This window comes from Alnus glutinosa, chromosome 2 (assembly GCF_958979055.1).
Source record: "Alnus glutinosa chromosome 2, dhAlnGlut1.1, whole genome shotgun sequence".
Classification (NCBI taxonomy): Eukaryota; Viridiplantae; Streptophyta; class Magnoliopsida; order Fagales; family Betulaceae; genus Alnus; species Alnus glutinosa.
Genome location: NC_084887.1, coordinates 21,996,394 through 22,064,672, shown reverse-complemented (window position 1 = coordinate 22,064,672; position 68,279 = coordinate 21,996,394). Strand labels below are relative to the sequence as shown.

The following is a 68,279-nucleotide window of genomic DNA, read 5'->3' as shown; positions in this document are numbered from 1 at the left end:
CAAAAAGGGCCTAGATTTTTTATTTTTTATTTCTTCTTAGTATTCATTGAGGAAAAAGGAGAAAAGAGAAATTACAAGAAAAAAAATATATATATATATACATATATATATATATATAAAGATTAACAACCTAAACATCAGCCCGAATACAATTAGAAGTTGGTACGACATTCAAGAAATAAAGTAAACAACATCGAAGAAATAAAGTAACCAACGAAAATTGGTCAAATTATTTGGATTCACTTTAACCCCATTTGAGTGACAGGAAGAATAATATTATGGAATATTTTGAATCCATTGCCATTGGACATTATATGTTGAGATCAAATTCATGCACACAATAAACAAGGCCGCCCATGACACTCTTATGTTAAATTGTCGCATGGCATATGACTTAATACAACTAACCATAATCAAGTACATCAGTGGTATAGGGTTGATAACTGTCGTCATCTATGGGACAAATGAGTGGACTAGATGGGATGTAGGGAGCCCGATGCACATTAAGTAGAGAGGCCCATTGTATAAGATTGACAATTTTTATGGGGAGAAATGATATTTGGTCACCTAATGACATAATTATTGACTTTTTTTATTAAATAAAAAAATAAAAACCATGTAAATGGGTTGGAGTTTGATTTTATAGTTTTTTTTAAAAAATAAAAATAAAAAAATAAAAATCAATAGTTATATAATAAGTAGCCAAATATCACTCCTCTTTCATGGCACGATCTCTTGGCAAACCATAGGTTAGAGGATTTCTCATTCTCTTGATTGGGCTTGGAGGATAAGATGGTCCAAGCCCAATGTGTTGGCTTCCAAAATTGCGTCAAGTGTGATTTTTGCTTCAATAATACATAGGATTCTAGTGGAGATCTTTTGTAGGACTGAGCATGATGCATCTGGCCGAAGGTTGTCTCAGTAGGGCTGTTCAAAAGCCCAAAATTTGGAAATCCAACCTGCATTCAATCCGGTTCTGATCCAATTGGGCCGGCTTCTAACAATAAGAGAGCGAGTTAGATTCAAAACAGTCGAATAGCCGATTTTAAAATAGTCTTAAGAAATTTTAAGTGCGTTAAAGTGACTTATCAAATTACAAGGTATGCCAAAAATATCACTTTTCAAATAATATTCTTATTCTCTTAAAAATTAAAAAAAAAAAATTAATATTATTTAAAAAAAAAAAAAAAAAAATCTAAAAAGTAACCAAAATAAAACTTTAAAAATTAAAATTTTTTAATTAAAATAAAAAGAAGAAAAAAACCAAGGGGTGGCTCAGAAGCCACCCCTTGACTGGATGGTGGATCTGGGGTGGCCTAAAGGAAGCCAGGGGTGGCGCTCAATCACCCCCATGGACCAGAGAACGTCTGGGGTGGCGCGCGCCACCTCTTGCTTCCTTTGGGGTGGTCTTCAGGCCACCCAAGGGCCACCACTAACGACGGCTCGAAGGCCACACTTCACTTCGGGTGGACCATGAGCCACCCCAGAGGTGGCCGAGGTGGCGCGTGGCCACTCCCATGGCTTTATTATTTAGTTTTATATATTTATATTGTCGTCATTTTATTAGCGCTGACGTAGCACATTACTGGAATTTGACGAAATTTGACTAGAGAGTGATTTGTATTTTGGCATACCACAGATACCTCTGACTTCATTTTGATACCACAGAGAATTAATTGTAAATCAGGTAAACCCTTGAACTAATTTGCATTTTTCTCTTTTTTTTTTTTACTAAGAGTGACACATGTCATCATTTTATTAGTGCTGGCATGGACATTAACAAAATCTGTCAAGTGCTTTGACTGCAGAGACTAAATTGTTATTTTTGGGCTATCCTGATGACCTCTGAATTATTTTAATATCATAAGGAGTGATCTGTGATTTAGGTCGATTACAATAACTGATTTTGCATTTATCCAAAAAAAAAAGATTTTTTTTTTTTAATCCACCCCTTGGTTTTTTTTCCTTTTTTCATTTTTTTTTTTTTTTAAAAATTATTTTTATTTTTATTTTTAAAATAATAAGGGTATTATCAGGAAAAAAAAAAGTTTGTCTTTTTGACACACCCTAGTAGTTTGATGAATCACTTTAGCACACTTGAAAATTCATTGAATATTTTAAATTCATATGATAGTTGATGAGGTTTTTAAATATTTTTTTTTCCCTTTTTTTTTAAAGAAATTTTGAAAAATTAGCTTGAAAATCAGAATTTGGGTACGATTTACAACTTTTGACCTGACCCGACTTTCAAATAATAGTTCTTTTATACTAAAAACAATACTTTTTAGCAAGTATGTGTATGATATTTTTGTTGAAACCCTAACCCTTGTCGCTCACTTTTCTCTTTGCATTGTAGATGCTGGAACGGCCTTATCATAACATCTTCAAGCTTATTTATTATGTAAATAACTCGAAGAGTTACTACTACTCCTTGATCAGGTATCAATGCAGCAAAAATGAATTATTATTATTATTATTTTGTCAACCAAGTATTAGTCATACAATTGAATCACAATTAATAATAATAATAATAACCAAAGCACTACTAAACTTCAATGTAACTTAAGTCATCGTAACATAACTTAGTAATACTATCAAGCATCCACCAATATAGTTAGTGAACACACTGATTCTATATTGGAAAGATGATTAGCACACATAGAGAGTTGGTGGTTTATATAGACATTCATGGATGTTAAATCTCACATTGCCGACTTACTATTTGAAAATGAGCTTTATAAGTGTTTATAGGAAAACTCCAAATTGACTAGATTTTTTTACAATAATAGTGCAAATATAGCTAGCATTTTTTACTAGGTCATTACAGTCATAGACTGAAAAACAACTACACCACCAAATAGTACAAATCAAATCCATATGTCATGAATACATAATAAATCTATGAATATCAAAGTCTAAGAAAATGTTTTAAGGGTGGTGAAACATCATGTACCACCAGTACAAAACAGCTAAGGGCGCCCCACCCACCTCCCGACCACGGGTCTCCAAATAGGCTACCAACTCTGGGTATGACCCAAAGGTTTGCATAACTTGATTGTCAATCGATAGTCTCTTGGGCAAGCCTAACCGTACTACAACATTATCTAAGAACAGGTTGGCTGCAAAACAAAGTTGTTTTACAAGTAAAAAGATAAAATGTAAGTCCACGAATTAGTAACTAGTCACACATGAAACATGTCAATATGCAGTGAACTCAATCTTTTATAAGACATATATGAATCACACGCAACATCATGTAATAGAGCTTCCATCAAGTAAACAAGGCAGAAAATTATGTTGATGCATATCTTAATAGTAAATAAATCATGTGTTCCATAGTCATAACCATCATTGATATGGTGTATCCGTATCCACAACCCTCTTACGGTGAGGTTTGCAAATTCTGCGAGATATATGGTATAACTCAAGTGCCTTGGTTTAATTCAATAGCCAACCACCACTAGTTGCTCGATTGAGTCCGACCCTAGGTGATCCACTTAAGTAGAAATGCTGCAAGGTGTGACCCCACCATTTGGGTGATTGCGATAGTCATAATAGCTCTCGAATCCAGGGTAGATAACACTCTGCTCAACAATGTGTCATAGCGTCAAGCCCATATAAGTAGTATGCACGTGCCTTAGATTCTTCACATCTTTTTTTCATGGTGGCCAAACCATACAGACATTTCCATTTTATTAACAATGCATGTAAATACGAGTCACATAATCATTCATTTTAAATATAAATTCATCTTTGTTCAAAATATAGAATTCACAACATTAATAGCAAAACATTTCATGACCATATAAAATATGAACATTTGATACTAAAAATAGACATGCTTGAAAATGCCGGTACGGAGTTTCACATGAGTTTAGTAACCTTAATTGTAGAACTCTTCCTCAAAAGCTCTGAGATCCTTCGTCTGTAAGACATCCTATCATTAATAGAGTTTACTAAGTTGTGGCCCTAACCCTAGTTAGTCCATAAAACATTGCTTTCAACATTCTAACCAAATATCGATAGATCAACTCAAGGGTCGATTAATTAGTAGGTACCGATATATCGATACTCAAACATCGATCAATCAATGAGTACTAACAATACTTCGACTACCGATCAATTAGTGTCAAATAATACACTACCACCATACACTACAACCAACCATATATATATATATATATATATATATATATATATATATATATATATAAAGTAAAAGAAAGCAGAAAGTTATGGTTTAAGCAAGGAATATTTTGAAAAGCAACTTTATTAGTTTTCTCTTCCGTTGTCATGGCCCTTTTTGATATCCAACTGGCGGCATAATATATGTCCAGATTAAGTTCCTGGATGTCACTCTGGCCTCTTCCTCTCAGAAAAGTAAACCTCTTTGAAAAGCCCTCATCTCCATATTTTTGACCATCGCTCGATCTGTTCCTCTCTTTCACATTTCTTTTAATTAGTACTTTTTCTTTTTGAAAGTCAAATCTACGTACCGCGCTGACTCATCTCTCTCTATCCACGCAGCCCTTCATCCTCTATACGTTGCTAGGGACTATATACTTGTGGTTGGTTTGTTTATGTAATTATGTGTTTTGCTTACTTATTTCCCTGTTCAGATTACTCTCTTCTGTTTCTAGTTGGTTTGTGCACCTGGATATATTTTCAGCTCATCTATAAAATAATTTTTTTTTTTTTTTTTTTTAAAAAAAAAAAAAGGGGTTTCTGGTCGCCAAAAAAGAGCCCAGATTTTTTATTTTTTCTTCTTAGTATTCATTGAGGAAAAGAAGAAAAGAGAAATTACAAGAAAATATATATATATATATATATATATATATATATATATATATATATATATAAAGGATAAACAACCTAAACATCCGCCCGAATACAATTAGAAGTTGGTACGACATTCAAAAAATAAAGTAACCAACGAGAATTGATCAAATTACTCGGATTCACTTTAGCCCCATTTGAGTGAGAGGAAGAATAATATTGGAGAGTCATTCTTACACTTTTTGTGCACAACAATGACACAACACCAAGACACATTGGGGTCAGGACCCAATGTGTGGGTCCCACCCCAATATGCCTTGGTTTGTGTCATTGTTGTGCATTGTGAGTGTTTTGATTATTTTCCAATAATATTATGGAATATTTTGAAACCATTGTCTTTGGACATTATATGTTGAGATCAAATTCATGCCCACAATAAAAAAGGCCGCCCATGACACTCTTATGTTAAATTGTCGCATGGTATATGACTTAATACAACTAACCATAATTAAGTACATCAGTGGTGTAGGGTTGCTATCTGTCGTCATCTATGGGACAAATTCGTGGACTAGATGGGATGTAGGGAGCCCGATGCACGTCAAGTAGAGAGGCCCATTGGACAAGATTGACAATATTTATGGAGAGAAATGATATTTGATCAACCAATGACATAATTATTAACTTTTTTATTAAATAAAAAAAATAATGTAAATGGGTTGGAGTTTGATTTTACGGTTTTTTTTTTAAAAAAGAAAAAAGAAAAAATCAATAATGGTGTAATAGGTAGCCATGGGTTAGTGGATTTCTCATTCTATTGATTGGGCTTGGAGGATAAGATGGTCCAACAAGCCCAATATGTTGGCTTCCAAAATTGCGGCGAGTGTCATTTTAATACATTGGGTTCTAGTGGAGAGCTTTTGTAGGTTTGAGCATGATGCATCTGGCCGAAGGTTGTCTTAGTAGGGCTGTTTAAAAGCCCAAAATTTGGAAATCCAACCCGCATACGATCCGGTTTTGATCCAAAGGGGTCGGCTTCTAATGATAAGTTAGCGAGTTAGATTCAAAAGTTTTTTTTTTTTTTTGAAAAAAATATAGAAAAACCTTCTCAACTAACAGCCAATTTTAAAATAGCCCCATAAATTTTGAAGTGTTTTAAAAGTAACCCATCAACTACTAAGATATGCCAAAAATGTCACTTTTTCAGATAATACATTTATTCTCTTAAAAACTTCAAAGTAAAATAAAATAATAAAAAAAATCTAAAATGTTACAGAAATAAAACTTTAAAATTTTAAAATTTTTTAATTAAAAAAAAATAAAGAAGAAAAAGAAAAAAACCAAGGTGTGGCTTAGAAGCCACCCATTGGCTTGGGGGTGGCTACGCGCTACCCCCGGCCACCTCTCGTGAGCCACCCTAGCCTAGTGGTGGATCTGGGGTGGCCTGAAAGGCACCCCTATGGGCCGGCGAAGCTCTATGGTGGCACGCGCCACCCCATATTCCTCTAGGTGGTCTTCGCGCCACCCAAGAGCCACTACTGGGGGTGGCTCAACCACTTTGGGTGGCCTGCGAGCCTCCCCAGAGGTGGCTAGGGGTGACGGCGACTCACCCCCCGCCACCTTTGGGCATGGCTTTATTATTTAGTTTTATATACTTATATTATCGTCATTTTATTGGCGCTGACGTGGCACACTAACGGAATTCGTCAAGTGTTTTGACGAAATTTGACTAGAGAGATTAATATTTTTGTCATTCCATTCCACAGATACCTCTGACTTCATTTTGATACTACAGAGAGTTAATTGTAAATCAGGTAAACCCTTGAACTAATTTTGTATTTTTCTCTTTTTTTTTACTATGAGTGACACATGTCATCATTTTATTGGTGCTGACATGGACATTAATAGAATTTGTCAAGTGTTTTGACTGCAGGGATTAAATTGTTATTTTAGCCTATCCTGATGACCTCTGAATTATTTTTATATCATAGGGAGTGATTTGTGATTTACGCCAATTACAATGACTAATTTTGCATTTATCCCAAATAATAATAATAATAAGGGTATTATTAGAAAAAAGTTGTCTTTTTGACACACCTTAATAGTTTGATGGGTTATTTTAGCACACTTAAAAATTTATGGAGTTATTTTAAATTTAGATGATAGTTGATGAGGCTTTTTTTTATATTTTTTTTTCTTCCCTTTTTTTTAAAGAAATTTTGAAAATTTAGGTCGAAAATCAGAATTTGGGTACGATTTACAACTTCTACCTGACCGACTTTCAAATAAATAGTTCTTTTATACTAAAAACAACATGTTTTAGCAAGTATGTGTATAACATTTTTGTTGAAACCCTAACCCTTGTTGCTCACTTTTCTCTTTGCATTGTAGATGTTGTAACGGCCTTATCATAACGTCTCCAAGCTTATTTATTTTGTAAATAATCTAAAGAGTTACTACTACTCCTTGATCAAGTATTAATGCAGCAAAAATGAATTATTATTATTATTATTTTGTCAACCAATGATTAGCCATACAATTGAATCACAATTAATAATAATAATAATAATAATAATAACCAGAGCACTACTAAACTTCAATGTAAACGAGCTCGTGTGATGTAGATTCAATAAATTTGCCAGTAGATCCTTGTTTAAGAAAAAACAAAAAAAAAAGCTTATGATTACCATCGTAGTGATACAGATCAAATTCAAAGAGCATATCTACAAAATGGACATTGCCAATAAACTAACTATAATTTTCCACAAACACAGTTTGAAAAAACATGGCATTGTATTAATTTAGCATGATTCAAAGAATATGATGATTGGTTGAAATACAACATTTCAAAAGATGTTGCGTATTGCTTGTTTTGTTATTGTAACACCCCGGTCTCATATTGGGAAGAGATGAATAGCTCACATAGAGTGAGTAGTTTATAAAGATACTCATGAGTGCTAAGTCCTACATTGCCTAGTTACTAGGTGAAACTGGGCTTTATAATCGATTCTAAGGAAACTTCAAATTGACTAGTCCTTTTGGGGTGATAGTGCAGATGTGGCTAGCGTTTTTCCTTGGGTCGTTACAAATGGTATCAAAGCCACCTAGTAACGCCAGGTCATGTGGTACTATAGCACTGCATGACATGGTTCTGACGAGGACGTCAGAGGTTTAAGGGAGAGAGTTTGTAACACCCCGGTCCCATATTGGGAAGAGATGAATAGCTCACATAGAGTGAGTAGTTTATAAAGATACTCATGGGTGCTAAGTCCCACATTGCCTAGTTACTAGGTGAAACTGGGCTTTATAATGAATTCTAGGAAAGCTTCAAATTGACTAGTCCTTTTGGGATGATAGCGCAAATATGGCTAACGCTTTTCCTTGGGTCGTTACAGTTATCTTTTCAGACTTGACACTAGAAATCAAACAGGTGGAGACTCGTTTATTACGTAAGGTTTAAAAATTGGAAAAAAAATAATTAAAAAATAAGAGAAGTTACAGAATCATGTGGGGGCTCGCAATAGTGCACATAATTAACTTTATTTTTTTTAATATTTTAATTAATTTTTGTTCAACTTTAAATTTTTTTATTCATAAAAAAAATTCTTCACCCCCTTGAACAAAAATCATGGCTCTGCCACTAGTCATTGTAACATAACTTAGTAATACTGTCCAGCATCCACCAATATAGTCAGTGAACACACTGGTTCCATATTAGGAAGATGAGTAGCGCAAATAGAGAGTTGGTGGTTTATAAAGACATTCATAAGTGTTAAGTCTCACATTACCTACTTACTATTTGAAAATGGGCTTTATAAGTGTTTATAGGAAAACTCTAAATTGACTAGACCTTTTTACAGTAATAGTACAAATATGGCTAGCATTTTTTATTGGGTCATTACAGTCATAGATCAAAAAACAATTACGTCACCAAGTAGTACAAATCAAATCCAAATGTCATGAATACATAATAAGTCTAGGAATATCAAAGTCATAAGAAAATGTTTAAGGGTGGTGAAACATCATGTACCACCAGTACACAATAGCTAAGGGTGTCCCACCCACCTCCCGACCACGGGTCTCCAAATAGGCTACCAACTCTGGGTATGACCCAAAGGTTTGCATAACTTGATTGTCAATCGACAGTCTCTTGGGCAGGCCCTGCTACACCATTATCTAAGAATAGGTTGCCTGTAAAACAAGGTTGTCTTACAAGTAGAAAGATAAAATGTCAGTCCACGAATTAGTAACTAGTCACACATGAAACATGTCAATATGCAGTGAACTCAATCTTTTATAAGACATATATGAATCAAACACAACATCATGTAATAGGGTTTCCATCAAGTAAACAAGGCAGAAAATTATGTTCATGCATATCTTAATAGCAAATAAATCATGTGTTCCATAGTCATAACCATCATTGCTATGGTGTATCCATACCCACAACCCTCTTACGGTGAGGTTTGCACATTTTGCGAGATATATGGTACAACTCAGGTGCCTTGGTTTAATCCAATAGCCAGCCACCACTAGTTGCCTGACCGAGGCCGGCCCCAGGTGATCCACTTAAGTAGAAATGCCACAAGGTGTGACCCCACCCATTGGGTGATTGCGATGGTCATAATAGCTCTCGAATCCAGGGTAGATAACACTCTGCTCAACAATGTGTCATAGGGTCAAGCCCATATAAATAGTATGCACATGCCTTAGATTCTTCACCTCTTTTTTTCATGGTAGCCAAGCCATACAGACATTTCCAATTTATTAACAATGCATGTAAATGCGAGTCACATAGTCATTCATTTTTCATATAAATTCATCTTTGTTCAAAATATAGAATTCACAACATTAATAGCAAAACATTTCATAACCATATAAAATATGAATATTTAATACTAAAAATAGACATGCTTGAAAATGTCGATATGTAGTTTCACATGAGTTTAGTAACCTTAATTGTAGAACTCTTCCTTCAAAGCTTTGAGATCCTTCGTCTGTAAGATATCCTACCATTAATAGAGTTTACTAAGTTGTGGCCCTAACCCTAGCTAGTCCTTAAAACATCACTTTCAACATTCTGACCAAATATCGATAGATCAACTCAAGGGTCGATTAATTAGTTGGTACCGATATATCAATACTCGAGCAACGATCAATCAATGAGTACTATCAGCACAATACTTCAACCATTGATCAATTAGTGTCAAATAATGTTAGATTGCTACTTTCTTCATCATCTTCTACCTTGAAAAAATCTCGTTTTTACCACTCATAAGGCCTCCAGAGCCTCTAAGACTCGAAAAGGCATATCCTTTTTCATACCTAATACTTGTTAAAGCCTAAAGTCAAAGCCTTTTTACACCCTGTGCACAAAGTTTTCAACTTTACATCATTGCCGTTATTCTTTCACAAAAAAACTCTATTAAACAGTCCAAACCTACAACTTATAAAGCCTAAGGTTCGTCTTTGGTCTCATCTAGTTTGTTGAAAATGCAATCCACCATTAAGCCAGGGTTTTCAAACAAAATCCTAAGCTTTTTTGTTTCTTCACTTCTAACTACACGCACAAAAGCATATATTGCAACCAACCCCATGAAATAGCAATGCTTTTATGAACGAATGTACAAACTCGAATTAAGAGATTACCTCTTGGGGCCTTGAACTCCTAAAGAACAAAGGAAATAGTCCCCTTTCATTTCTCCCTTCTCTCTCTCTTCGAGCTTACCTCTTGGGGCCTTGAACTCTTAAAGTACCAAGGAAATAGTCCCCTTTTTATTTCTCCCCTCTCTCTCTCTCTCTCTCTCTCTCTCTCTCTCTCTCTCTCTCTCTCCTCTACATGTTTCTGGAGGCTCTAGGCGATTGAATGATTGCTAGGGTTCCATTAAGAGCCTTAAAAAAAAAAAGCTCCCTTCCATCTCTACAAGTTTTTGAACTTACTTAAATCGCATATTGTCTATCACCGATAGATTAGTTATAAGACCAATCAGTCACTAGGGTTTCACTTTTTATGTGACATGTCTTCACGCCTCACCAATCGATCAATTACTTTATGTCGATTGATCGATTACTTAATATATATCCACAGTGTACGATCACCTAACCGATCAATTAGCTTGGCCAACAATGGATCGGTAGGGATTTGTTGAGTCAGACCGATCGATTTGTGCCTTCCCACTGATAGATCGGCTCGAGACTAATTTCATCTAAGTGTTGTTCGACCTATTTTCCCTAATTTACACATCATTCTTTGTTCCTTATTAATTCTCTAAGTCCTCTTTAAAGTTTTTTCTTAACCCTAATTGAGAACGGGGTTTTACATCCTTCATTCCTTATAAAAATTATGTCCTCAAAATTTTAGGTTTAACATATTTATAACAAAAAGACAACAAGTATACCTTATCATCATGTGTGTCATACAATCTGTGTTCAGTGAGTTCTTGGGGAATCTCGCCTCATCCATTCTCCAAAACTTGACCTACGACTCCATTGACGTCCTCCATGTCTCCGTCTATTTGTAAGAACATATCCAAAGCCTCACCTTCCCGTTGTTCACTATCTGCTTTCAGATACAAATGCTAAAGGTCACCAGACAGATCATCAAGAGCCTCGTAGTCAATGTTATCCATGTTATATTAATCATTGTCATACTCAATCCTCAATCTCATCCATTGAAAGAAAAGGTAGTTTCATTCGCAATCGGGTTCCGTGGTTATCTGGGCCATGATCCTAGGCTTCTTGAAAACGAAGCAAATTCTCATCACTTAATTGACTCATCAAATTTATGCACAAGTTTTCACAATCATTCCATGTCTTATGCTAATATTATGATGAAATCTCAAACCTCAAACAGCTGCAAGTATTGTCTCTATATGTCATGCTCTGCTTTCTAAGATGCTTATTGAACCCCATGGTTACGCCACAATACCTGGACTATCAAGATCCTCTTTGTGTCCAATACATGCTCCTTGTGGTACATAATCCATACAGGTACTTTAACATAAGTCAACCCCTCCTAGATTTACCGAGGCTCATATTCGATGGCATGGTCAGGGTCATGAACATGATTTCACAATGTCGACAAATGGAATACATTGTGCACTCCGGTTAACTCAGGAAGTAACATGACTTGGTACACTACCGGGCCTACTCTCTTGGTGACTTCAAAGGATCTAACATAATTCGAGCTCAATTTCCCTTTCTTTTTGAACCTCATCACGCTCTTCATAGGTGAGACTTTGAGGGACATGTAATCCTTACATCGAATTATCGCTCCCATCGCCGGTTGTAGTCATAACTCTTCTGGCCACTCTACGCTTCAGTCCTCTGCTGTTTGATGACGCACCCATATCCTATGTGTCTTGAATTATCTTGGGCCCCAAAATTCGTCTTTCTCCCACTTTGTTCCAATATAAAGGAGACTGACATCTGCATATGTATAGTGCCTCATATGGTAACATCCCAATGCTTTGCGTTCGTATTGGGCCTCGTATGGTAATATCCTAATGGTCGCTTGGTAGTTGTGGTTGTATCCAATTTCCATTAAAATCGAATATGCACGCCCATAGTATTAGGGCTGGGTATTGGTTAAATTGGTGACCTTAGAGGTATTTTAGCTCACTGAACCAGAACAGTCAGTTAAGTCAGTTAATTAATCGGCTTCATACCAACGGTAACAATCTTCGACTATTTCAGTTAAGTTGATTACATATCGACCGGTTAATTGGTTAGCCGTTGGTCAAAGAGATACCCTAGTTATCACAAATCTTGGCATTTGTAATGAGTGCCAAATATTGTATATTTGGACCTTTAATTTGCGTTTGCTAAACTTTTAGTTTTGTTATTTTCTGATGTTTTTTATTAGTTTTGATGTTTTAATATTTTGCAAGTCATTCAGAAAAAAAAGGGTGGTCTATTTGTGGAATTGCAAAGAAGTTGGAAATTGAAATATATTGAAGATGCAAAATATGGCAAGTGTGGATTTCCCTAACAAAGCAATGCTATGTGGTGAAGCAGAATTTAAAAAGGAAAAAAAAAAATGTATTAGAAGCAAAATTTGAATTAAAACCATGTGGCGCCACATAAAGATGGAGAGAATAATTTTTGTTTTTGACCTAGAGTAGACGTGGACGTGAATTGGAGCACCGAAACACAATATATTTTAGGAGGCACCAAAACCTTGTAACAGATTTTATTTCTTTTCTCGTGTAGAGGTGGAGTGGAGGCGCCAGTGAGTGCATGATTTTAGACCTGTAGCCGTGCGCAGGTGTGCCTTTTACACGTCTTTCTTTCCATAATTGGCAAGGCAGCACCGAAAGAGACACAAGAATAATTAGTATTTAGGTTTGTCTTTTTCTTTTGTAAAAGACGTGTGGATTAAGGATGAGGAAGTCAATAGATCTAGCGTCGTAGTAGTGCATGAGTAATATACGTACACGATTTTCTTTCCAAAAAGGACCTGGCAACACCGAGTTCTTTCCAAAAGCTGCGCTTTACACACGTTTCTTTTCATATTAGAAGCATCATGTAGTCTATATATATATATATATATATATATATATATATATATATATATATATATATATATATATATATATATATATTTCTTTTCTTTTGAAAATTGGAACGTGAAGGTGGGAAGCGACAGTTCAAAATTCTATTTTGTTTACACTTGTTCTTAGTCTTTGTAAGTCTTTTAATGTTTATGTTTTTAATAAAAGTTAGCATGTTGTTTTTAGTTATGAGAGGCTAAAGTCTTCAACTAAGGTTGAAGATGAAACCTCGTCATTGATTACACTTACATTCTTGCTATTTTATTTATACAATTATGATGTTTATCAAAATATTGTTCAAGTCCAATTCAATTAATTGATTTATTTCTTTTGATTGAATGTTAAAAGTTGAATATTCGATGTATTTCAACCGATGGATACATCGAATCATTCGATTGAAAGAGGATATCCATTGTGATTTATCTATCAAACGAATACAGTGGATGATTTTATTTCAATTGGGTATTCGTTGTGATTTGTTTAATGGTTGAATTCATTGAATGATTGAATATGCATTTTTATGGAACTTTGAACAATGTATAAGGCTTATTTGTTTATCGGTTGTATGAATAAAATACAAAAATGTGGTGTTTACTTTTTGGCGTGGTGGAATCTGAAAATCTTGGTGTTTTTTTAATCAATTTTTCTTAATCAATTTTTATTTAGTTTATTATTTTGCATGTTAAAACCCCAAAAATTTGGAACTAGGTTAAAATAGAATTAGTTCAAATAGAAATTAATTTTCGCGACACAATTCCATGTGGATACCTCGCACTTGCACACACACTATATTGCATACGATTCGTGTGCTTGCGAATACTTTAAAACTCACAACAATTTGCTTCTGAGTGCTTAAACTTACCTTTGCCTTTACCCATGATTCAAGTACTCACCTCCCAAGTCCCAACAGATGTGTTGTACGATATGCTCTTCAGAATGCAGTCGATCACCAAACTTGATATTGGTCCTATGCTTCCAAATATTGTACATAGAAGCACCAAGAACCAATCTACACAATTCTATAAAGGCTTTTCCCTGCAAAGGATCTTAAACAACATTTTTTCTATCACTTCTCTACAAATCCTTTTGTTCAACCCACATTCAAAGAACAAGTAATCCCCACATTCAATAATGTTTTTACAAACTAAGCATTTCACATCAACCAACACACCTCATTTCAAAGATTTATCTCCTATGGATAGGCTATCCCGAATTGCCAACCTCAAGAAAACAGAGTGTTAAGGGATAACATAAAAGAACCAAGTCGATTTCACCCAATCAACCTTTGGCAATTTTACCCTTATAGCCTCCCAAGTATCTCTACAAGAGAACTTCAAATTCTTTGAAGATAGCCAAAGGGGAGCATCGTGCACGCTAAATTTTACAAGAGACAATTAGCTTTTAATAGCATTATAGGAGTGGGCAAAATATCCGTACCGCCTACCGACCGCCATCGACCACCTACCGCCTCTATTGAGTTTTGGTGGTCGATTAGTTTGCATAAAAAATCTATACCAAAGTTGGTTTGGTTCGGTTAATCAGAATAGTTGTTTTTTTGTTGGTTAACCAAACCGAACCACTACCTAGCCAACCGAACCAAACCGAACTAATGTAGAAAAGGCTGTGACTAGCTATCTACAAGTCCTACTGGTCTACTTATTGGGAAGACATAGATAATGATGTGACTGGTTGTCTAAGAGTTGGAATTGAAGATGAAAAGGGAGAGATTAAGTGGAAGATAGCTGGCTGTGTTGTAGTTGGTGATAAGATGGGGATAAGATAAGGCTGCATGGCATTAGCATAATAGGTAACGGGATTTCAGTGGGATTTCGGTTGATTTCCAAGTCTAACGCCCCTTCCCATACAACTCATTAGCCGTTAGATCCACATCTTCAATCACCGTTCAACCAGCTTTTACTCTGCATTACTGTTAGCTATCACGCACCCGAGCGATCACGCATGTCATTCATCTTCTCAACTCTCAAGACTTGATCCTTCATCTTTCTTCCTCTCAAACCCTTCACAACCTTCATCTTCCTTCTTCCTACCCATTCACAAATCACGGAGTATGCCGCACATCTCCTCCCAACGTCTTCAAACTCATTGGTATGCTTGATTATTGCATTTTTGTGCTGCCCAATTCATATAGAGGCATATGATCTTTTTCCAGTACTTTTGAGTGATAAACTTAGTTTTCTAGTATTTTTGTGCTAACCGATCTAACCAACCATCTTTTAATCAATTCCACTGACTTATCCAATTTAACCAAAAATATCGAAATTAAAAGTTGTTGAAATAAAGTCGGTGAATTAACCGACTTTGACAGTAATCAACAATTGTTCAACAATATTAACATAACAATCCCAACTAACCTTTAGATTAATCCTTATTAAATAAATTAAAAAAAAAATATGATGAATACCACGTCAATATTGTTTGACAATTATAGGATAAAAATATAGTATTTACTCATACTCCACCCCATGGCAAACAAACAAGTAATACTCACCAATGACCACCTTTAGAGCACTAGCAGCAGTCTCCTTATATTGGTTTTCTTCCCTATATTTAGGAAAAATTTCATAAAAAACACCAAAAAACCTCCCACAGCAGATCCCTTATATTTAGATAATTTGGATGAGAATCTACTGTAACTCCATATACATAGGGAGTCACCGTAGACACCCAATCCATTATTATATTCATAAATATTCTCTCCCCTCTGACGCCTCTGTCATGTTTCTTCTTTTTCGTTCTGAGTTTTTCTCCTTCCCTTCTCGAAGAGAGAGATAGAGGCGAGAGGCATGGCATCAACCACACCAGAAAGTACAGCGGCGAAGAGGCCACCGTCGGCCAAGAGGGGGTTGGTGGGCCCAGCACTTGGTTAAGGAAATTGATTTTGGAATTCTGGAACAAGTTCTGGGTGTCTCTCCGAGTGGGAAACAAGAATTTTCTGGAGCAAATCTCATCCTTTGACAAACCAAAACTTTTAATACCCATAACCGAAATTGAGCCTCAAAACTAAAAAAAGAATTTTCTTTTAAAATTATACGCAGAAATTAAAATGAAAGAGGTAATAAAGATGATGATCAGAGCAGTGAGGAGCTTAAGGAAAAAAAAAAAAGGGGGGGGGGGGGGGGGGAGGGGAAATCAAAATGAGAAAAACAGTTTTAGGGGGGAAGAGAATGGAAACGACGAATTTCAAGTCGGCGATTGGTTGAGAATTTGATACGCCATTTGATAAGAGAAAGAGAGGAGTCCAAGACCTTGAGGGCTTCATCCATTTTTGCAACCTCCATTTGTGATGAGTCCAAAGAAAGTATTCGGTTATCGAAGAGAAAAGGGAAGAAGAAGAGAGAAGAATCCCCATGAGGTCCCTTGATCGAATCCTCATGGTGCTACCTGCCTCTTGGGGCCAGCCACCCAGGTGAAAAGACTGCTACTTAATGCCTTATACCCACTGTGGCGCCGGGTGTGGGGCCAGGGATTAGTCTGTAGATCCTGACTGGGCCTCTAGAATCACTCGTACTGGGCATAGTCCTGTCGACGTGATGTATGCCTGGCTAAAGGTGAAATGGGATAACCTGGTTAAAAAAAAAAAAAAAAAAAAAAAAAAAAAAAAAAAAAAAAAGAGAGAGAGAGAGAAAGAGAATAAAAGAAATGAATAAAAAAAATAAAAGTAGGAAAGAGAAAAAATAATAAAAAGAGTATTAATTAATATAGGGAAATATAAGAAAATCTATTGTGATGTGTTTTTCTATAGAGAAGCAAAAAGTAATTCAGTTCCTTAAATTTAAGAAAAGCGATTAGAAATCTGCTGTTATTGCTGAGTGATTATGTTGGAGATGTTTGGCAGTGGTTCTGCCGTGGGCGGTTAAGGGCAAGGTTAGACTACTGATAACGAGGGTCATTGAATGCTTATTTTTGCCAGAAGGAAATGACGTTTGAATGTTTTCTGGTGGATAATGCAACAGGATCGAGGTGGTGTTTGGGGAGGTAATATCGTGAGACCTCTAACCCACCACGTACTCCATCAACGCAACTAAAAATCAAGTAATTTTAGTTCAGTATTGGAGAGCTGATCTTTGAAAACAAAAAACAAAAACAAAAACAAAAAAAGATAATCTGGCTGGGAGTACCATCGCAGAGGGTGATCTGGATGGGGCTGGTGTTGGAGAGGGGGTTTTAGGGTACCCCAAGGTTGTGCAGGATGCAAAAGTTTGCTATCACACTATGGGGATCTCTTTCGAGGGTGTTGAGAAAGTTTTTTTTGAATGTCTTGACTTCAATTGATGAGGTCAGTGTCAAAAGGATCATGCTTCTGTTCTTAAGAATAAAGGGAGTAGAAAGGTTAGGAACTTAAAATGTTTGATTAATTGGGGTGTTCATTCTAACCAAGGTAAGGGCAAAAGAACTATTGATATAATGTAGTCTAAGGTCTTTTTGGCAAGTTAGGGTTTGGGCTTTGGGTCTTGGTTTCTCAGCTGTTTGTGAGTTTCGTGAGTTTTCTCTTCTCTTTTTCTTTCATTTTTTTTTTTTTTTTTTTTTTTTTTTTCCTTCGTATACTTCGCGTATGCTTAAGATACTTTGCGAATGCTTAAGAGCGTCTTACGCTTTTTTAATATTTTTCTTTGCTTACCTTAAAAAATAAAAAAATAAAAAAGAGGAAAAAAAAATAAAAATAAAAAGAAAGACTTCTTTTTTAACTTATTTATTATCATTCTAATGTTATGGGAACCGAACATGTTTTGAGTATTCAAATATGCCATCGAAATTATCTATATATAAAAATAAAAAAAATAAAAAAAATAAAAAAAAAAATGCCATCCAAATGCAATTGAGAAACAAAGGAAACAAAATAGTACAGAAAATGGCCATTTTATTATGGGAAGATTTATGCTCACGCGAATCAATCGTGTGGGAATGGGCCTAGCCCTCTACTAATTCAATACAAGACAACTGCTCTGAAATGGAGTGACCTTAGAAAAGTGGCAAGCTTGCCGGGAAGCGCACATGCATCCATTGTCTCTCATAAGTCGCCAAATGACTCCATCCAATCTCATCAAGCAAAGAGAGCTTTAGTTCATAGAGCTTCTTCTTTGGAGGCTCCCCATCATCTTGAATCATGTCATTCAGTGCCTGATCAAGTAAAAGGTTAAGTTTGACAAATTAAAAATTCATTTTAGAAATTCTTCAAGTAATGCCAGGCTTGTCCTGTTGGACAGCATATCTAGGAAAGGAGACGCAACCAGTAATAAAAGAGAATTTTGCAAAATTGGTAAATGCTTGAAAGTATTATACATCTGAAAAGTTTAAGTTCCCAATCATTGCGAACCTAACATCATTTTGATTGAAGAATATACAAAGCATAAAATGCTAGACCAAAAGCTAAAAACAACTCACAGGCGTGGAAGAACATTTTATACCATTTGAGATGTCTATGTTAAAAACAATCGGATTACTGAACCAGTACAACAATAAACATTTTTCAGCAGGGTAACAAATTCCACTGACATGATACACCGGGTAAGATATAACTTTGGTTATTTCTTATGTAGCTTTCTTTCTTTTTCTGGTTGGATTGGGTTTTTCTTATCTTAAAAATTTTCATATAATTAACTAAACATATATAATTTATAAAAGTGAATAAGCATGCCAGCCTGAAAAACATAAGACTGAATATAGGTATCTTAGTTACGGCCACCTTATCCTGTTTCAAAGGATATATGTAGAATAGGTAAGGTCCAGGGTATTTATAGGCTGAGGGGAAAAAGTAGGAAAAAAGGAATTGCACAACATGCATTTAAGGTAATCTCTACATGTCAGAGGAAGCCACCAACTTGTGATATAGAAAGTTTATTTGGTGACTCCTCATTGTCTAAGTAAATAATCATTGATACCACGGAAAAGTACGAAATAATGAAGTCTAGTAAGTCATGATTCTCTCAGACACAATATATGAAAAGGAATGAAGAAAATACCTTCAGTGCTGTCCCAAGCCTTCCACTACGTCTCTCACGTAGCACTAGGAGAGTTCCATATTTAGAGGAATTCACATCAACCCATCTCTGCAATTCTTTGAAGTTCTCTTCAAACAAATCTCGCTGGACCCCAGAGTCTGATTGAGATTGATCGTGATTCTTGTCCACATCTTTTGCATCTTTAGATGAAGCTTTCTCACCCTGAAATGATAACAATAAGATTGATGATGATGATGACAATGATGATTGCAACACTTTATTAATGAAATTTTGCTTCTTCCTTTTTTTTTCTTTTTTTATTTTTAATTTCTATTTTTATTTTCTTCTTGCAATAAGTTACAGACATCAAATGGTTCTTGAATCCACGACCTTACCCTCCACAGCCCATTCTTTCTAAAGAGCGAGAAATGCCATTTGAGCTAGAGCTCATTGGCACCTTGTTTGCTTCTTTTTCTTTTTTTCTTTTTTAATTGGTCTCAAAATTATGTATTTGCTTGTTTTCAGTACCAAGTTATAAAAACTGAAATTAACATTAGAATTAAAAAAAACTACAAAGATTTCACAAGAAATGGGTCTGAAAAGGGGGAATTGATTTTTAACAGCAAGATTAGTCCCACTAAATCACCAAAACATACATGCAGGAGTTACTACAGGAATTATCCCATTACCCATACATATCTTTAGAGAGATTATGTACGGGGAGCTGTGCTGGCTCCTAATAAAATTAACTAGATGTAACTCTTCAGCACTCATAGCTCAGAAACACAAAGCAATACAGAAAAGAAACCTGTTAAAGAGTTTATTCGGTTGGTGATAGGGTGAGAGACGCTACGTAAGAGTTTCAAGTGGTTTATCGCTCAATTGGGCTACAAGTTATCATTGTTGTTGGTTTTCCGTTGTTGACTGTATTGATGATCAATCCAAAGTTGTTGGTTGTATTAATCATCAATCAATCGTCGTAGTTAATTGTAGAGATCCGACTGGCCTTGGTGTTTTGCAATGGGTTCCGACCAGTTCTTGGTGTTTTCCGGTGATATCCGACCAGCCTTGGTGTATTGTGGTGGTTTCCGACCAGTTATTGGTGTTTTCCAGCGAGATTCGACCAGCCTTGGTATTTTACAGCGAGATCCGGCAGCCTACTGCAATTTTCTAGCAAGTTTTTGATTGGCGTTGAAGTTTTTCACGATCGGAGTTGGCTTTTTGTGCAATTACAGCTTGTTTATGTGTGGTTTCATGCAAATATATATATATATATATATATATATATATATAAGTCTTTGTATTGTGTGAGTATTTTTTTTTTTTTGTTTGTTTGCTTGTTTCTTCCACCTGGGCTTATATGATATATATGCTCAAGCTTGAGGGGGAGTGTTAGAAGAGTTATTAGGGTAGTGGATATTTTGGTCATTAACTCATTGTTATATTTCTCTAAACCTATATAATAAGAAGTGTGAGGTAGGCTACGTAACAGTAACGAGCCTCCACCTTTTCTCTAAACCTTTCATGCAAACTACAACAACTTATTCTTTTCTTTTCTTTTCTTTTTCTTTTTTTTTTTTGTTGAAGTGCGTCTTTATTGGAAAGAGGTGTATGGCCACCACAGAAGTTGTTGAATGCTAATCCCACCTTGCATAATGTGGACTATTTGCCATGAAAGAAAAATCAGATTTTAAAGGGATGAGCTCTCTATAGAGAAGCTCAAAGCGCTATTCCTAAGAATTTGTATGAATGGAGTTCCCAAAAGTTCCCAAATCTCTCTCTTTTCTAGATTTTCTTTACTTGTTAAACTTTATACCTTTCAAAAGGACCTCTTCTATACATCTGAAAACACTTCTCTCTTCTTTCCCAATTAAACTATTCTTTACTTGTCCAAAAAACAGTGATAATTTATAAGAATGTTACATAATCACACGCACATGTTATACTTCATATCAAAATTTCTTGTAAAACATAGGGCTCGTTTGTTAATGCTTTTTAGAATGTGCTTTTTACTTTTTGGTTATGATGTGACATAAAGATAAAAATAGTTTTGAGTGTTTTATGGGTGTTTTATGTGTTGAGTTGTTTGTTAAAGCTTTTGCTTTTTTGTTCAAAAGCAAAAAGCAGTCCTAAAAAACATTAGCAAACGAGCCCATAATATTACTTGCTCCTACCTCTAGAGATTGAATATCCGCTAGTGCCAATCCTTTTTGATACAATGCCTCTGCTAATTGATCACGGGTTGTCTCCATCTTCTTCTTGATTTTCTAGATAAAAAGAAGAAAATATTAATTACCTCTCATCCAGAAACGCAGATATATTTGAGAGAGGCATAATGTTAAGCAACAGTGTAAAACAGATGTTCAAAGAGAAGAACTTGGTAAGGTTGAGCCTCCAATCATTTTTATTCAAAAAGGGAAACAAGTAGAAGGAAACAAAGAAAAAAGAATAATAATTCGACAACAAGATACACACCTCTGCCTCCTCATCTTCTGGGTCACTTTTGAGGGAGAAAGCTTTTGCCAACTCATCTTTGTCAATACTGCCAATCACCTCATTTGCAGCATCAATGACCTGCAATAACGCACTTTGTAAGGGCAGGTAAACCTATATGCATAGGATCCTCTCATTTAGGAATGTATACACTTTTAGAGAACCCCTAGAAAGTTAATGATTAATTCATCAACCTTCAGGAGAAAATAGAAAAATAACAAAAAAATAAAATAAAATCATTTCATTTCATGAGGAAATCAACATACATATCACTAATTTGCAAATGAACATTTCAACCGTCAGTAAAACACAGCCTCTATCTTGTAAGAAATCCAACCACACATTTGAAGTACCGAATGCTTTCAACAAAATGATTCACATATAAGATGAGATTGGATTTGTTTAGGTTGTGACCAATTCAACTAGTACTCTTCCATCCATGAACATTCCAGATATATGCAGAAAACTCCAATTTAAGAATGCAACAGAAGATGAGTCAAGATGCCCTAATTTCCTATATTCCAGTGCTGTTATAGATGGTCTCCACAGCTGCTCCCCACCCCCCCACCCCTTCCTTTTTTTTCCCTGTTACCCACACAATTCTTTCTGGTTTATATGGTGAAGGTAAAGAAGAAAATGCAGGAAGCATTTCCAAGCAACTATATCAGAGTTGCTAGTCAACCCTAGGTACTGGAAATGGTTCACTTGAGTTCCAAAATTTCTAAATTTTGGCATACCTATGAATCTGTGAAGGCTTTCTATGCAAAGCCCATGATAATTAAAATAATGAAAGGGCAACGCGGGTGTAGAGGGATATGTAAGGTATCTTCCTCTCCAAGCGGAAATATGTTCTTGATCTACTGAAGGAAACAGGAATGCTCAGTTGTAAGGTTGTTGACAATCCAGTAAAGAAAAATAAAAAGTTAGAAGAAAGTGTTGAGTCCTTTAGTGGATAAAGGCAGGTACCAATGATTGGTTGGCAACTTGGCAAGTTAATATATTTGTCGCTTACCCATCCAATGCAGTGAATCAGTTTATGCATCAAGAAAAAATTGCCCGCAGGGTTGATTTGTATACCTTATGTGAAGAGGGGAGCAACTTGCAGATATTTTAACGAAGGGAGTGTCTATTAGTGTTCTTCATTCAGCCTTGTTCAAGCTATGCATGCGAGATATCTTTGTCTAAGCTTGAGGGGGAGCGTTGAAGATATGCAAATCTGATTTTATTTCAGGGTTTGATTTTCAGATTTGATTTCCTTTCCATATATGTTTCATTTATTGTAATTCCATATCAGTGTGTATTGCTTCTTTATATAAACATCTGTAGATGTATCATTGAATCATCAAGAAATAATAAGCTCAAATTCTTCCTTCTTATCTTTCAACTATTCAACTTATTGACAATATGCGTGTATAGTACTCACCTCTTCATCATGGCGAATTTTGTCTGAATCATTACTCTGAGAAAGCAAACCTTCCAAAACCTTTGCAAGCAAAGGAGTGTGTTTTGGATATTCAGACTGCCAAAGAACAAATGAAACACATGGAGTTTAGCACCTTGAACATAAATTTGGCAGACCACAACAACTAGTTCCAAAAGAGACTTAAATGCAGATCTAATCATATACCAAAAAAAATCGTCTCAAAAGTTGGATAACTCAAACAATCAAATAAAATAAAATAAGGTACAGGAAGATTCTGTTATTTGAGTGACCACCAAATCCTACTATATTTTTTTTATAAGTTAATAAAGTTTCATTGAGAAATAAACATAAAGGAAGAGCTATTAACATTCCTCTAATGTTAAATCACCATTTATCCCAAGAACTTAAGTTGATAGGAAGAGGTAAATTTAATCATTTAATCAATACTTTAACACTCGCCATTACATGTGAGTTCAAACTCCATTTTAATAGGTGAAGTCCAATACGTGGAATATTTAATTGAAATAGGAGGTAAATGAAAGAGAGGATTCGAACTCAGGACCTCTGCTCTAGTACCATGTTAAATCACAATTTATTCCAAAAGCTTAAACTAATAGGAAGAGGTAAATTAAATCATTTAATCAAATACTTTAACATCTAATTCGCACCATGATGGAGCAAAAGTAAACTTAAACGTTTAAGCTGACTGGAAAAATCAACTGCCTAGTTGGGCTTAAGAGCACACAAATCCTCGGCATTAAGAAAGCAGGTAAAAGAAGCATAAATATAGCTGCTAGTTGATCTCAATAAATAACCTAACTTGCAGATATAAAAAATAATGATATAATGATAACTTTCGTTCAAAGTATGACAAGCTTTAACCTTGAGAGAGGAAGCGAACTTTTTCCATTCCAAACGCTCCTCATCACTGTCTTGCTTTAGGGTTGAAAGAATTTTAATCTTCACATCTCGAACCTGATTCACAAATAACAGCATCATGTCTCTGTTTAACTAAGATAATAATAACAGGCCAGAAAAATTTAAATCAAAACAAGAGGCTATACACGAGAACAAGATCATAGAGAAGTGAAAGAACTCACAACATAAATTTGCTATCAGTTTCAAAAGCTATAATATGAGTCTGTCATGTGAGTATGTGCTGTGTCAGAAAAAGTCTAATACAAATAATACGCTATTCCACATTCTAAAGATACCATATATTAATTGTTTGATACAAATGTTCAAAGAAAGCATTTGAAGGCACTCCTTTTGCTTTTTATGACTTTTCTATGAAAAAGGGAAAGTCTCCATGGTGACAAGTATTAGCACCATTCATACAAATCCTTCGAATAAAACGAGCCTACTCCTATCTTCTCTTCAATACTTATGGCCAAATGTCGCATTCGCCACTTGTTCGCAGATGATACCTTGGTCTTCTATGAGGCTATCCCTAGCCACCTACGCTACCTATGTGTTCTTTTATTATGCTTCGAAGCTGTCTCTGGCTTAGAGGTCAATTTGGCCAAATCCCTCTTGGACCCTGTTGGCAACGCGGATAATGCTACGTTGGCTGTCATCTTGGGCTGCGGGACTTCCTCTTTGCCCATGAAGTACCTTGGTATGCCGCTTGGGGCGTGTTACAAGGCTAAGACTATCTGGGATGGTATTGTGGTTAAAATGGGGCGTCGCTTGGCCAGTTGGAAAACGTTGTATTTGTCCAAGGGTGGCAGGGTTACCCTTATCAAGAGTATCCTCTCCAATCTCCCTACGTACTTCTTGTCCCTCTTTCCCATTCCTGCTCGTGTAGCCAATTGCATTGAGAAGCTTCGAAGAGACTTTCCATAGTGGGATAGGCAACGAATGTAAATATCATTTGGTTAGCTGGGACAAGGTCTGCTCTCCGATTTCTGAGGGAAGGCTAGGGATCATAAATTTGAGGACATTCAATCGCGCCCTACTAGGCAAATGGCTACGGCGTTTTGGGTCTGAGAGAGATGCGTGGTGGAAAGTAGTGGTGGATGCTAAATACAGCAGCCTTTGGGGCAGGTGGTGCTCTCTTGAGTCGACAGGTAACTTTGGGGAGGGGGTGTGGAAGAACATTAGAAAAGGTTGGGATTATTTCTCTAGATTCACTAGATTTGTTGTGGGGACGGCTCCAAGATCAATTTTTGGCATGATTTGTGGTGTGGGGACATGGCTCTTAAAGTAGCTTTTCTAGCTTTATTTGGTATTGCCCATGTAAAGGATGCCATTGTTGCGGATAATTTGGAGCATTTGGGTGACTCCAACCAGTGGAACATAAGCTTCAATAGAGAGGCTCACGATTGGGAGGTGGATGTTTTTGTTTCTTTCTTTTAGGTGTTGCACTCAGTCAAAGTGAGCAGAGGCAGTGAAGTCAAGTTGTGGTTGGTCTCCTCCAAAAAAAGTTTGTTCATGGTCAAGTCCTCCTTTTACTCCTTAGCTTGCTCTGGAAGTAGCTGCTTTCCCTGGAAAAGCGTTTGGCACACTTAAGCTCCTTCAAGGGCTGCCTTCTTTGTGTGGACCGCGGCTCTTGGCAAGATTCTTAGCCTGGACAACTTTAGGAAACGGCATGTTATCGTGATAAACAGATGCTATATGTGTAAGAAGACTGGTGAGTCCGTGGATCATCTCCTTCTTAACTGAGATGTTGCTTCTGCTTTGTGGAGTTCTTTCTTCAGTCGTTTCGGGATGTCTTGGGTTATGCCCAGATGGGTTATCAACTTGCTTACTTGTTGATGAGCCTCTAAAAGGCCAATGAGCGTTGCTGTTTGGAAAATGGGGCTGATTTGCCTCTTTTGGTGCTTATGGAGGAAAAGAAACAATAGGAGCTTTGAGGATTTGGAAAGTACCTTGGAAGCAATTCTTTCCTCGTTCAACCTTACTTTGTACTTTTGGGCCACAGCTTATATCCACCCTTTTGTCTTTTACTTTTGCTGACTTTCTAGCTCGCTTTTCTCTTTCTAATTATATGTTTTCTTGTATAGTCCCAATGAACCAAGGGGCCCCTTCTGCTTTTTTAATGAGATTGGTTTCTTACTTATCAAAAAAAAAATTAGATTTGCGGTTTTTTCAAAATTATATTTGCAAGTAAGACAATTTTTTTACTATAATTTGTTTTCTTTTTCCCTTTTTGGTGGATAAGCAATGCAATTTAAGAGAAAGCAAGCATGGAAAACAGTGAAAGCTACCCGCAAAATTGTAAACTAAAGAAAGAAAGCACAAAGTTAAACTAGGAAACAAGTTTAAATTACATAATATATGGGAAAAAACTGAAAGACACTAATTTAATAGATTTTTTTTTTTAATTCCTACTTGAGGCAATTCAAAGTGGAATAAGATTTGAAAATGCATCATATAAAGAATCCAAATTTACAGCATTACAAAAGGCGCATCATTCTTTTCCAACCTGACTTGTTTAGACTTGCTCCTTCCGAACTACTTCCTTCTACCAATTTCCCTCTTTACCTTCGATTATAGCCGGTCACATCACACAAATAACTTTTTTTAACTTTTTCTAAGCTCCTTATACACCCAACGACAACCAACTACATTCATGGAAGAATGCTAGGGCACTAAGGTCCAAGTATGGTTGTGAAGGAGCACAGTGTACACATCCTTCATAGCCTGAACCCAACGCGTTCAAGAATAAACTTTTCATACTTCTTGCATATTTTAGATCTATTTCAATTTATGGTGTTCAATATGATACATAAGCAACCTGAGAAACAAAGAAGGTACTCCATATGATACATGAATTGACAGCTATTGAATGCAAAAAAGAAAACTAATCAGCATAAAGCTTTCATAAACCCACATCATATGAAAAGATTTCACTCCTGTGCCTCACTTACTTCTTCTTCTAAACGTTCAGAAACAGTCTTGGTGCCGGTTGAGGAAGAACCTTTTCCCTTGTCCTCATCAAGCTGTCAAAAGCATTTAATGAAAGGATAAATGGACATGAGTTAGGACATAAAAGGACAAGAATAACACCATAAGTAACTGAAGCCCAGACAAACAAGCAAATTTACAATATTGTTTTACACCATTACAAGTGACACGAGAAAAAAATTCATCGCAGCATGTTTTTCAACCTTAGTTGGTGGCACTATATAAGAAAGCTGATAGGACACAGGGTTCTTCTGTGGATTCTTCCCCACTTCTTGACCACCATTTGATAGCTTTCCATATGAGATTGCTCCCAGCAATACAGATCCTTGTGAAGAATTCTGCAAAAATATTACAATCATCATTTAACACCTTCTGCACTTATATTTAAGTGGAAAACAAAAATGGAGAATTCAGTACCTTTGGAAGCTTGTCTTTGGATGGTGGCCCCAAATAAATTGCTTCTTGTATTCTACCAAAGAATGCATTAAGTTTATTATATGAAGATAATAAAATATGTAAACCACACAACTAAATCATTCAGGCGCTTACCCAGGAACTAAAACTGAGGATTTGAAGCTGCCACTACCCGTAACAGGGCCATCTGGTTGAGAGAAAAAGCTTAATCTAATAATATCCTGGATTAAAAACAAACCACTGGAAAAATTAGTAGAAATTTAAAATGTGCACACTGCATCGATGACTGCATAAGCTTTTGCAAAAAAAAACTCCTCATCTGCACTGGTTATTTCAGTGAAGATATTAATAATTTTGAATTATCCTCTTTGAAACACTGGAACATAGAATTGATCCCTAAAATTACAGAAACAGACTATTTAATATAATCAGTGTTAAATTTTTAAATTGCAATACTACTTAAAAACTTATATCAAACAGAGATTAACCCAAATAGTAACAGTTTCAATGTTTCACAGAGTTATTAGACCCCATGAAGACCTCACACATCATAAAAGCATATAGTACACAAGAATTTTTACTAAATAGCAAGCAACTTATGAAAAATAGTCACCTTATTCAGTACCAACGCAATCATATATGGACAAATCCCTAGCCCAAAGCAAAGTTTGTATCACATATGTATGTCTATTTGTGTGTGCGCTTGCACGCATGTGTGCATGTAATTAAAATGTATAACAGGGAGTACAGTGTGCTAAGAAACTTGCCCCTCTCCAAGGATTATCACATAAGTAGATTTGATTAGGGTAAGGTGACAATAAGGATAATTTGGTGAATTACATATTGGGCAGTTAAGTGAAATTGTCCTTCCACTAATCCGCTGTCCACTAGAGGTGGATAGGGCGGCAGAAAATGGGTGATCTCCACCCGTAGGGGGCGGTGTACAGTCCTATTACATATATCTGTCAACCAAACTATATATATAGAATATAAGAAACTAATGTACTTTTCAAAATATATGGCCAACCCTAACAGTTTTATCATAGCAAAAGCAGAGAGAGAGAGAGAGAGAGAGAGAGAGAGAGAGAGAGATAGAGAGAGAGGAGAAACAATCAACACCGATTATTGAGTAACCAGATAGTTTAGCTAGATTTTATAAATTAACCAACATAGGCACCAAATAGTGTGGACCAATGTGTGCTATAGAAAAGCTTATAGACAACCATGAGTGGAAGGAATTCTCAATTCAATCCTGCACAGGCTATTAGGCTAGTTTTAAGGGGACACTCAGCACATTTGAAGGCATGCTACTTTATTGTAATTCCATACTTCAACAAAACTTCAATTTCCAGTCAAAAGAGATTCTTTAAATAAAGCCAAGGCAGAGAAATAGAGGTTTGAGTAAGCACAACATAATACAAATAAGATTAAGCAAAATGTATGAAATAAATTCCTGAAGTATAATGCTAAACCAGATGTTTGAAACATCAAAGCAAAACATTCATCGACTGTGACAGCTATTTAAAGAACATGAAGCATCACCTTCTCATCAAATTTTCTGTCAATGAACAAGACCAACTGCTTTAGTTTTTCCAAATACTGCACATTGTCATGCCTGGAATAAGATAACTGTCATGAGAGAAAGGAACTTGGGGTGGAAGCACCTCTTATATTTCAAATTCTTCAGAAGTTCTTCAGTTGTAAAAGAAATCTAGTTTTGACTGTTACAGCTTTCCAGGATTACACCAATATTGGTGTTTTAAGCAAATACCAAGGATTGCTTAAACTAGGAAAAGGAGACTAGGCTGGTCAAAACCCGCCTGAACCCGAGCCGACCCAATCTTACCGACCTGACGCGAACCGCCAGGTCGGCTCCTGACTCGGGTCAGCTCAGGGTCAGAAACCAGTTTTGGATTTCTGGCCAGGTCAGGGCTGAATTCTGTATCCATTTCAACAAAAACCAGAATTCCAACCCGACCCAATAATTTAATAAAAATAAGGCTGATATATATTCCAAAAAATCTTAACCTAAAAGGTTAAAACACCTCTCTCTCTCTCACACACACACACACTACTCGCCCGCTCCCTTTGCGCTCTCTCTTCGCTGCTGCCGCCTGCCGCTCCCTTTTGTGCCAATCTACCAGCTGGTTTCTCTCTCTCCCTCTCTCTCTCTCTCTTTCTCTCGTTCCCATTTGGTGGTGTTTTCATTACTGTTGATTTGGATATGGGCTCGTGGGGATGGTTATATTGGAATTTTGGTTCGATTACGTGTGGAATTTCAGATGGACGTGTGGTATTTGATTTGGTTGTTTCAGGACTTGTTCTTCTCGTTTTCTGGTTGATATATACAAAGAGTTCAGAAAGGAATGGAATTCGTTTTCATTTGTGTTCTCCTTGCCCAGTAACCAAACAAATAGAAACTTTTTTCAAACGAATTTCCGACAGTAAACCCAACCCCACGCTGACCCAAGAATTCCAACACCGCACAGTAAACACAGAATTCGGCCCAAGGTCAGTAACAGGCTTTCTGTTAAATTCAGAAAACGTAGATTTCCGCCCTGAAGGGGTCGGTAACCACCCCTAAAGCAGACAGCCATCATTTGTGGTTTACATGGTTTCCTTACCAAGACACTACCATTTTCTACATTAAAAAGAAAAAAGAAAAATCAGACTAATAAATTTATGTAGCAAAATCAAGCCCGAACATGCACAAATTTCACTAAAAAAGAAGAAAGAAAGAAAGAGAAAAGAAGAGTATGTGCTCGCATGCACTTTATGTGCTGCCTTAAGAGGCCCATACCTTAGGTATAGCTGTAGATTATATTCTCCCTTAGGAAGTTTTGAAGATTTTGGATAGACATCACCAATTGCATATATACGCTACAATTGTAAAGGAAAAATTTGGAAATTAAATCAGCACATCTACATGAAATAGGAAGTAAACTACCATTAGGAAAAAAAAAAAAAAAAAAAAAAAAAAAAAAAAAAAAAAAAAAAAAAAAGTGAAATGAAATGAAAAGTACAGAATATGGATTTGCAATTGCCATGGCACTCAAGTACAGCATTTTTAGAATATGGATTTGCAATACAAGTACAGCATTTTTGTTTCAGTGTATGTAACTAATTCAAAAGGATTGCATTTGAGAATGGATTTTTTTTTTTGATAAGTAATAAATTTTATAAAAAAAGCATAATGTACCCCTACGCACACATGGAGTATACACAAAAACAATTTATGCGTGTCATCCTTGCGCAGGGGCCATGCTAATCTTCTCTGTATCGTTCCAATTTTATCGGAAATTATACCCCCTAACTCCAAATAAAAGCATTACGGAACTTCATTCTAATGAAATGTCTATGTACCTTGTTTTTGTCAGAAATCATATAAAATTGAGACTCAAATTTAGTGTCATATACGCGATTGTTAAGTAATGGTATTTGCGGTTTTATTTCAGCTGCATCTTCCAATTTGAACTTGTAACTGAAGAATTAGAAGAATAAATGGATCAATATAATCTCAAAGTGAAGCCAAATGAAGCAGGAAATTAACAAAAATCACACCATAACTCACATTAATGTCAGTGCTAGAATATGTTCGCCTGAGGGTAGTTTGTCACGATTCGTTGCAAGGGCACTAAGTTTAGACTCAATAGGACGATATGGAGTTCTTATCTGGAACAAAGAAAGGTAAAAGATATTCCAGTACAATTGACAGCATTAAAAAAAATTATTCACAAAAGATATATGACCCCCATCATCTGTACAAGGAGATCAACTTCACCTTGTTCAGAAGAGCAGCAGGAACAAGTTTCTCAGACGCCAATAGTGCTTCAGCATCAATTCTGGTGGGTGCTTCACTTCCATCAAGTAATACTTCCCCTCTATTGATGTTAATCCCATGAAACAAGGCCTAGGAATTTCATAAAAAAGTCACATGTATTGTGATTCCAGAAGAATTCTACTGCTCTAAAAGAAATCGCAATAGACATGATAAACCTAAATTCACCAGAATGAATACGTGCTCTGAAAAAAAAAAAAATCATTCAGAAACAAAACATTTTAAAAGGAAAGGCGTAGAAGTAAGAAATCATGAGAATATTTGAACATGTTCTGGAGATTAGAAAAACCATTCCAGTAAAAAAAGTGCACATGAGATGGCTAAAGATGCAATACATACAGCTAACTCAGGACCAAATTCCCAGAAAGTGAGCTGCAAACGACACAATAAATAAAGGCGCCCAAATGGAGAAAAATGGTGGTTGGAAAACTTTAAAAACTTCAAAGATTCACAATATATCCAAAAGTTTTGATAGAAGCATGATACCTCAAATTCAACAATAGTGGTTTCATGACTTCCTATGCCACTTGACCAAAACTGAGCTATAGCTAACTCCATCGTCCGACCACCGACAACAGGAAAGGCAAAGCTTTTTGCCCCAGGAGAAGAAAATGTAGCAACGCTCTCCCATTTTTTAGGCCTTTGTAAGGGACAAATCTGGAAATTTCCAAAATGTTAAAGAAGGTCTAGACAGTCTGATATAAGTTATCATCAAATACTACTGTACCTGAACAGCATCAACAAAGAATCTTCGGGTTGTATCAAATCCTGATGTTTGTATCATTGCCTCAACCCAACTAGCACCAAGTGGAACTTCTATATATCTCCTTTCTATGTGGCCTAATAATGCAGTACATCCAAGAAAGAGAAAAAGGAATTACTTCCAGTTATTAAGAGTACAACCAGAAACTAGATGAAGGACCACCTGTTGACTTTTCCAGCCTCTAAACAAGCCATTTCAAGACGGTCAAATGAACAAAAACAACCATGGTAACAAGAAACAGGAGAAAACGACAGTTGACACTACACCTGGCTGAAATGGCATCCTTGAAAATGAAACTAGAGGAGGCCTATTCACTACAGCCATAGGTTTGGTGATAGTTATAGGGATTCTGAAAAGAGGCCCACGCCATGGTGCTTTGCAATCAACCCCAAAGAGTTCAAAATAGTGCAGACCATCCCTCAGATTGGTAGGATCCACAACTATACTGAAGAGACACAAAGAACTTGTTATTATTTAGTAGAAGCAATTAACATTCAGCATTAAAACTATAGTTACAAAAAACTTGAAAGGATAAATTTTTCAAATTACAAAACAACAATAGCCATAAAGGTAGCAGACAAGTAGCTCGGCAAAACCATCACTGATCTGCTTGTGTTCATGTTTATATATGTGCACTTGTTTGTACTCACTTTGGTGTCTACATAGTGATTATAAAAGCATTCTAGCTAATTCAGTAAGCAAGAACTAATGATGGTTTAACCAATCACAAGAGATAACATACAATATACTCGGGAGAGACGTAACCCTACAACCTGATGGATGTCACTCTTTAAACAATTTCTAGATTAATAAGCTAGGATCTGTGTTACAGGATAATAGATTACGGTCTATCTTGGAGGCTGCAAGAGCATCTCCTGAATGTCACCATCCCAGGTAGTTCATTGTGCAAAAGTCAAGTGCAGTTTCCAGCCAGTAGGACTCGTCAACCGTGATTAAGTATAGTGTTAATTGTATAATATTAACCATCCAATCAGCCAAGCTTCAATTATAGGGCATCCCTCCAACTCAAGTCTGTCTAGATTCTTATGAAAAGCTGGTACATGTAATTCAAGATTGTGACCCTTCCATGAAGTGATTAATCAAACAGATTATAGCCATTAATAATTCAACATACAGACTCAAAAGCTTTTATGTCCGAGTGCTTTATGCTGCCTATCAAAGTCCTTTGTCTATAGCTCAGGTCAGTCCCCTACCGGCACATATATTTCTAGTAGAAGAACACAACCTAATGCTCCAAAAATAGGGAAAATAGATATCTAAAACAAAGATTAAATAAGAAAAGAAGGGAAAATATATGAAACAAAAGAGCCAACAGGTGCAATACCATCAGAAACATAATTTGAGAAAATGATCAACCACATAATTTTTAAGGAAAAACATTTTCTACAGTGATCTAAGACACAATAAGCTAGTACAAAAGCCACAATGAACGCACTTCATTTATTATCATACTTGGAGAACATGTAATCTAGACACAAATTGTCAACTATAGTCTGACTTCAGAGAAAGGGATGCTTAAAACCACTGAGATCAAATAACTTAATTAAAATCTCAATGCTTTCTACAATCTATATATAGATTCACTCAAATGTTTGCTGTAATATAGGTTTATCGTCATCTTCAAAAAATTAGATGCCCTTTTTGACATTTATCCCATAACTTAATTTAATCATATTTACGTACTAAAAAACTTAAATTGAATCACGAATTAAGTTAATTACAAATTTACTTTCTTCAAAAACTTAAATTTTTTAATCATGAATATCAGTAATGCAACAAAATATCAATTAACAAACTGGTGGAACACATCTCAAATCGTGCTTTTGACCACACTTTGCAGGCAATGTGTCTCTGTATCTGTTGCATGTATTATGGTACAAAAGATGAAAGGTTTTAGCTTTTATAAATTATTGGATTACTCCAAGTTCAGAATTAAACAGGCATTTGACTCTAATCTATGATTTTCACTGATAAACAAAAACATCTAGCAATAGAAGCCACATCTAGCAAACTTCGATTCCTAAACTAGATGCAAGAATGCACAGAAGAGCTCAATCACTGCCTATTGGCTTGCTTCCAGGAATTTGGCTTCCCAAGGAGTGGATATAGCTGCTAACAGGAGCAGTACCATACCAAAAAAAAAAAAGAATGACAGGCACACCACCACATCCACTCACTTAAAACATTGCTTGAATCTGTGCATAGAATAGTAAAGTTGTAACATACTTCAAGCCATGTCTACATGCTCACAGCAATTGATTTGGAGGCGTTAATTCCATCAGAAAATAATTAATAAAAGAAAAAGAAAATATTGGGCAATGACAGAAATGACATGTACAATTTAACATATTTATAGATACATGGGAAGAGAAAGGAAAGGTGAAATAATGCTAACTGACTTGAAGCTACGCCCATTATGAGTAAGAAGGAGATAGTCAGGAGCCCTCAACACTGCCTTTTCACTGGAATGTAACTCTATACACTCCTCAAAGAGAACCAATTCTTCTAAATTACTTGCATCTTCATGAAATTTCGGTTCAACTTGCACTGTCCACTGTCAAGGATATTACTTAAGTTGCTGTATAAATGAGAGATGCAGTGGAAATATAACATTGGAAACAGAAAAAATTCTTGCCAAGAGATTTATTCAACCTAAGGAATGAAACAGAAGTGATATGAACATATCTGTTAAAGTATTGATTAAATGACTAAATTTATCATTTCCTATTAGTTTAATCTTTTGGAATAAGTAGTGATTTAACATGATATCAGAGCAGAGGTTCTAAATTCGAACCCTGTCTTTATCATTCACCTTCTATTTCAATTAAATATTCTACCTCACCTATTAAAAGAGAGTTTGAGCCCACATGTGATGGAGAGTGTCAAAGTATTGATTAAATGATCAAATTTATCATTTCCTATAAGCTTAATCTTTTGGAACAAATAGTGATTTAACAATATCTTATGCAACAAAAGCAACCAAATATTATGAATATTTCATATATCATAGGACAAAACATTATGTAAAGAAATGAAATTCAATACAACCAGATTTCTTTGTCAAATCCTTTCGTGAAGAGGCGAAGGTTTGGATCGTTAGGATAGGTAGCAATAAGGATGGTCGATTTTTGGAGCTGGCGGTTTATGTAGAGGGTGGCCGGCAAGGACTAATTTTGTTCCCAAAGGAAAGAGGAGGGCAAGGGTGGAACAGAATGGCCAAGGAGCTAGGCAAGGTGTTGGTTTTCCTAGATACATCATCTGGGTCTTCTCCCGTTGGTGTGTTGTCTTCGGTGGAGAGGAAGGATTGGATGGAGGGCTCGGGAGGGGCGTGGCACTCTTTGGGTGATGCATTCCCGTCGTTCGCAGAGGTGGTGAGGTCGAAGGGTCCTGTAAAAATGCGGTGTCCGCCGATTGAGAGGCGTGAGCTTGACTTTATCCCGACAATGAGACTGGCAGATTCGGAGGAGGTGAGGCTTGCTTTGGATGGCTCAGAGTTGGAGAAGGAACAGTTGGGTAAGGACCAGTTGCTGATTCTGCAAAGGCAGCAGAGCAAAGGACGTCCAGCATGTCTCTGCTCTGCCCAAGGCTATTGGATCAGAATCCTATTCAGCTAAAGATAATGCTATAGACTTGAATAAGGATTCTGATCAAGCTTTAGAGTTAAACAAAGACTCTTCTAGTTAGACTTCTATTTAGATTAACTCTAGACTAGTTGTGAATGTAATCTACTAGGACTCTAGAGTTAGACGTTCAGATTAGATAGATAGTTTGTTTCATGTAAAACACATCTAGTGATTATCTAGATGTTTCGGATTCTTCTATAAATACAACTATTGCCATACATGTTTAGTATGCAGAATTACAAACAATCTAAATCTCTATATGGTATCAGAGCCTTTCATGACAAACGTCAATGGCTATCCCAACATCTGAAACCGATGCCACTCAAACCTCCAACCCTCCTCCTATCTCCACCACCGTTGCTTCCCCTGCAGCGTCAATACCTATTCAAAATGTCCATCACCATATCTCAGAAAAACTCACCCAAGAAAACTATCTTCTCTGGCAATTTCTTATGGTTCCTTTTTTAGAAGGACAAAACTTGTTCGGCTATGTTGATGGCACTCTTCCGCAGCCTCCCAAGCTTATTCCCAACAGCACTTCAGGTCTTCTTGTTACCAATCCAGCCTATCTACCCTGGTATCATCAAGATCGGATGATTTTTAGCGCCATCATCTCCACCTTGTCTGTGGAAACATTACCTCATGTAATCGGTCTCTCTACATCACGTGAAGTCTGGATCACCCTGGAGACTCCCTTTGCTGCTCAATCTCAATCCCGAATTCTACAACTCAAGCAACAACTCTCCAATTTGAAGAAAGGCACTCAATCTGTCTCAACCTACTTTCAAAAAGCACAAGGCTTTGCAAATCTCTTGGCTGCCATTGGCAAGCCGATCGACAACTCAGAATTAATCTCCCACATCCTTGCTGGCCTGGGTGCTGACTACGACCCGCTTGTCACTTCGGTTACTACAAGACAAGACTCCATCCCTCACACGGATCTTTATGGCTACATGTTGTCCTATGAGCAGCGCCTTGAGACCCACAAATCAGCCCTTGAACCGAACATCTCCACAGCAAACACAGCTCAACGACAGAGCCCCTCCTATCCGAGGAACAATCGTGGCAACAACTCCGGCTATCAAAACTTCAATTTCTCTTGTGGCAGGGGGCGTGGCCGTGGTCGAGGATCCTCTCCGCAATACTCCTATGGCCCGGGACAGTCCCAACGTCCAATCTGTCAGGTATGTCACAAGCCAGGCCACACGGCTGCAACCTGCTGGTTTCGGTTCGAGCATGGATATCAGGCAAAAAATCCAGCACTGACTGCCAACCTGGCTTCTGCCTCTTCTGCATTAGATCCACAATGGTATCATGACACCGGTTCCAATGTTCATCTCACTAATGAACTCTCCAACCTCAACATGCATACTGAGGACTACACGGGTACTGATCAAATCCAAGTAGGCAATGGGCAAGGTTTGCATATCTCAAATTCTGGTCGTGGACTCTTACCCACCCCCTCACGTAATTTTCACTTATTCTCTCTCTTTCATGTTCCTCAAATACAGAAAAATCTTATTTCAGTTAATCAATTCACACGTGATAACCATGTCTTTATTGAATTTCATCCTACTTGTTTCTATGTTAAGGACCTTCGAACTCGTCAGCTCCTCCTTCAAGGCCCGAGTAAACTCGGTCTCTATCCATGGCCATCCCTTGCTGCCTCAACTTCCAGTTCTCTTGCTGCCTTCATTGGTGAAAAGGTTTCTTTGGATAAGTGGCATCTCCGGCTTGGTCATCCTGCCTCTCCTATTGTCAACCAAGTTGTTCAGTCCAAAAAGCTGTCCGTGTCTCCATCAAAGTCTTCCTCCATTTGCTCTCCATGTCAACAGGGCAAGAGTCATCGTTTACATTTTAGCTATTCTCCTTCTATTTCCAATAAACCTCGTCAATTGTTGTTTCTTGATGTATGGGGCCCTGCCTCCACAACCTCTGTAAACAACAACCGATTTTATTTAAGTGTGGTTGATGATTTTAGTAAATATACTTGGCTTTTTCCTCTTGCTACCAAATCTGAAGTGTGTGCAACTTTTCTTCGTTTCAAACAACTTGTTGAAACGTTCTTTAATACTAAAATCAGATCTGTTCAAAGTGATAATGGTGGCGAATTTCGTCCACTCCAAACTGCACTCAATTCCATGGGAGTCTCTTATCGCCTAAGCTGTCCTCACACTCATCATCAAATGGGAACCGTTGAACGAAAACATCGCCACATAGTTGAAACTGGTCTCTCTCTTCTTGCTACTGCCAGTGTTCCATTTACCTTTTGGGACACAGCCTTTGAAACAACCACATATCTCATAAACCATCTTCCTTCCAAAGTAACAAAGAAAAAGTCCCCATATGAGTGTCTTTTTCACCTCACTCCAGATTATAAATACTTAAAAATATTTGGTTGTGAATGCTGGCCTTTCGTCCGCCCATATCAATCTTCTAAACTCTCCTTCCGATCCTCTTCCTGCGTGTTTATTAGCTATAGCAAAAATCACCTTGGTTACAAATGTCTTCATATCCCATCCGGTAGAGTGTACATCGCAAGACATGTTGTCTTCAATGAAAACAGTTTTTCATTCTCAATTTCATCACCAAACAGAGTCTCTTCTTCTCCTCAAACACCTTTGTCCTTATCGATTCCTTGTGTTCCGTCCTTACCTTCTCAATATTCTGCATCTTGTCCAAATACACCAAGTTTTACATCTCCAAATTCATCCATTTCTACATCTCCATCAGCAACTACCACTACTCCTCCTAATCTTCAACCCCTTGCTTCTTTTGACCCTTCCTCAAATTCTGAGTTAGCTTCTTCACCTGAACCACTGTCCGTCCTTCCAACTCGAGTCCATGGCATGACCACACAGTCTCAGAATCAGATTTACAAACCTTACACATTTGCTGATGGACGAGTGAAGTATCCACCTCCTCAAGCTCTCATTGCTTCCATCGCTGCACATGAAGATGAACCCACTTGTTTTTCTCAAGCCAGCAAACATCCGAAATGGCGTACAACAATGAACACTAAATTTGATGCTCTTCTAAAAAATGGAACATGGTCTCTTGTTCGCTTCTCCCCATCCATGAACATAGTTGGATCAAAATGGGTCTTCAAAATTAAAAGGAAGGCAAATGGGGACATCGAACGGTACAAGGCTCGTCTAGTAGCCAAAGGGTTTCACCAACAACCTGGGATTGACTATGCTGAAACATATAGCCCCGTTGTTAAACTGATCACCATTCGCACTGTGCTTTCCATAGCTGTTTCTGCAGGTTGGGAGATTCGGCAAGTTGATATCAGTAATGCGTTCCTCCATGGTCTTCTTCAAGAGACGGTATATATGGCTCAACCTCCTGGATTTCAGCATCCTCAATATCCAACAGCTGTGTGCAAACTTCGCAAAGCTATATATGGCTTAAAACAGGCCCCACGCGCATGGTTTTCTCGGCTAAGTGCTCGGTTGATTGATCTGAAATTCACTAGTTCCAAATCGGATTCCTCCTTGTTCATTTACAAAGCTCACGGCATCACCATCTTTGTGCTCATATATGTTGATGACATTATAATTACAGGTTCACATTCAATGGCAATCACTCAGCTCATCAATGATCTTCACTCATCTTTTGCCCTCAAGGATCTCGGCTGATTCAATTATTTCCTTGGTGTTGAAGCTACATGGAATCAAGATGGTCTTCATCTTTCACAACAAAGGTACATCAATGATCTCCTCACTAAGACCAATATGTTGCTTGCAAAGCTGATTTCTACTCCTTTGTCCGCCTCCACCATACTTAGTAGGTTTGAAGGTTCAACTATCACAGATCCAACCTTATACCGAAGCACAGTGGGATCCCTTCAATATCTATCTCTTACTCGACCTGATATAGCATATGCCGTCAATAAGGTCTCTCAATTTATGCAAGATCCTAGGGAATCACATTGGTCGGCAGTGAAGCACATCTTGGGCTACTTAAAGTCTACAATCTCCTATTATTTCTGCATCTACAAGAATTCTTCCAAGCAACTCACATCTTACTCAAATTCAGATTGGGCAAGTTGTCCGGATGATAGAAGATCCACCTTCGGTTATTGTGTTTTACTTGGTAAGAATATTCTGTCATGGAGCTCAAAGAAGCAACCAACTGTTTCTCGCTCAAGTACTGAATCTGAGTACAAAGCAGTGGCCAATGCAGCAGCCGAATTAGCATGGATTCAGTCTTTACTCAGTGAACTTGGTGTTACTTCTCCACATCGACCAGTTCTACATTGTAACAACATTGGCGCCACATATCTCACGTCAAATCCTCTCTATCATGCACGCACAAAGCATATAGAGATTGATTATCATTTTGTTAGAGATATGGTTGCTAAGAAACTTCTTGATGTTTGCTTCATCTCTGGGAAAGATCGACTGGCTGATGTCCTCACCAAGCCTCTTCCTGCTGTCCGGTTCGGGATGCTACTGTCCAAACTCAACGTGCATCCTCCCACGTCGAGTTTGAGGGGGCGTATTGGATCAGAATCCTATTCAGCTAAAGATAATGGTATAGACTTGAATAAGGATTCTGATCAAGCTTTAGAGTTAAACAAAGACTCTTCTAGTTAGACTTCTATTTAGATTAACTCTAGACTAGTTGTGAATGTAATCTACTAGGACTCTAGAGTTAGACGTTCAGATTAGATAGATAGTTTGTTTCATGTAAAACACATCTAGTGATTATCTAGATGTTTCGGATTCTTCTATAAATACAACTATTGCCATACATGTTTAGTATGCAGAATTACAAACAATCTAAATCTCTATAAAGGCATACTAGAATCAATGAGGAAGCTGCTGCCTCATTTGAAATTGAGGATGTGGAGGAACCTTCTAGTGAGGTTGGTGGTTCGGGCCGTTGATTCGTTGTTGGGTCGCTTGTCTGGGCTCGGGTTGGGTTTTAGACCCAATTTCAGATTTAAAGGTTACTGTATAGGCCGGGTTTTGGCGAAGTCCAAAGCAAAGAAGTGGATTGAGGATAAGGGTCAAGGGCATCCTTTGTTTTCTGAAGCGAGCTTTGAGCCCTCCGAGGGCTATGGGTCTATCGGGTCTTCAACAGCCGGAGGTGACGAAGATGGTCGAGTTGGGTGGCGGGATGTCTGCTCCGACCAGATCTGGGGTGTCTTTTTCTTTTCAATTAGGACATAAATCGAAGGAAGAACTCCTCAAATCAAGGCAGAAAGTAACAGTAGAAGAGAAGAAGTCTGCCAAGAACCTCTCTGCAGCTCCTAGGAAGAAGTATGCCAATTCTGCGATAGCCCCTTCTACTTTGAGCAATCGTGCTCGGGAGAAGGTTCTTGAGTTTTGGAACGGGATGCCCGTTGAGCAAGCGGAGGATGCGGGTCGCCGCGAGAAGTTCTTGGCTATATTGGAAGAGATGATGGCTCTCCAATAGGCCAAAGGCTAGACAAAACCTTTGTGGGTCTTGAGATGCTTTGTTCTCGGGTTTTGGGTTTGTTTCCTTGTGGGTTTAGTTGCGTTTTTTTTGTGGTCTGCCTTTTTGGTGTTCTTTTCGGGTTTTGGGGGTTTAGCTCTTTTGGGCTTGTTTGTTTTCTTTGGTTGGCTTTGGTTGTTCCTTTGTATACTCCCAATATACTTAGAGGCGCCTTACGGGTTTTAATAAAACTTCTCTTACTTATCAAAAAGAAGAGTGTGTGTAGGATTCTGGTCTAAACCCCTCATTTACAGTCTTGGTTTTTCTTCCTTGTGGTTGACGTTTGATATCTTAGTGTTGGTGTTTAGAGTCCCAATGGTAGCACCGCCTATGTGGGCTCCACACTAAAGAGTTGTTCTCCAGCGAGCAAAAGAAAAAAAAAAATCAAATCTTTACTCAACTAAACGATTCATCCGTGGAATTCATCTGTGGTAGAGTTTAGAAATAGAAAGGAAAAAAAAAAAACCAACAACTCAACCAAAGTTGATCGCGGGGTGCCATAGATGTGGTGTGGGGTGTGAAGGGGTTGTGGTGGTTGTGTGATGTTGGGTGTACGAGGTTCGTTTGAGTTGGTTGTCACTATGTCGTGCGCAGTGGTGCGGTGTGGTGTTCTACGCGTGTCATGTGGTTTGGAGTTCCTTGGTGGTTGGCTATAGTGCCGTGGTCGTCGGCGTTAGTGGTTGACAATTGGCTCTATGGCGATCGTAGTTGGTGTCGTCAGCAAGGTCTAGCTTTCGTCGGAAAATTTTCGGCGAGTTTTTGAAGACAATGTGGTTTTCTGTGACTTTTGTGGTGTTTACCGATGATTTCTCTGGTGACGTTTGTTGTGGCTGTCATCACTGTTGCCATCGAAAATGGTGGTCGGCGACGTCTCCAAGAGGAAGACAATCCATGTTTGATTGCGATAATTAGCTTTTCCTTATCCTGGATAAGGGTCATTTTCATCGGCCCAATTTTTGTTTAGAGCCGGTCCAGTCCTTTTTTGGTGTTATGTCGCCAATTCAAAGTAATCCTAAGTGTTTGACTGGTCTGGTCCAGTTCATATCGATTCTCCTTGCTTATTGGCCGGTTCATTCTAGTTCAGTGTCTTCTTTGGCCAGTCAGTTTGTTTCACGTCCGATTCAGTGGTGTTTCGTCTAGTTCACCGTGTCCCTCAATCGGTTAAGTGTCTTTTTTCCAGTTCAGTCTAGTTCAAGACCGGTTCATCCCCTTTCTCAGCCGGTTCAGTGTCTTCTTCGACTAGTTCATTGGTTTTCTTTTCGATTCAGGGCATATTCCGATCAATTCAATGAGGTTCTAGCCCGGCTCATGTTGGTTCAGTTTAGTTCAGCTCAAATTGGGCCGATTCTTGCTCTTTCTTGACAGGTTCAAATAATTTTTTAGCCAATTCAATTGTTTTTCAACCCGTTCAAGGGGTTTATCATTCGATTGGGCTACATGGAGCTACCATCTGGTTTGTTGCTCAGGGGGAGTACTAGAGTAGTTTTTACAAGTTGTTATTGGTTATATTGATGATCAGTCCAACGTTGTTGTTGGTTATGGTTAACCGTTGTTGGTTGTATTAATCATCAATCAATCATCGTAGTTGATTCTCGAGATCCGACTGGCCTTGTTGTTTTGTGATGGGTTCCGGCCGGCTCTTGGTGTTTTCCAGTAAGATCCAACCAACATTGGTGTTTTGCAGCGAGATCCAATCAACTCTTGGTGGTTAGCGGTAAGATCCGATGGGCCTTGGTGTTTTGCGATGGGTTTCAACCAGTTACTGGTGTTTTCCGGTGAGATTCGATTGGCCTTGGAGTTTTGCGGCTAGATCCAATCAACTATTGGTGTTTTCCGGTGAGGTTTCACCGTCTGTGGTAGTTTTCCAACGATGTTTTGATCGGCGTTGAAGTTTTTGGTGAATTTTTGTTTGGTGTTGGCTTTTTGTGGAATTTCAGCTTGTTTATGTTTGGATTAGCGCATTTTATTGTTTTTTCTGTAAGTCTTCGTATTGTGTGCTCCAAGTTGTTCCAACTTGAGGTGGAGTATTAGAGTATGTTTTCTGTTAACTAGTTTCTTGCCAACTGAGCTTATATATATATATATGCTCCAACTTGAGGGGGAGCGTTAGAATTGTTATTAGGTTTTGTTAGAGTTATTTGGCCTGTGGATATTTTGTTCATTATTATATTTCTCAAAACATATATAATAAGATGTGTGAGGTAGGCTGCGTAACAGTAACAAGCCTCCACCTTCTCTCTAAACCTTTCATATAAACTACAACAGGAAGATATAAAGATCTCCCGCAATAATATTTTGTAACAAGATTTGTGGTGAGGAGAAGAAATTCCATCTAGTGAATTGGAACAAGATTTGTACACCTTTGTATGCAGGTGGGTTGGGAGTACACAACCTCATCCAGTTCAATAGAGCGCTCTTGGGTAAATAGTTATGGAGATATGGTAGGGAGAGGGAGGCGCTATGGCGTTTGGTGATTGATACCAAATTTCAGAGTCTAAAGGGCGGGTGGTGCTCGACAGAGGTTTTGGGTTCTTTTGGAGTGGGAGTATGGAAACATATAAGGAGAGGGTGGGAGAAATTCCGTAGTTTTGTTCGTTTTGAAGTGGGGAGTGGATCTAATATTAGTTTTTGGCAAGATTGGTGGTGTGGAGAAAGTTCCTTGAAGCAATGTTTTCCAGCTCTTTTTTGTTTAGCAAGGAACAAAGATGCGTTGGTGGCGGATAACTTGGTGGTCTATAATGGTGTAACTCAGTGGAATGTTCTTTTCGCACGACAAATCCAGGATTGGGAAATGGATATGGTCCTTTCTTTCTTCGACCGATTATATTCCACTTCGATTCGTCATGGAGAGGGTGACAAATTAGTGTGGAATCCCTCTAAAAAAGGTTTATTTGAGGTGAGATCATTCTACGAAGAACTCTCTAGGAAAGATGGTCCATTTCTTTCATTCTTTCCTTGGAAGAATATTTGGCGAGTTAAGGCTCCAACAAGGGTGGCTTTCTTCGTATGGTCAGCAGCTTTGGGCAAAATCTTGACGCATGATAATTTGCGTAAGAGGAATGTAATAGTAATGGAGTGGTGTTGTCTATGTAAGAAGAGTGGGGAGTCTATTGATCACTTGTTGCTTCATTGTGAGGTCGCCCGAGCTCTTTGGAGCTACGTTCTTATTCTATTTGGGGTGGAGTGGATTATGCCTAGAACGGTGTTGGAGCTACTGAATAGTTGGGGGGCGGCGATTGGGAATGGTCAACTCAAAGAGGCTTGGCGGTTAGCTCCTCTATGCTTGCTGTGGTGTATTTGGAGGGAGCGGAATGCCCGTCTGTTTGAAGATGCAGAGACGACTATGGTGGAGCTACAGAAGGGGTGGCTTACTACTTTATATTCTTGGATAGCGCCACATCATAGTTTGAATGTCTTTACTTTTGTAGAGTTTCTAAATGTATCTCCTGTCCGACCCTTTTAGGGGCTCTCTTGTATACTTCCCGTGTATAAGGGTTGCGTCCATTTGCGCTTTTTAATAAAATTGCCATTACTTATCAAAAAAAAAAAATATATATATATATTTTGTAACAAACAAAGCTAACTAATAAGATAGCTTTAAGGCCAACCACGCTTCATGATGCTGATTGTTGAAAAGCAAAAACGCATTGCCATCAAAATAACAAAATCAGACGGTTGCATAGCAAAGGGCATGAAGAGAAAGTATAAATGTTGTTTGCAGTGGCAGAAGATACTTATTGTGCTTGAAAATAGAGGAAAGTTTGAAGTAGCAATACTTGGGATAGAAAGAGAACTAACTTGATTCATCCAAAAAAAAAAAAAGAGAACTAACTTGGTAACATTTAGGTAAAAGGTAACACTATTTGAGCATAACTAGAGATAGCAATGGAGAAGGTTGAAGCATTTGTTGGAATATAGGAAAGCAACCAAATGATTAACATTAGACCATATCTCAAAGAGAAAATACTTATATCATACTGTTAGCGTCCACAAAGTCTATCAATAATCTCACCTCAGTACAATGTTGGCAAGCACTAGCCTCCCTTAGGTAGATGCCTCGAGATGTAGGACCTGCAGTTAAATCACATAAAAAACATGTAACTTCATTTCTATTTCTTTTTTTTTTTTAGAAGTAGTCAACAAATATCATTAAAAGTATAAAGGCACCCCTAAGTACACAAACAGTAACAAGAGGAAGCACCTAGTTAGAAAGAACAAAACAAACAAAAAAATCACTATAACTTCTCAAGGGACAAACTTAAGCAATTGTTCAAAGATACAAAATTTTGAAGAAAAAATACTTCATCTCCTCCAAAGTCTTCTCACGGTCCTCAAAACTTCTGCCATTCATTTTTTTTTTTTATATAAAGAATGTTATATCATTGAAAAAGCGCAAAGAAGCACAACCCTAATGCACAAGAAGTACACAAGAGTTCCCCTAAAATGAGAAAACAAAAGAGCATGAATTTAAAAACTCTACAAAAGTAACATGACTCTAGCTATGATGAGCCGATACCCATAAATATAAAGTGTTAAGCACATGTCGACGCAACTCCAACACTGGTGTTTCTACATCTTCAAATTGCCGAGCATTCCTCTCACACCAAAGACCCTACATTACACATAAATGAACCTGCCTCCAAATCATCTTAGCTTGACCATATACATCCTAGCGCCCCAGCTAGTTAACAAATCCAGCACCCGTCGCGGCATAACCCACTCCACCCCAAACAAAATAAGAAGGTAGTTCCATAAATCTCGAGCAACATCGCAATGAAGTAAGAGGTAATTAATGGATTTGCCACTCTTCTTGCATATACAACACCACTCGATCGCCACGATATTTCGCCTACGCAAATTTTCATGCGTCAAAATTTTTCCTAAGGCTGCTATCCACACAAAAAACGACACCCTCGAAGAAGCCTTAACACGCCTAATACTCTTTCAAGAAAATAAAGAACCCTCTTAGCTCCCTAAGACTTTATAGAATGACTTCACTTCAAAGTGCCCCCTTTTGGAAAGGCTCCAAACTAACATGTCCTTCGCTCCATGTCGAATCGGATACAACCGCACATAAAAAGAAAGGACCATCTCCATCTCTCAATCTTGTACTAGGCGCGTAAAGACAACATTCCACGTGCAACTCCATCGATGAAGAGATAAATAACCTACCGCTCATGCGTCTTTATATAGAGCGATATTGAACAAAGCTGGATAACAGAGCTTCAACAAACTATCCCCGCACCATATGTCACGCCAAAACCGGACAGCATACCCATCCCCCACCTCAAAGCGCACAAAAAATTGTAAAAATTATCCCACCCCCTACTAATATGTTTTCAAACACTCACACCATAAGTCCCCACAACCTCTGTTGAACACCATCCACCCCTCATACTCACATACTTAACTTCAATCACCGATCTCCATAAAGCTTCCTGCTCCAAAGCATACCTCCACAACCACTTCCCCAACAAAGCTCAATTTTATTTTATTTTTTATAAGTAATTGCAATTATTATATAAAATGCGCAAAAGGGCGCAACCTTTATACACGGGAAGTATACAAGAGAACCCCTAAAAGGGACGAACAGAGAATAAATTTAAAAAAATCTACATAAGTAAAAGCACTCAAACTATGATGGGGCGCTATCCAAAAATATAAAGTATTGAGCAACCGCTTTCGTAGCTCCACCATGGATGTCTCTACATCTTCAAACAGTCGAGCATTCCGCTCCCTCCAAATACACCACAGCAAGCACAAAGGAGCTAACCACCAAGCCTCTATAGCATGACCACCCTCAATCGCAGCCCCCCAACTATTCAGCAACTCCAACACCGTACGTGGCATAACCCACTCAACCCCAAATAAAATAAGGGCGTAGCTCCAAAGAGCCTGGGCGACCTCGCAGTGAAGCAACAAATGATCAATAGACTCCCCACTCTTCTTACATAAACAACACCACTCAATTACTATCACATTCCTCTTACGCAAGTTATCATGCGTCAATATTTTGCCCAAAGCAGCTGACCAAACGAAAAAGGCCACCCTTGTTGGAGCCTTAACACGCCAAATATTCTTCCAAGGGAAATACGGAACTGATGGGCCATCTTTCCTAATAAGCTCTTCGTAGAAGGATCTCACCTCAAATAAACCTTTTTTAGAGGGATTCCACACTAACCTATTACCCTCCCCATGTCAAGCCGAAATGGAGTATAGACGATCGAAGAAAGAAAGGACCATACCAAACTCCCAATCCTGGATTTGTCGCGTGAAGAGAACATTCCACTGAATAACACCATTATGTACCACCAAATTATCTTCCACCGTCGCGTCTTTATTCCTTGCTATACTAAAAAGAGCTGGAAAGCATTGCTTCAAGGATTTATCCCCAAACCACCAATCTTGCCAAAAACTAATATTTGATCCATTCCCCACTTCAAAACAAACAAAATTTCGAAATTCCTCCCACCCCCTCCTTATATGTTTCCATACACCTACTCCAAACGAACCCGAAGCCTCTTTCGAACACCACCCTCCTTTTAAACTCTCAAATTTGGCATCAATCACCAAACGCCATAAAGCCTCTCTCTCCCTACCATATCTCCACAACCACTTACCTAAGAGAGCTTGATTGAACTGGATGAAATTGTGAACTCCCAACCCACCTGCATGCAAAGGTGTACAAATCTTGTTCCAATTTACTAGATGAAATTTGGTCTCGTCACCAATGCCACCCCAAAGAAAATCCTTTCGAATTTTATCAAGACGATTAGCCACCCTCACTGGAATAGGAAACAATGATAAGTAATATGTGGGGATGTTTGAGAGCGTACTATTAATAAGAGTCAACCGGGCACCCTTCGACAAATACATCCACTTCCAACCCGCCAACCTCCTTTCCATTTTTTCAATAACACCATTCCAAATAGAGGTGGACTTATAAGAAGCACCCAACGGCAAACCCAAATAAGTCATAGGCAAAGAAGCAACCCGACATCCAAGAAGATTAGCCAGCCTTTCGACATCCTCTACTCCACCAATAGGAACAATTTCTGATTTTCCTAAATTAATTCTCAAGCCAGAAACTGCCTCAAAGCATAAGAAAATACATCTCAGATGTCGAATCTGTTCTTCTTGAGCGCCACAGAAGATCAAAGTGTCATCCGCAAACAGCAGGTGATTCACAACTAAGGCCTCGGAATCCCTGGAACCCACTGAGAACCCTGTCAAATTGCGGCAGTCAGCATCCGACTCAAAGCCTCCATAACCACCACAAACAACAAAGCTCAATTAAATTGAATCAAATTTCAAACTCCCAACCCACCTGCCTTTATTGGAGTACAAATCTTGTGCCAGTTTGCTAAATGGAATTTTACCTCATCCCCATTACCACCCTATAAGAAATCCCACTTAAGTCTCTCAAGTCTAGTAGCTACACTCACAGGAATGGGGAATAACAACAAATAATACATAGGAAGGTTGGAGAGAATACTTTTAATCAGAGTCAGCCGACCATCCTTAGACAAATATAATTTCTTCCAACAAGCTAACTGATATTCCATTTTCTCAATGACTCCATTCCAAATAGAGTAGTTTTATATGAAGCTCCCAATGGCAACCCCAAATATGTCATCAGCAAAGACGCAACGCAACACCAAACGATGTGTGCCAAATTGTTGACATCTTCCACCTCACCTATGGGAACAATTTCTGATTTTCCTAAATTGATCCTCAACCCTGAGGCAGCCTCAAAGCATAAGAAAATAAATCGCAAATTTCGAACATGTTCCGAGAGCGCACCACAAAAAATCAAAGTGCCATCAACAAACAACAAATAATTCACTACCAAATCTTCATTATCCCTAGTCCCCACGGAAAATCCTATCAATAATCCATGGTTCATAGTCACATTCAACATCTAGCTCAACACCTTCATAACCACCACAAACAACAGTGATGAAAGCGGGATCCCCCTGCCTTAATCCAAGAGAACTTGTAAAAAAACCAGCCGGAGTTCCATTCACTAGAATGGAAAATTTTACCGTAGAAATACAAAACTCTATCCAAGCCCTCCATTTCTCCCCAAAACCACACCGCTAAAGCACGTAAAGCAAGAAATCCCAATTAACATGATCATATGCCTTCTCCAAGTCCAACTTGCACAACAACCCAGACTCTCCCAACCTAATTCGACTATCCAAGCATTCATTGGCTATAAGCACCAAATCCAAAATTTGCCGACCTCCAATGAAAGCATTTTGAGAATTGGAAATAATCTTGACCAATACTGACTTGAACCTCTTGGCGAGTACCTTGGATATGATTTTATATCTCCCACCAAACTAATCGGCCTAAAGCCCTTTACATCCACAGCTTCTGTCTTCTTTGGAATCAAAGAAACAAAAGGTTCATTTAAACTCTTCTCAAACTGGCGTCAACTTTGGAATTCTGAAAACACTACCATAAGATCATTTTTCAATACATCCCAACACTTCTATTAAAAAGCCATTGTGAACCCATCCGGTCCCAGCACCTTATCACCATTAAAGCTTCGCACCACCTCCCACACCTCCTGCTCCTCAAACTCTCGTTCTAACCAAGTACTCTCCTCTTCATCTATGGATGAAATGAAAGCCCATCCACAAACATAAGCACCATAAAAGGCACGTAGGCACCATCTTCTACACAATAGCACTTTGCGTACTACCGGTAGTCTACCAACAAGCATACAGGTCGAATACACTTCTAAGCATCACCCAAGACAATCCAAAACAACTTAAGAAGGCAATCCAAATGACATAAGCCACATCACAATGAAGAAGAACATGGTCCATGAACACCCCATTCCTCTTACGCATGCAAAATTTGTCCACCACAATGTGTGCTGCTTCCTGAGGTTCCATGGTGAAAATCTTACCTAGAGCTGCCAATCAAGCGAAAAAGGCCGCCCTCAGAGGAGCCTTAGTCCGCCAAACACTCTTCCAAGGAAAGCAACAGCCTTCACTACAAACCAAGGAACAATAGAAAGATTTAACCTTAAACAACCCTCTTTTGGAGGAGACCCACAACAACTTATCTTCTCTTCCTCGTCTCACTCTAGCTGAATACAACACCCTGAACAATGAGGCAAAGACATCCATTTCTCAGTCATGAGCCGCTCTAGCAAAGTTCATGTTCCATTGATTGGAACCACCATAAAAATCCAAGTGAGCCGCAGTAGAGGCGTCCTTTGCGTAAGCAATGTTATGTAACTTCATTTCACAATATGAACTCAAGAATTTAAAATAAATAAATAATCTTAACTATTGACATAATTGAGAGAAGTCATGGTAACTAGTTGAACAATTGCTGAAAGCTTTATAAACAAAAACAACGCCCATGAAAGAGGCGATATATACTCCATTATAGGCAAGACAAAACCATTTATTTTTATATCTTAAAAAATCTTGTTAAAATATTAATTAAATTATTAAATTCACTACACCTCTTGGGATAATTAGTGATTTAACATAATACGACACCAAAGGCCCTGAGTTCAATCATTAACTCTACAGTTCACCCCATTTCAATTTTTTCATAGGTAAAGCAAATTCATTAAAAGCACAAGGAGCACAACCCAAGCACACAGGACCTATACACGAGAAAAAATCAAGAACGAGAAAAGAGTGCACAAAAATCTACAAAGTTAGAGATATCAAGAAGAGTGTTAATAGAGATCCACTCAAAGAGGGATGTGTGGTGCGGAGAGATGACCCTCAAGGAAGCTTTCCCGGATTTATATAACATTACTCTTGTTAAGGATGCGTCTATTGCCATTAATTTGGACTTCTCTAGTGGATCCCTTCAATGTAATGTTAGCTTTATTCGTACGGCTCATAATTGGGAGATGTATGGCTTGGCCTCCTTCTACACCTTATTGTATTTCCATAGAGAGAGAAGGGATGGGGAAGACAAGCTTTGGTGGGCCCTGTCTCACAAAGGAAAGTTTGGTGTTAGCTCCTTTTACAAGATCCTTGCTTGTAAAGATGCTTTTCCTTTCCCATGAAAAATTATTTGGCGGACCAAGGTCCCTTTGAAAGTGGCTTTTTTCTACTTGGTCGGCTGCTATAGGGAAGATTCTTACCATAAATAATCTTAAGAAGAGGCATGTTATCGTGGTCGATAGGTGCTGCTTATACAAATAGAATGGAGAGTCAGTGGACCATCTTCTGCTCCATTGTGAGGTTGTTTGTGTCTTATGGAATGCTATCTTCAGCTGCTTTGGGATGTCCTGAGTTATGCCTAATCGGGTGGTTGATTTGTTTGTTTGCTTGTGGACGGGTGGTCGCTCTATGAGTGTTGTTGTGTGGAAAATGGTCTTCTTGCCTTATGTGGTGTTTGTGGAGGGAACAAAATGACAGAATTACGAGAACCAAGAAATGACGTTGGAGGAGCTCAGGTTCTTTTTCTTTTATTCTCTTTTTACTTGGACAACTGTGTTTTAGCTCCCTTAGTGATTAGTTTTAATGATTTTCTTGTACCTTTTTCTTCTTCTATTTAGGAGTACTCTTGTATATTTCTTGTGTACTAAGGTTGCACCCTTCTAAGCTTTTTGAAATAATACATTCCTTATCAAAAAAAAAAAAAAAAACAAAGTTGTAGCTCTGAACTCGTCTTCTTACAATCCTTAAAAATCCAAGCATTCCTTTCTTTCCAAATGTTAGGCATGTACAGACGAGGAGGTTATACCCGCCTCGTAACCACTAACCGCATAACTGCTTTTGAAAGCGGTTAGGCAGAGGCAGTTAGCGGTTTTACGAGTAGCCGGAGGGGGTTAGTAACCACTAACCACCTACCCTTATATATATATATATTAAAATATGTATATATGGCATGTGTGTGTGTGTTACACTAATATATATTATATATATTAAAATATATATGTTTGTGTGTGTGTGTATTTATATATATAACTACCAGGATGACATGTCGCCGTTTCATTACAATTTAAACCTAAAAACCCTAATTTGATCTCAATTCACACTCCCGTCTCCTGCTCACAATCGTTCTCAATTCTCACACTCACAATCTCTTGAGTCTCAATCTGCTCAGCCTCTCAACTCTCAAGTTGTCGTCGCACCGCCGCTGCGTCACAGCTCCAGCACTCAGCAGTGTAGTCGTGGCCTGTGTAGCGACTAGCCGTGTATCAACTTAGATTATTAGATTTTGCACTTTTTTTTCCTCTTTTCCACGGATTTTTGAATTTTTTGTTTGTAATAGAATATCAGCTACATTTGATTCTTTAGTATCTAATAAGCGATTATTGAATAGTTTTTGGTTAAGAATCTAAACCAGATCTGTGGGTGCATATTGATTTGTTCTTGCAGAAGGTTGTACTGAACTTTCTGGTTTCTGTTTGATTTACTCGGATTAATCAATTTGTCTATGATTATATAAGGTCCAAAAGCCCTTATTATTTTTTTAAAGAAAAAATTAAAACCGGCCCAAAAGTTCTAAAAATCCACTTATAAAAAGTGGTTTTCAAACCGCCAGTTATAGGTTTTAATAACTGCTAAGCGCCTCAGCGGAGCAGTTGCGGTTGTTAAAATTCAATAACTGCATTAGGCGGTTGTGGTTGTGGTTTTAGCCAATAACAGTTAACCGTAACTGCTTGCACAGGCCTACCAAATGCACCAAATTAAATACGGGATAACATTCCAAACAATATTAGAATCACTCCGACAAAACCTTCCTTTCCAACATGCCAAGAGCTCCACCACCCATCCACTCTATTCCAAACATCTGAGAAACCAAATTCCACAACTCTCTTGCAATATCACTATTAAGAAAGAGGTGATCAAAACTTCCCCCCCTCTTTTTACACATATAACACCAATCCATCACTATAATGCAATGCTTGCGTAGATTATCCATTGTGAGAATTTTTCATAAAGATGTTGTCCAAGTGAAGAAAGACACCCTCAAAGGAACCATAAAACTCTGGATGCTCTTCCAAGGGAATGAGCAATCAATGTTGGGAAAGAAAACTTTGTAAAAGTTTTGACCTCAAAAGATCGTCTTTCCAAAGGAATTGAACATAAATTATCTTCATCTCCCCGACCCATGCTAACGAAATACAAATTCCACCTCCCGATCATGCACCAATCTGATAAAATCCATGTCCCATTGCATCTCGTCATTGTGACCAAATGTGTGGTCAACCACCATAGCATCCCTACTCCTTGCAATGCAAAATAATTCCAAAAAGGTTTTCTTCAAAGAATGATCCACACACCACACGTCATCCCAAAACCTAGCTCAAAAGCCATCACCCACCTCGATACAAACAAAAGGCATCCTAGCCCCTCCTAATATATTTCCAAAGACTCACCTCATATGGCCCAGTTACAACATTTGAGCACCAACCACCCACCAAACTACCATTTCTTTACACACTACTTGTTGCCAAAAACCCTCTCTCTCCACAACATCCCTCCATAACCATTATCCCAAAAGAGCCTAATTGACAATGAGCAAACTCCTAATTCCCAAAACTCTAAGATGAAAGGGAGTTCATCATTATTTAAATTAAATATTTCACGTGTTGAGTCTCACTTATTGAGGGGAGTTTGAGCCCACACATAAGGAGAAGTGTTAGAATATTAATTAAATTATTAAATTCACTATTTCCTATCTGCTTAAGCTTTTTGGATAATTGGCGATTTAATAAATCTCAAACTACTGATAAACCAAAAACCATAAGAGAAAATCTCATCCTTTAGAAGCACATAGAGATTCTATGGCGCAGAGAGGGAGAGAACCTAAACTTACTTGATTTTCCAGATTGATTAATCTTTACTTGATACCAAACACACGGAACATTTCGGGACTTTTGTATGTATTCGTATGCCCTGTCATGAAGAAATGTTTTGGATAGTTATGATTATAGACGTCAAACTATGTCTTAAAGTTACAAATGAACAAAGGTCAAGAGCACAAAATCTTACTTGTCAACTTGCATAAGCCCTTGTCCAGTGGTTAGTTTATCTTCGGGCAATCCACCTACGGGAACAGCCGTATTCTCAAGAGCCTTCCTTAAACTATAGGGGCTCACAGGAATGCACTCAACCTGCTTAGAAAATATCAAATATCAGAAGCTTCATCATAACTAGCAGCAGGATGACACAGACAAAATCATGACTAAAAGTACTCCAAATCAAAAGACCTTCATTGCACTCAAGAGTAACGCAATTCCCCCACAGGCAGATGGAGATGCCATTGATGTTCCATTCATGAGCATTCGTCGCTGAAGAGTCCATGTAGGAACAGGAGCAACAGCCCCACCAGGAGCACTTACACAGACACCAAGATCTCCATCAGTCGTTGGCCCTCGGCTGGACCTGCATGCAGTTTAAGCCAATTATACTTCACTTAAATACAAGCTAGAACAGAGACCTAAGGGCATCAAAAGCAGGGAACTCATGTTATAAGCTCAAAGCCAGACAAAATAAGTTTATTACCAAGTGTACTCGAGCCCTTCACTAGGAGGTTCAACCACACAATGAGCACCAGCAGCCATTGCAGGAGAGACATAAGCACCAACTCCGATAATGCTTGAAGTAGTACCACCAGGTGCACCGACAGTGCTCAATGCCGGCCCACTATTGCCAGCACTACTCACAAATATCAGACGATGCTTATTCACCACCTAAATTTCAAACCAACAGACGTTTATAGCATATTAGAGAGCATGAAAGACAAAAGAAGGAAAAGAATAAACAAAAATAACCATCCCACATGAGTTCACAAGGTTAAGATTTGATACTTCATTAACAAGGTCAACAAATCGACCATAATCTGGCAATAATGCAGGTTCTCCATAGCTCATGTTGATGAGATCACACTTATGCTGCAAAAAGTGTTGGCCATGGTTATGAAGTATTATATATAACATAACAAATCTTGAATGTAATTCACTTGCAGTGCATAATACAGTAAAAAGCACACATGCACTCACGCACGCATCCAACTACCCCCCCCTTCCTCTTAGCAAAACACAAAAATCATTCCAAATGTTGTTCATTGTAGATAAATATGTAATCAATATAAATAAACCATAAGGCACCTCCACAGCAGCTATCAAAGCCCGAGTCAAGCCAGTCCCTGTCTCCATGGAACCTAAGCGTGAATCTCCAATTTTACAAGAAATTAACTGTGCTCCAGGCGCAACACCATTCAACAAGGACTCCTAAAAACAAGCACATACAACAGAAGGTATAACGGGTCACTGTATAAAAAGAAAAAAAAAATGCAGTGGATGGCTAAACATAAGAAGAATTTATCTGATGGCACCTTTGGATGGAAAGCAGTAGCAATGCCAGCAACATGAGTGCCATGAGGGGAGCAATCTGTCACAATACTCAAAATTTTCCCTTCGTCATACACATTAACAACGAATGTACAGGCATCTAATTTGCTAAACACACCGAACTTCCGTTCAATCCTGTACATTTAGATTCTATAGAGTTAAAAACATTCAAATAGTAAGATCTATAAAGTCCAACATCACCAACTATAGACAATTAATTGAAAATTAGAACACCAAACAGGAATAAGTAAATAATTGCTAAAAAATAGAAAAACAATCGGACTTCAAGGATGATAAAATATTTGATTCAGTGCCTAATAATCCAACATACAAAATTTCATATACCATGTGTGATACCCCAGCTCATTTCCTAATAGGAAGATTTTGGGGAATTAAGCTAAGTTGGATTAAAATATTGAAGTTAAATTTATCAAATGTGTCCCCTATTATAAAGTCAGATTATGATTTACCAATTTATGGTACATCAAAGCATTGGTAAATCGTATATATTATAAAATTATCAAATGAAGTGATAATAATTGGTAAATCATATATGTCTTCTTGCAGTAGGTTGAAGGCAAGCTCCTTTGCTTCTCTCTCCAACTGGTTAATTATGTTGTCTTGTACATAAACAAAAAAGGGTTCTCAATTAGATGAAGAGGAAATTTCAACTTCTTTGATTAGCATTGTCCAACTGTTGGTTTCAAAAGGTGAGACTCGATCTATTACCTGCAAGGAAGTTCCTCTTGTAGTTTTGGTCAAGGGGTTGGCCAATATTGTGACATATGTCACATTATGATTGATGTCGATGTGGCCCTTAACGAAATCTGTCAATTTCTCTAATTGCAGTGACTTATTTATTTATTTTTATTTTTATTTTGGTCACTTTTAAAACTTTTTTTGATAAGTAAGAGTAATATCATTACACTTTTCAAAACTCAGGAAGCAATTTGTAAAAACCTCAAACCACAGGGACCACCAATTTTGCATTTATCCCATTTTTAAATGTGCTAATCTGAGAGATCTCAAAGGGTACTCAGCACTATTTCAAAGTTGGGGGCAAACATGTAATATAATAATCTTCAGCAACTTCAAGTTTCCATATTTTGATGCTCGTCTAAAAAAAAAAAAGAGTTAAGTTCAATTCGACCAAGGTTTCATTGCTTATTGTGTAAAATACTCCCTAAAATATTTTATGCTTGGTACAATAGATGATTGTAAGAATGATTTATAATAGTTTTGAAAAGTATCTTTTGGTTTTGCTTTGAAAAACTATTACGATGTTATATAAAAGTGGAAAGTTTCTTCTTCTTTTTTTAATGGGATCCACATTTTAAAAGTGTTTTGTGTTTTAAAAAATGTTTTTAATTTTGACCATTACCAAACAAGTTTAATGAAAACGTTTTCATAATAAAAAATAAAAAATAAAATGAAAAAAAAACCAAACCCAGATTTAAAATAAAATAAATAATAATAATAATAATAATAATAATAATATAATAAAAAATAAAAAAACTGAGATTTAGTCATAATTTTCTAAAAGGTTCCAAGTACTCACCCTTCTCATCTCTCTATTTTTCTCTCCCTCTTCCTCTCACCTTTTTGCCATCTTCTTGTCATATCCTATCCTCTCAAGATCTTATATTTGTTAAATTATTTTTGTTTTAAATTCTCAAAACAATATATTTACAAACAACCAAAAACACAAAAGCAGTTTTTACTTTTATGTCACATCAGAACACTTTTTCAAACCAAAAACAACAAACGCTCCTCAAGACGCTTTTACAAATATACATTGTTTTCACCTCTTTTATATTACTATCACCATTACCTTCCTTCCCCTCTTGCTCCCCAATTGGATTCCCATTTTTTAATCCTTCCCCATGTCGGGATTCCTTAATCTCACATAAAAAAAGATGATTCATGTCACCACCATCAAGCCCACTACTATCTTTTACCTTGTGATTTATATAATATCATGTCATAATATTAGAATTTGATCATTATCGATTCATTTGAAAATTTTAAATATATACGATTTACCAATGCTTCGATGTACCATAAAGTTCTTATCCCAAATTTGTCATTGGTAAATGCTTCAATTTACCAATGATGAAGGGAAAGATAGACAATTCGAGGACAAAGAAAGAACCATTGAGGAGCTCATTTCTTTTTTCTTTTAATCTTTGTACTCTTGGACGACTGTGTTCCTTGCTCCTTTAGTGATCAGTTATAGTGATTTTCTTGTATTATTTTCCTCTTCTTCTTAGTTGTCGTTCTTGTATACTCCTTGTGTACTTGATCGCACTTTGCGCTTTTAATGAAATTTTTCTTACTCATAAAAAAAAAAAAAAATGATGAAGGGAGAATTAGAAATCTGGTCATTAAAGAATTGGTAAATCGTATATATAATTTTATAATATATACGATTTACCAATTTCTTCATTGTTTTCGAAAGCCATGGCATGCAGGCAATCGTATGATACCAACTAAGAGAATCCTAGGGTTCTATGAATTGTACATGAAGAAATTGAGAAAAAAAAAAAAGGAAAAAAAAAAAAGAAGAGAGAGAGAGAGAGAGAGAAGAGAGATCACTTCAAGGGGATCTAAACTCCTAGATCTCTTTGAGATGATCTAACCCTCTAAGACCGTTTTAATTTACTGCTTGAAAAATAAGCCCATAGGACACTACAATTTGTAGATCTCTCAAAACTCCTAATACCTAATGAACAAGAATTGCTACTTATTAATGCACAAATATTTCAACCCAAAAATTATGAGATCATATCAGAAAGCTTTAATTTTTATTTTTGAAATAATAAGCCCATAGGGAACTACAATTTATAGACCTCCCAAAGTTCCTAGTCCTTAATGGACAAGGTCTCAAATAAATGCAAGTAAGGAATTTTAATGCCTACTGGACAGGTCTCATTATTAATTGATAATGGCAAATAAGGACTTCTTATCCCTAACAGACAAAAATTCCTATTTATTAATGCATAATTATTTAAGCCCAAAAATCATGGGATCATACCGTAGGAGACATATCATATTCTTGCAAAGGGACTAAACTATGACTGAAGAGGAAAGGTTATAGTTTACTAGGGGGTCAGTTTATCATTTCAACGTCCCAAGTTAAATAGAAGATGTCTCTTTTATCTCCATTGCATTTGGAAGATCATTGGAACATCACAAGCTACGTGGTACACAAACTCCAAGGGCAGGACAATCAAAAGCTGGATATTTGGCAAACGAGCATATACTATAAAAGACAAGGATCATTTATTTCTGAAATGCACATTCTCATTGAGTTGTTTATCAGGTTATTAGCATTTATTTGTTGTAATTTTGTGGTTCAAGAACCTGTTAGGGAAACCCTTCCTCTTTCTTTGTAATTCTTCATGGTTTCTGTGAGTCTGGAGGGTCTACCACACAGCAATTCTTTTTTTTGATAAGTAAGAAAACTTTATTAAAGAAAGCATAAGACGCCCCTAAGTACACAGGAACAACCAAAGCTAACCCGCAAAAACTCACAACACCAAGCCTCCAAAAAATGAAAAAACCAAAATCAAACTACAAAAGGACCCAACTAAGAACAAGACTACCCACTACCCGCCAAGCCACAACAAGCCTACAACATGTGTGCCTTGCCTTTCCTACGCCCAGAGGAAATCTTCGAGTCGCCGTAATTGATGGAGCTATGCAAATTGTGAAACTCCCTTTATCCTTTAGACTTCTGGCGCGCAATCAACTGGAATTCCTCTTCTATGGCATCCCGAATAGCCATGGCCTCCTCCCCAAAATCCCCATCCATTACCCAATCTAAGGGCAATTCATCCCAATAATCATCTTCCATACCACCCAGCATTTCTATAACCTAAAGTACACCTTTTCAATTGTACCTCCTCCATACAACTAGTAGCCAACACACTCCTACCCCTTCTCTTTCTCATTTCTCCAAAGACAAAGATCAGAAAAGGCAAATTTCAGGTGCTCTATCGGAAAAAAGAAGGAAAGAATTTTTAATCACCTTCTCATCCACTGCGAGTATACTTCGGCTCTCTGGCAATTGACCCTTAATCCTTTTGGAGTCTCGTGGGTTATGCCTAACAACATCCAAAAACTTCATTGCTGGAAAGTTTAAGGGAGGGGACATGCCAAAGAGGCTATCTAGAAAATTATTCATGCCCTCTTAATGTGGAGCATTTGGAGAGAAAGAAATCGTCGTATTTTCAAGGATAGTGAGACAAGCATGCTCTTTCTAAAATCTTTCTTTTTGAGATCTGTATTGGGTTGGGTTCTTGTTAATGTTCCTAACTTTGTCTCTACAAATCTAGTTGATTTGATTAGTTTTTTACATTGTAATAACTTATAGGGTTGAGTCCATATTGTATACTCTTCGTGTACGTGGGTTTAACCCTTTTTTTCTCAATAAGATCTGAATTATTCATCAAAAAATATATATATATATAACAGGAACTATTAGTGATATGCTGAAATGGAAGACGCATATCACTTAGATGAGCATTTTCAAACATTTTTTATATTTCTATTCACTTCCTTTCAACATCATCCTACTTCTGCTTAATGAAGAATCTTCTGAACACATGCTACAGTCACAAGTGACAAAGCATACCTGTAATTAGTTAGGGGTACAAAGTTAGCAAGTTTCCCACAATCTGGGTCATCCTCAAGACTCTGTGTGTCAAGAGCAACCCTCCATACTTCTCCGTCATGCCACACAACAGCATCAATGACAGGCCCCTTGTCATCAAAGCTCTAAAACATAGAAACATCACGACTTAGTAACAATGGAAACTCAGGGGGAAAAACATTAAGATACTTGGCACCCACTTCAGCTTGCTTTTGTAGAATATCAACTCTGTTTTGGAGGTCTTCACGAGCCCTTTTCAGGTTTGCATCCTCCACTTTAGTATGTTTCTAGAAAGATAATATCATAGTAAGTTACATAAAGATGAGAGGAAACACAGCATGCGATGCAAGCACGGTGAAACATATCTAGAAACATTATAGTTGAATAGTTGGCAAATAGGCTTCTACAGACTTTATCATTTGATAGAGAAATTTGACCGCGGATGCATTTACAATTTTACAATATTCCATCATTCTATATCGTTAGCCAAAGGAATGAACTGCATCTCAAAAGCTAAACGAACTCTAGTTGAATTATCATAGCCTTGTCTTTGCATGAAACAATGGAAAAAAAAAAAAAAAAAAAAAAAAAAAAAAAAAAAAAGCTAATATTTCCAATCCAGCAAGAATGGATGAAAGGGACAAAAAAAGGGGGGGTAAAGGAACCTGCAGCCCACAAAAAAAATAAAAAAAAAATTAAATAATTATTAAATCAAATCAAATCAAATATATAAAGACACAATCCAAGTCCACAGGAAGACGAATTCTACATGAAAAAATGAAACTAAGTTCTACAAATTAATTAACGCTCCTGTGAACACAATATTCTCAGTATGATTTAAAAGCACAAATTGTGTGACTGAGATATACATACTTCAAATATAAGCTTTATGCTAAAAAAAATTAAAAAGCAGATAGTGCAGCCACCTGGTCAAATTCATCAAGAAGCTTAACGGCCTTAGCAATTTCTTCCTTGTTCTTTTCATCCCACTTTTTCTTTCTTTCTTTCTGTCAAGATAAAAAGGGGGGCCAGGGGGGAAGAATGTGGTATAACTTCAGTAAGGCTTGAGATAAAAAGAGTGCAGTTTATAATCGGCCAAACGGATCATAACAGGCAATGCTTACCTTCAACCGAGAAGTCAATGTGTTCGTAAATAGCTCATACACCAACTTATAACCCACATGCCATTCACCAGAAGGGTTTTTCCATGAAGAATTGACAACCAAAGAAGCCCCTACAAAATTTATTGTTCAAACCCAAGCGGGATAGTTTCAGGAACAGAACCTGGCTCAAAATCTAGAGATGTTCCCATTCCAAATTTCAAAGAGGCAACATCCTTTAGCAGCTAAAGATACTTCACTAGTTGACAGCATAGGAGTAAAATATAGGCATCATTCATTATTTCTGCCATTTACCACAGGGAATGCTCCAGGTGTGAAGAATAGGGTTCAGATACAGAATTTGATGTAGGTCCTAAAGGGCAAGCAGTTTCTGCCATGTACATCAGGGAACACTCCACATATATTGCATTTATAAAGGTCATGCACGTTATACAAGCTGGGGCTGTATCGATTGTTCAATTCACGCACGCATATATAAAGTGACTAAAACTATGTTTTATTTCGACCTACAACATTTGCTGGCGGAAAATGACTAATTTTCCGATGTTTGGCTAAAACCCCAAAAAAATTGATCTGAAAACATTATACGCTATGGGCTTGTGTTCAAATCATTAACCAACACAACTGCTGGCCACCACAACCCAGTAGCAAAGTCAAGAACGTTGCCAACCACCATGAAGAACGAGTAGAAAGCATTGTCAGTGCACATCTTTTTTGATCATTTCCAGCAAGATCAATGAGGAGCACACGGCAAGAGCCTTGCAACATGTTGGTGACCTTAAGGATCTTGAAACCAACAACGCAGGCACAGATTCCATGGATTTGTCTACAGGGTTGCCCAAGCCGTGACCGAGGTCGGCAACATGGCATACGAAGAAGACAACAATGGCATCGAGGGAGGGAGGAGACAGCAATGAAGGGGCAGCGGCAACCCAAATCGATGAGGTAGCTGCCGATGGGCTAGAAAATAGCAATGCCTTAAGAGAGAAGCTTTAAAAGCGTAAAATATTTTCCGCCCATTTTGCTTAGTTTTCCGTTGATCAGGTAAAATGTTTATGTTGACTAAGATTTTGAACTACACCAAACAACAAAAATTTTGTGCTTATAACCAAAGACTATTCGTTAATATCATAACATCAACCTGAAGCTCCACGAATACAACCGCCCTCATCAACTTTCACCACCTTTGATGTATCAACATCTCCACTCCCGGTGCTGAAAAAAGAAAATCCCAGATCAAACATTGTCTAGAAGAAATTCAAAAAGACCATTTGTATGCTCAAGCAGCTTTATAAATACCAATCAAGGACATCTAGGATTTTCGGCTTCCCATCCGAGGTAACTTGCAGCCCAGCCGCAGCTGGATCAACACCAGAATCTGAAAACAAACCATTCTTATAATTTCAATAGCTATGACAGATACATGGACCAGTAAAACCACAATAAGTAGAGTTCAAACGATTACACCTACTCTAAAAAAAAAAAAATCGTCCCTGGTTCTCTATATTGTCTCGGCAATATCAGAACAAACTGAACTATAATGTGCAGCAAATTTGGGTTTTACTATGCATCCATAAATACATACTAAAAATTAAATTAACTGAATTTGAAGGGGAAAACCCCGAAAAGAAATCCTTTTCGTTTTTTAAATTCAATTCACCAACCAAGCTTCAGTCCCCCTGAGTCCCTGACCGCCTCATTTCCCGAAAACTTGTTCTAGAATTTGAATCTTTTCTCTTCCTTTCTTTGGAACGAAACAGAAATTATCAGAGATTTATACCGAAGATCGCGATGAGAACGCCGCGGCCGTCGTACGCCGGGTGAGCCTCGATGAAGCGGTCGGCGGCAATCTCTTTCTTGGGCATGAGGGAGGCCAAGAAGGTCGACTCGTTCAGCTTGAAGTTACGCAAACGCGCATTGTCGTCCCCGCTGGTATCACCAAGAGAAGAGCAAGGCATCGCCCTAACCCTACAACCACTACCACCACTCCACTCGCTCTTTCTTGCTCTTCTTCCTGTGCTGGGCGCCCTTCTAATTATGAGCGAGAGAAATGCAGTTGTGTAAAGCGAAGGAGGGGGGCAGGGTAAAACGGTGAGTTTCATTAATGTGGGGTTTTGCATGCTTTTTGTGAGAGGGTGGGTTTGGTAATTTCGACGGATGGTGGCGGGGGTGGTGTGCTGGTGCAGGGAATGGAGGACTCGGGAGAGCCGGTGCTGGGCGGGCGTGGGTTTGGTTGGATCGTTTGGATATGGTATGGATGGCCAGGTACTCGTTTGTTGTGAAATTACATGGTTTGTCCTTGCACGTAACGTATGACATCCATGTCCCTTTGTGAAAAATGTGCCCCGGACCGGAATTCCAATCATAGCGTGGGACCGGTTTAGTGCGCCCGGCTTTATCAAAGCAACTGCATGTAATTAGTACAAACGGATGCTTTCCATTTCGAATGAATTGAAAGGGTCGGTCGGTGAAAAAAGTAAGGATAAAATTGTCTAAAAATTTAAAATAACAATTTTATTCATAATTATTATACTAACGAGCTCTTTCTTATTTCAAATGAAATGGAAATGATCTATTCTCATAACGAACAATAATTGTGCACAACATGTAAACAACTGTAGATATATGAAGTGGGATTTATGTGGTGGGAGATTGGGAATGTGGAACTCACTTCATGAGTTCTACTCGATGTGTCTACACTCCTGCATAATATGTGTACAACTTGCAGAGTTATTTTTTTTTTGTAATTAGTTAGACCTCATCATCCTCTCTAAATAAAGCAATTAGAAAATTTGGGAGGGAATCATGTGGACAAAGAATACCGTATCAAGAATAAAAAAAAAAAAAGAATATCGCATCAGTTCTCTCTTTTTAGGCTGCATTATGAAGGGAACATTCTTGTTGGGATAACATTATTATTGATTTTTCATGTAAAGAAAAGTTTTTTCTCCAAGTTCTGCTTAATTTGTATTCAATTTTAACATAATTTTTTAAAACTATCATTGAATTTATTTTTTAACATGTAAAAACATTAATTCAATTATTATTTAAAAAATTATTGAACGAGAGTTGAACAAAAATTAAAAAAGTAGCATATCTCTTTTCTGACACCGTGGTACCCAAGATCCGAAAGAGGAAAATAATCAAATCTAATTTCTTTAATGAAAATGCTGCGCAAAAATGATGCTACGATGGCCAAAATTTTCTTCTTGAATTTTTTTTTCGTTTTTGCTTGGCCATACATATTTTTGCACGGCCAATTCAGACGATAAACTACTGTTTAAAAAAGAAAAAAAAAAAAGAAAAAAAAAAAAAAAAAAGATCATCGAAAGAAAGCTTAAGCTTATATTTTGCATTTTGATTCACGAGGAAAAAGAGAAAAGAAAAAGGGTTGTAAATACGTGTACTTGGATAAGAAAGAATTCGTTAGTTGCATTCAGTTGATCAAGTGGATGATAAGCACATTTTTGTTTTTGCGGTTGACTCCATGAGCAAGACCGCTGCCTTGTGGCTTGTCCTACAACCCCAAGACAAAAAGAGGAAAATTCCTCGAAAGGTGGAGATGCAGCAAATATAATTGAATACGGTCTAAAATTTACAAGGAGACCACTTAAAAGAGAAAATTACAAGTAGACCATAAAAGAAAATTACAAATACACTGCTCCTCTGATCTTATTGTCATTGGGAAGGATCCACCTCCCCTTCTGTTTGTACTTGGATTAATTGTTTTAGATAAAAATTTAGTAAAGCATATGCAAATTGCCAAGGGCGTTACCCATTAATTAAAAAAAAAAAAAAAAAAAAAAACCAAAATAACAAAGACAGACCATTGACAGTATGGTCTTTCTAGACCCAATTATATATAAATATCAAAAAAAAAAAAAAAATTTATTCATTTTTTACCTTTTTCTTTCTAGACCCTTGGTAGAGGCCCGGTGATTGTCTAACAATGGTCAGACTATGGTACGGTGGTAACCCGAAGGTAGCTCGGTGGCGGCCCTATAGAGGTTCATCAATTGGAGAATGAGAAGCTCAAACTAAAAAAATGATGTACGATTTTGAAAAAATAAAAACATTTTATGAAAAAATGTTTACGCCGAAACCAACAGAGCCTTACATTTAATATAACTCGATGAGTTTTATTCATCTCACGAATTATAATTACTTAAATATCATAATTCTCTAAATAAAACAATTTTATTTAAATAATATCAAGTTCTACAATGGTTTTTGGAACACCAACCCTAACAGTACATTACCTTTCATTGTCTAAATGATACCAAACCCATTCAAGAATCAAACTATTTCTTCTATTTCTGTCTTCCTCGGCGACCCGAATAGGGCTTTTAGTTTCTAGAGAAGAATAAAAACGAACGAGTCTTTATTGGTTGATTCAATTAAAAAAATGTGGAACATGTATAATCTTTAATTCTTCTTCATTTGTAATATTGTTGTAGAGATATATATGCTATAGCCTCCATTGTATGAATTGCATGTTCTTTGCGTTATCCCTTAATTATATAATTCCTTGAAAAGCCACCTAATATATAGCTTCATTTTGAGAGCTAGAAAAGCTTGTGGGAAACTCCTTTGTCTTTCCCAAGCTACGAATCTTAATGGGACCTGCAGTATTGCCGTTTGGTTCAGATTAATGGAAATAAGAACTTTTCCACACAAAATAAATGGAAATAAGAACACCATATGCTTCTAATAAAGCTACAAAAAAAAAAAAAAAAAAAAAAATTAAATAAATAAACTTATAAGACATCACCTGAGCCTATGGTATAAGGTTGTGGCAGGTAGTATCACATGGATATGCACAGTCAATCTGTTTGGTTACCCTTCTGCTGAAGTACCAATCACCAACTGATTCTGCAATAGTCTGGGAAAGATAATTGCAGATAGCTAAGATTCTCTTAATAGTTTAAGAACTTAGAAACATGGGTCCTCAAAATTATTGCATTAGACAATCACATAATATGCTGACTCAAGTACTGTTAATCATTTCAATAGAACAGATAAATTTGGCTTGTAATACAAGGATGTGACCGGAGTAACGGATTTCCTTTTCTTTTTTTCTAACGTTAGAATCATGTATAGTCTAAAGAGATAATAGCATGAAAGAAAGACATAGAATTAAGGTGATTTGATCTATGGCCTACGTTCACATGTCAAAGCCTTTTCTTAATTATATATATATCTATTTTTAATTATTTGATTGTATACAAAACTTTATTTATAGAAAAAGAGTCTGAACGTTACATATCTTTTGTAACTCTTGTCTCTTGAGTTCTTATGACTCTTGATTTAATGCTAAGTCATATACATAATTGACCATGGTCCGTGGTTGATATTATGTGTAATCAGCAGGGTGTAATTAAGTTAAGTACCTTATTGCGAATTCTTGGGGAGTCAACGTCAAACCAAGTGTCTTGTGACTCACTCTGGCAATGAGCAAAGCATGAATTTATGAATGCCCCCCCTCTTCTTGAATATTTGATGAACACTCTCAATGCTAAAAGCATATCACGCCTGAAACCTAGGGGGCAGGGAAGAAGAATATATAAAGAAATCAAATACAACAAATAAGGTAGGATAACTTATTTGCTGAAATTTTGATGCTATTTAATCAAGTGTGGTCTATATTTGCTGAAAGAATGAATTGGAGAACAACCTTGCAAAGTTTCTATCTGGTTTACATCACATGCTGCTGGATTCAGCCTGCAATGATTCCATTCTCCATGCAAATCAGCAGAAGGTGGCACCAATATATGATGAAACTGCCAACATTAAAAGTTTTACTCATTGTTGACTATAAATTAATCTATTAGAAGTACAAAATGGATGATATACGATATAAAATCAACTGAGGCAGAAGAAATTATTTACTTGGTATACATCATATGCTGAGTTCAAGATAAAAAATGGCGTGGAAATGTATTTCAATGCAAACTGTGGGAAGAAGCACTGCACGATAAGGAGATAAATGTCAGAACCATGTCAGTTATATAACAGAGCCAGGATATGAGGGACCTCTGCAACATACCAAATAAGGCAATTTGAGGGAACTGGTGCAGTTTTTATCCAGATTCTGCTCTACCCCCTGCCATACATTACATACACACTTCTCATATCAATACAGAGTATTTCTGTTGTCCTCACTTTTATTTGGTGAATTTTATTTGAGCATTTTGGACTGTTACATGATATTGAGGAAAAGTAATCATCACAATGATGTAACAAATTTGAACAATCTCATGTCGAGTTCAGGACAAAAGAGAGCCATTTAAAATGCAAGAATGAGCTTTAACTTGTGAGTTTTTTTGCATGCTAAAATGGGTTGACTATTTAACCCATAATGATATACATATATAGGCCTAATATTTTGTTATTGAGTGATCATTAAGTTTTGGGCTTTATATACCCTTTTTTTTTTAATTATTCAAAAAGGCAGGTAAGAAAGATTAACTGTAATTATTCTACTTAGGCATGACTATAATAGCACTTACTCATCAGGAGTCGCACAGGAGGGGCGCCTTAGACAGTGAGAACCGCATACGCTTCATTTAGTCTAATTCAGCCACATTAGGGCATCAATGAGATCCAATGCGACTAATACTAATAGGATTGAGGATTCTCATTTCGGTAGTCGCCCTCTCACCCTAATATATGCCTAACCACTTTGAATTTTTTTTTTAAGTCATTGAACCGCCACCACGGATAATGGGTTTTATATACGTTAGTTGTGTAGGAATATGACTCAATGTGATAAACCATATGTAGGCCTAAAAATCTAATCAAGGTTAGGAGTATGTGATGGGAAGACTTTATTAGGGTTTTCGTATAAAGCTTAGGTCATACGTTGTCACTTTTCATCGCAATGACATACAGTACATTGCTTTGCTGTCATTAGAAGGCA

General features: G+C 37.4%; 2 protein-coding genes and 1 pseudogene across 2 annotated transcripts in view; all 3 read right to left on the bottom strand.

The window, feature by feature from the left end:
- Positions 1 to 18,184: 18,184 nt before the first annotated feature.
- LOC133861715 (tripeptidyl-peptidase 2) lies at positions 18,185 to 63,538 on the bottom strand. The gene is made up of 34 exons (XM_062297511.1): positions 63,141 to 63,538; positions 62,660 to 62,738; positions 62,502 to 62,575; positions 61,364 to 61,473; positions 61,166 to 61,246; positions 60,440 to 60,526; positions 60,222 to 60,364; positions 55,570 to 55,720; positions 55,343 to 55,465; positions 55,043 to 55,126; positions 54,738 to 54,925; positions 54,443 to 54,617; positions 54,225 to 54,346; positions 54,049 to 54,128; positions 45,248 to 45,306; positions 34,546 to 34,700; positions 32,392 to 32,570; positions 32,090 to 32,202; positions 31,849 to 32,019; positions 31,306 to 31,434; positions 31,096 to 31,196; positions 30,888 to 31,005; positions 30,325 to 30,404; positions 29,067 to 29,139; positions 27,660 to 27,745; positions 27,528 to 27,579; positions 27,314 to 27,448; positions 27,074 to 27,145; positions 24,084 to 24,176; positions 23,202 to 23,297; positions 21,761 to 21,859; positions 21,460 to 21,552; positions 19,307 to 19,507; positions 18,185 to 18,464 (listed from the first exon to the last, which is right to left on the bottom strand). Exons 1-34 carry the CDS (start codon positions 63,478 to 63,480, stop codon positions 18,306 to 18,308), a joined length of 4,101 nt encoding a protein of 1,366 aa, XP_062153495.1. The 5' UTR covers positions 63,481 to 63,538; the 3' UTR covers positions 18,185 to 18,305.
- Positions 30,749 to 30,838, bottom strand: LOC133862095 (U6 spliceosomal RNA; annotated as a pseudogene).
- Positions 63,539 to 65,538: 2,000 nt separating the features above from the next.
- The window catches only part of LOC133861716 (pectin acetylesterase 9), an 8,055-nt gene continuing 5,314 nt past the window's right edge, over positions 65,539 to 68,279 (bottom strand). Inside the window, exons 8-13 of the mRNA XM_062297512.1 lie at positions 67,407 to 67,463; positions 67,250 to 67,327; positions 67,035 to 67,140; positions 66,751 to 66,899; positions 66,132 to 66,242; positions 65,539 to 65,983 (exon numbers count right to left, since the gene is read on the bottom strand). Of these exons, the coding sequence (XP_062153496.1) occupies positions 66,138 to 66,242; positions 66,751 to 66,899; positions 67,035 to 67,140; positions 67,250 to 67,327; positions 67,407 to 67,463 (495 nt within the window). The 3' untranslated portion in view covers positions 65,539 to 65,983; positions 66,132 to 66,137. The remainder of the gene's footprint in view (positions 65,984 to 66,131; positions 66,243 to 66,750; positions 66,900 to 67,034; positions 67,141 to 67,249; positions 67,328 to 67,406; positions 67,464 to 68,279) is intronic.

Coding starts and splice junctions, on each gene's coding strand:
- LOC133861715 (XM_062297511.1), bottom strand. CDS start 63,480: ATGCAAAACCCCACATTAATGAAACTCACCGTTTTACCCTGCCCCCCT. Junction 55,721..60,221: donor GTACCCCTAACTAATTACAG/GTATGCTTTGTC, acceptor CTAAATGTACAG/GATTGAACGGAAGTTCGGTG. Junction 32,020..32,089: donor TCTTTGTTGATGCTGTTCAG/GTACAGTAGTAT, acceptor GGAAATTTCCAG/ATTTGTCCCTTACAAAGGCC.